This window comes from Callospermophilus lateralis, chromosome 18 (assembly GCF_048772815.1).
Source record: "Callospermophilus lateralis isolate mCalLat2 chromosome 18, mCalLat2.hap1, whole genome shotgun sequence".
NCBI lineage: Eukaryota > Metazoa > Chordata > Mammalia > Rodentia > Sciuridae > Callospermophilus > Callospermophilus lateralis.
The window spans coordinates 8796747-8867275 of NC_135322.1; the positions used below are offsets into that span (position 1 = coordinate 8796747).

Below are 70529 nucleotides of genomic sequence, written 5' to 3' on the forward strand. Positions count from 1 at the left end.
CTGGGTTTAGAGTTCTGACGACCTCAACGCAGATACATGGGTTTTCATGTAACATGCTCTGATATTTGACCATTTTTTAATTAGTCAACCAATAATGTCCTTTATATTTTAACGATGTCAAAATTGAATGAGGAACTCTGACAGCCAGTTCTTGTCCCATGGCCAGTTTATCACTTCCAACACCAGAAGAGCTGTGGCTGCAAGGGCCCATAAACAAGGTGGCCAGTCCTGGGCTACAGAGTCCAGCTGTTTGGACAAATAGACCACTAGACGGTGCCATGTCCCCAGCATCTGAGTCAAAACTCCCACAGCCACTCCAGACAGGTCATGGACATACAGAAAGAAAGGCTTCCTGAGGTCAGGGAGCCCTAGTCCAGGTGCACTGGTGAGTGCTGGTTTAATGTCCTCAAAGGCCTTTTGCTTAGTTGACCCCCACATCAGAGGATCCCATTTTCCCCCCTTTGTGGCTTCATAGAGGGCTTTTGTCATAACTGAAAGTTGGGGATCCATACATGTCTGAACCTAGTAGCCCCCAAGAATTCTCTAGTCTGATGGCAGGTTGAATGGACTGGAATTGAGCAGATCTCCTGTTTCTTTTGTGGTCCAGTTTCTATTGTTGGTTCTGTTGCTGAGTCAGATGGTAACCAAAGTATTTGACCTTTTTCTTGGTAGATGTGGGCTTTTAAGTCAGAGTCCAGTGCTGTCCCAAGGATGGTGTACTCCAGCCCCTGGGAAGAACTGCCATTTAGGGAAGGGAGGCCTACATAGAGCGCTGGTGCTTTAAGATGCAGGGATTTTTTTTTTTTTTTTTTTTGTTATCTCCCAGTGCAGGATGTTGGCTGCTGGGATTCTCCAACTCTGAAATCTGATGTAAATCTTAGCAGACACTGATGACCTGGGACATCACTTGTGTAAAAGGCACCAATGTCAATCTCGCCGTGGGCCGTCTGCCAAGGTTGGAGGGCAGCAGTGCGGTTCTGTGTAGGTCCCAGTGTGGCAGCCACATGTGCCCACCTAGGTGCTGCTCTTTGACTGTGTGGCTTTCTCCTCTTGCCAGGTGGGAGCTGCTCTAACTGTATATAGGAGCTACCCGCTTGTGTTTTGTTCAGTGTGCCTGGGTGCATGGGGCTCTGTGGCCCTTTCCCCTGGGCTCTGTGTCCCTTCCTGCTGGTGGCTCACAGCGTGTGGCTTGGAGCCGGGTGACATGTCCTTTTGGAGTGAGCAGCCTATGGCCCACTCCTGGCTGTTAACATGAACATATTCCGGGTTCATTTGGGGCTTGCAGCAGCTGAGCCCTCCTGAGGCCCTAGGCTCCCGTGCATCAGATGCAGTTGTGTGTGTCTATGGGACCCTGCCATATTCGTCAGTCATCAACTTCCGAGCAAGTGGGAAGAAACTGAAAGGAGGGGCTGGGGCCAAAACATTCACTCCTTCTCTGTTCAAGGCTTAGCTTTTGAGCATGGCAGTGGGTGCTTGTCCGCCAGGGCCATTGGAGGCTTCCCCTTTAGTCTGGCCACACTTTTTTTTTTTTTCCTTATAAACATTTGGACCATTGGCTTTGTTCTAGTGAGACCCCCTTTGAGTGACCTCTGGGTTTGTAAGGAGATCCGTCCTCCTCTTTATCCTTCTGGTCTGCCTGTCTTTGAGCCTCTGGGTCTCAATTGTTGAAAACTGTGGTGGCCACCTTAATCAGCTCACTGGCACACTTCTCAGTAAAGTCCTCTAGGATTGTAATTTTTGGCAGAGGGCTCTCTGAGCCTGACCCACAAAGGCTGCACTGATCATCTGTTGCTTGCACCTGTGCCTTTTTTCACTGACAAACTTGCACTGTGGCTGCAATGTATGTATGGTGCCCCTCCTCCCTTGGGCACCTCTGGGCAGGGAGAGGGGTGGCAGCGGCGGTGGCCTGGACACTCAGCTCTGAGTCAGTTGGGCACATCTCTGTTGATCATTTCTGCCAGTTTCACAGGGCAGAGGGGCCTTAGGCAGTTGTGGGACCCAGTTCAGGGCTATGGAGGGTGCGAGAGGGAGATGCTGGAGCAGCAGGAGACCTAGCTGGGCTCTGTTTGTCTGCAGATGCGCTCAGCTTAGGCCAGGCTCAGGGCTGGCTCTGATCCCTTCTAACTCTTGGGCACAGACAGTGTGTTTTATTATTTTTTCCCCTTTTCTTTTAGACTTCCTGTGAGGCCTTCTTGACATCTCTTTACCTTTAGACCTTCTTCTTGGTTGGGCCCCATCCCTGGTCTGGAGAATGGGCTGCACCAGATCAGTCCTGGCCCAGGGTTTCTCCGTGTAGGAGGGAGCAGGATTTTTCCAGCTTATGAGCTCTGGGGTGGAGAAAGGCTGGCACACAAAACAGCCTCGTCTCCCTCAGGCGTTTCCCTCTGGTCAACATGGGCAGGTCCTTAGTCCCTTGCTGGGGCATCTGGAGAGTTCTCATCTGAGATGTGGCTCTGGTCTCAGGACAAATCTCCCACCTTCATCTTGGGAGGTGAAGAGTCTTTGGTCCTAGGAAGCCTTTGGCTCTGAGAACATCACAGAGGAAGGAATGGCCAGTATTGGGGGCATCATTTGTTGCCTCTGAGGACGAGGGGGCTAGGGGACAGTCTGCTGTCCCAGTGGTCTTGGCAAAGTTGGTCTTGGGTCCTCTTCTGGCTCACGGGGAAAACTGTTCCCTTCCTGTCTTTCTTAGTCAGTTTTTCTGTTTAGCTGCTTTCTGTTGGGTCTTAGAGACCACCATGCTCCTGGCTAACATCAGCTTGGACTGTCCATCTAGACAGGCTCTCAACCAAGGGGACTGTTTCTGTACTATCTCTTCACAGCAATCAATGTAAGAGAAATGGTCAGGGGTTTTAATAACAATCAAAGGACCTCAGCAACGACTCTCTCATCTAAAGATCCTTCTGGTGGCCAGCCCACATCTTGGGTGAGCCACTCTGATTCACAGAGTATGCCACCTTTGTGGAGTGAGTCTCACCCACAGTCACCAGGAAAACCTTCCTAAAGGTCTCTAACACACGTTTCAGAAGGCTCAGTTTCCTTAGTGTGCCTCCCATGGTCCACCCTGCATCGGTGTCGCACACTGAGAACAAAACACACTTAGGACAAGACTCACTTCGTCCATCTCTAGCTGCTCCCCTTGCAGGGACTTAGGGCCCTCTTACCCTTGCGGGTGGGTATCAACCCCGACCTGCAGCTTTCACCTGGACGTTGGTTGGTGAAATTCCGCCATAGACTGTATGAGGGGCCACGGAACCGCGGATCAGGACTCTGCACTCGCTTCGGCCCTCGGGGTGGGTCGGAGCCCTTCCCTTTGTCCGTCTCATTCACACACTTTCCCACAGACATGGCCAGGACAGAAGTTCTATACCGCCCAGATTCCAACAATTCCAAACCAAACAGAAAAGGGAGTCACGGGGGGTGTCCCCTCTGCTCGCTGAACAGAGGCCACTCGGGCGACTCCCCGGTCCCTTTCAGCTCCAACCACTTTGGAGGGCACTCGGGACCCAACAGAGGGCGACCAGGCCTCTCTTCCACCCGCTTAGGCCTGAAGGGGAAGTCAGGTGGGCTGCAAACCAAATGGACCCGTGTCCTACCTGTTCAGCTGGTTCCTGTTGCCTGTGGGTCCTGTTGTGCTCCAGGGTGGCAGCCCCAGGGCACTGGGTGAGTGGATCCTCCCTCAGTCCAAGAGAGACCTGGGCACGCCAAGGGGACGCTGTCCCCCATCGCCCCAGGGAAGCTGGTCCCCAGAGACAAGAGAGGCACAATAGCCTTCCTTACCTCTTCTGTCCCACCTGGGGTGCTAAAAATGTTGTATGGACAGAGAAGGCAAGGCACCAAAGATCGCAGGAAACAGTTTTATTTGGCTGCAGCCAGGTTCAGAGGGTACAGCTTTTGCTGTAATCAATCAATCCCCTGAACCCCGAGTTCAGGGAGTTTCAGAGTTTTATACCCAGCATGTAAGGGAGGGGCTCAGAAGTTCCCAGTCTGCAGAAGTTCACATAAAAGGAGCTTTTTCTTTCACTGTTCTGGGTAAGTTAACCCTTCAAGGACAACACCTGGGAAGGGGAGAGCTGCTTCTCCCCTTTCTATTCTCCCCCTGCCAGCTGTTACCATGGGCCCATTTGTAACTTATCTTAAAAATGTAGACATCTCTGTGAAGCCCAGCTCAAGGCCAGAGGCCTTGTTTGCACATTTCTTCAAAGTACTATAGTGGATACCTTTGTGAAAACTAGTGAGGGGGTGTCCAGCACCTGGAGGGCTGGTATCTTCCTGGCCAGTGGCCAAGTAAACAGGGCGACATGAAAATAGTTTATCTATGATGGACTCTTTTGCTGACAGTCCTGAAATCAGTCATGGTGAAGAAGGCTTTTCTGTGGAGAAAGGGGGTGCCACTTCAGGAAGGCTGGAGAATTAGCCATCTAGTGCTATGGAAAAAATTTCCCCCAATCAGTAGCAAGTCAGCAGCTTGGAACCATAAACAATGACCTTATGTAGTTTCTGGGGGCCAAGAATCCAGGACCATTTATTGGGTGTCTCATGACATTGGAGTCAGATAGGGACCAGGACTGAAGTCACTTGACCGCTTGTCCCTGGGTCTGGGGCTGAGGAAACAGTTTTGTGGTTTTAAGTATTTTTTTAGTTGTGGATGAAAACACAGTATTTTTATTTTTACGTGGTGCTGAGGATGGAACCCAGTTCTTCAGACAGCGAGGCAGATGCTCCACCACGGAGCCCCAGCCCCAGCCCCAGGGGAGACAGTTTTGCGGGTAGCTCATTCAGGAGGCCAACAGGCCCCACAGATGTCCTGCAGACTGTGTGAGTGTCCTGAGGACCCTGGCAGCTGGTTTTCCTCAGGGCGAGAGCTAGCCTTGTGCTGGGGTGGAGACCAGGCCTTTGAGCAGCTAAGCCTGTGCTCTGGCGCTAAGCTACCCCGGGTCTTCTGCAATATGTTCTGGGTTACACAGTCAGCCCTGCTCACTGTAGAGACCACGCAAGGATGTGAATGTCAAGGGGTCAGGATTATTGTGCCTCTTTGCAGGGAATTTGATGCTTAGGATCTAACACGATTGTTTTGGGTACAGTGGTGCACACCCATAATCCCGGCAACTGTGGAGGCTGAGGCAGGAGGATTGCAAGTTGGAGGACACCCTGGGCAATTTAGCAAAAACCCTTAGAAACTAAGTCTCAAAAATTTAAAAAAGGGACTGAGAATGGAGCTCCATAGTATACCTTCCCTGGGTTAAAAAAAAAAAAAAATCTGGGCTGGGGATATAGCTCATCTCTTAGAGTGCTTGCCTCGCATGCATAAGGCCCTGGGTTCCATTCCTAGCACCAAAAAAAAAAAAAAATCTGTTTTTGTGTTATTGTTGGTCTCTCCGAGCTGAACTCAGAACCTCAGCTCACGAGAACAGAGCTGTTGGTTGCCGGCTTCTTCCCTGTGCTCGGGAGGGAACTCAGGGCCCCAAGCATGTCAGGCCAGCGCTGAACCTCAGAGCTGTGTCCCCAGCCTCTAGTGTCCTACTTCCTGCCACATCCCTCGTTCTTAGAGCAGGCTTAGAAAACATTTATTGAGCCGGTCGCAGTGGCACAGGCCTATAATTCCAGCCGCTCAGGAGCTGAGGCAGGAGGATCCCAAGTTCAAAGCCAGCCTTAGCAACTGTGAGGTTCTAAGCAGCTCAGTGAGACCTTTCTCTAAGTAAAATACAAAACAGGGCTGGGGATGCGGCTCAGTGGCTGCGTACCTCTCAATCCCTGGTACCCCCCCAAAAAATAGCTCCCCTTTGCTTTAAGTGAGGGATGACAAAATCTAGCAGTAAGAGGCAGAAAGGGGAAGGTAGCTCAAATAAATGTCATTCACTCTTTATTCTTTTCCTTCTTTTCCTGTATTTATTGGGGCTCTTAAGGACAAAGCAGGGACTGAGACCAGCTTGTCCTCTGAACTCAGGGAGATGAGCTGGGGAGCCCAACAGGTCAACAAGGATACATATGGCGTTTAATACCTGCTGTGTCCTGGAGGGCACGCAGCTTAGGTGCCATGTGTCTGCCCTGGAAATCAGGTTGGGGCTGCGACCTGGAGGAGGGGCTTGGGCAGGACAGAGACATTCCTGGCCCAGGAGGCAGCTCCTGCCCAGAGCTGCTAGGCTGAGAAAATACCAGAGCTGAGTTTTCTGAGCCATCTTTTTTTTTTTTAGGGTGGGGGTACTGGGGATTGAACTCAGGGACTCTCGACCACTGAGGCAGGAGGATGGCAAGTTCAAAGCCAGCCTCAGCAATTTAGCAAGGCTCTAAGAAACTTAGCGAGATGCTCTCTCCAAAAATTAAGAGACTGGGGATGTGGCTCAGTGGTCAAGCACCTGGGTTCAATGCCCAGGACCAAGAAAAAAGAGAATGAGACCTTTATCCTTTCTCTACGCAGGACTGGGGATCACACCCAGACCTTGCCACATGCTAGGCAGGCAGCCCACCAGCCCCGTCCTTTTCTTTTGAGACAGGTTCCCACTGGGTTTCCAAGGTGGGTCCAGAGTTGCCATCCTCCTGCGTCAACCTGCTAAGCAGCAGGGCTCACAGGCGTGGCCACCACACCTGACTGACAGGAGCGCACAGTTTGTACAGGTGTGTACCTACGGGAACTACGGTGGGAAGCCTTTGTAGACAGTTCATGAAGAATGCCTGGGGGCCGCTGAAGGGGAAGTTGGCGGAAATTCGGCCTGGGCACTGTCCTGGAGGTGGGGCTCAGCTCGGGCTCATCTCGGGGTCATCAGCCTGGGCTGTCCACGTGTTGGCCACGCCACTGTGGGGCCCCAGCGGATGATTTCCAGAACACGAGACTTTTACATTCTTTGTTGAACAAGGACTGGGCACAGTGGCACTTGCCTGTAATCCCAGTGACTCAGGAGGCTGAAATGGGAGGATGGCAAGTTTGAGGCCAGCCTGGACAATTTCGAGAGATCCTGTCCCCTAAAAACCCCTGTCTCAAAATGGAAATAAAAGGGGCTGGGGATGTAGCAGAGTGGTGGACAGCTTGCTTGCCTAACATGCACAGGGCCCTGGGTTCCGTCCCGAGGACAGGGAGAAAGAAAGAATCCTTCAGGCCCAGGCTGGGCTGCGCTGCATTGGAAACAAACAGAAGCAACCCACAGCTCGGAGGGTCACCACAGCCTGCAAAGCCCTGTCCAGGGCAACGCTTCCTGAGCCCAGTCAGTCATCAGGAGCAGCGCTTTCCCATAGAGCGTTCCTGCAGCAGGCACCTGCTACCGTGCAGGAGGGGTGTGGGGTACCTCAGGAGCGGGGTGCTTATTTATTTTGGTTCGTATTTTGAATGGAACCCAGGGGCCCCTAACCACTGAGCCACACCCTAGCCCTTTTATTTTTTGAGACAGGGTCTTGCTAAGTTGCTGAAGCTGGCTTTGAACTTGCAATCCTCCTGCCTCAGCCTCCTCAGCCGCTGGGATTACAAGTGTGCACCACTGCCCTGTGTAATGCTTTATTTTAAGTTAAATTTGTATGTATTGTGTGTCTATTAACTAATTTGAGCATATCTAAATGATGGAGGCTCCATTCTCCTGTTGACACCTGCACCCACAGAAACTTTTTTTTATTTTTTGGTACCAGGGTTTGAACCCAGGGGTGCTGTACCACTGAGCCACATCCCCAGTTCTTTATATATTCTATTTTGGAGACAGAGCCTCACTAACTTGCTTAGAGCCTCACTAAATTGCTGAGGCTGGTCTTGAACTTGTAATCCTCCTGCCTCAGCCTCCCAAGTGGCTGGGATTATAGGTGTGGGCTGAGGGCCTGGCTTGTATTGTCTTTTTCAAATTTTTAAATATTTATTTTTCAGTTGTAGTTGGACACAATACCTTTATTTATTTACTTTTATATGGTGCTGAGGATGGAACCCAGGGCCTCACACTGGGCGAGCCATCTACCGCTCAGCCCCAGCCCCAGCCCATTGTATCATCTTTTTTTAAAATGACTTTTGTCTGTCTCTGCAGCTTCTGCGTATGAGAGGAGACATTTTAACTTGATGCACAAAAGTGCCAGGATTCCCTTTGGCGTCACCAAGAGGATTCATGCTTTCCTCAAGAGAGAATTGGGCAAGAGCATCTGTCACCTCCTACACGGGGGTGATACCAGCGACAGCCTGTGGCCTGGTCTGAGAACTGCCTCTTCTCTGATCACCCTGGATCCCTAGGAATCCCTGAGGCCCCCTCTGCCCTCAGCCCCACCCCTCACTGGGCAGCACCTTGTCACAGACAGAGTCTCAGGAGCACCAACCAGGAAGCCGTCAAGGGCCTCCGGTGGGTGTCAGGAAGCGTCCACCAGGGGTCAGCTCAACCTCTGGCCGACTTGATTTCTCAGAGCAGTTTGAGGTTCGCAGCACGAGAGGGAAGCGCTGAGAGTCCCCGTGGCACATTTACTAAGTGGGTGAACCCACACAGACGGGTCCTTATCACTCTGTGCAGTCTTTCTTCCGTCTGGTGCTGGGAAGGAACCCAGGGTCGCTTCACCACTGAGCCCCGGCCTCAGTCCTTCAGTTTTCCACTTTGAGTCAGGATCTCACTACGTGGCCCCGGCTCCCCTTGAGCTTGTGATCCTCCTGTCTCAGCCGCTGGGATTAGAGGCCTGTGTCACCTCCTCCAGGATCCTCTCTGTTTTTAAATTTCATGCCCCCCCCCCCAATGGCAACTGTGCATCAGGATTGAGAACCACAAGCCTGGTGTTAGACCATCGTCCCCACTGATGGTGAGGTCTCCTGGCAGTGCCCAGGGTGGTGGGCACAGGCCACACTCAACTGTAAATTAATAAAAAATAAACTATTCAGGGTGCCCGGGGTGCATACCTGCAATTCCAGTGACTCAGAAGTCAGGCCAACCTGAGCAACTGAGTGACATCCCATCGCCCAATAAAACACAAAGGGCTGGGGTGGAGCTCACTGTAGAGTGTTTGTCTAGCACCTGTGGGTCCTTGGGTTCAGTCCCCAGCACTGACAGTCTCCTGGTCACAATGGCTACTTTGCAGTGCCCAGTAGCCACCTGTTGCCAGTGGCTACTGAACTGGAGGCCAGGGCGGCACAGTATTCCCATCATTCCAGAAAACTATTGGGCGTCACTGATTTAGGTCCCTTATTTCAAGTGGGTGTGGTGGCACACGCCTGTAATCCCAGTGACTGGAGGTTGAGGCGGGAGGATGGAAGTTCAAGGCCAGCCTCAGCAACTTAGTGAGAGCCTTAGTAACCTAGCACGACCTTGTCTCCAAATAAAAAAAAGAAGAGCGGGGAGTGGAGCTCTGGCGCTGGGTTCAGTCCTCAGTCTCTAAATAAATAAATAAATAAATAAACAGAAAATATAAAGGGCTGGAGTTGGAGCTAGAAGCAAAGTGCCTCTGGGTTCAAAGCTCTTGATACAAAAAAAAAAAAAAAAGGAAAAAAATCCCCCTCTTTGCGTAGGACATTGGGAAAAGAGATTTCCAGAACTCCTCATGTCTTCCTTCCTTGTTGCTTGCACCTCTCCTGTAACCACCAACTCTCATTTGTTTACCCTGAATTGCAGCTTCCACACCAGAGCGCCTGGTGGTCTGCTGGCAGAGTGGGCGCTCTCAGTGGCGCAGACTGGCTTCCTCTCCACATGAAAGAGAAAAGAAAAGGAAAATGGAGGCCGACCTCAGTGGACCAGCCTTGGGGACCGCCCCAGCGTCCTGGGTTTCCCAGGGCCTCAGCAGAGCCAGGTCGTGGGAGGAGTTTTGGGGGCGGGGCCGGGGGCAGGTGGGGGAACAGGAAGGGAAGTTCCCTCTGGGCCTGGTGCCCCTATCCTGCAGCAGGTTCTTTGATTTTGGGGTTATTTTGTTTTTATTTTTTGGGATTGAACTCAGGGGCACTGGAGCACTGACCACACCCCCAGCCCTATTTTGAATTTTCTTTAGAGACAGGCTCTCACTGAGTTGCTTAGTGCCTCCTTTTTGCTGAAGCTGGCTGTGAACTCGAGATCCTCCTGCCTCAGCCTCCCCAGCCAGTGGGGTCACAGTTGTGGCCACCGCCCCCGCCAGATGGTTCTTTTTTTTTTAATATTTATTTTTTAGTTTGAGGTGGGCACAATATCTTTATTTTACATTTATGTGGTGCTGAGGATCCAACCCAGTGCCTCGCACCTGCTGGGCGAGCACTGTACCACTGAGCCACTTCCCCACCCCCAGATGGTTCCTCTTCAGAACCTGAAACCAACCTGGACAACTCTCTGCGAGCTGGGGGTGGCTCGCGGGGCCTTGGAGGCGGCAAGCTCCAGGCTCTGGGTGCGACCCCCAGGGCCCCCAAAACCACATAAAACAAAACAGGCAGGGAACACTCCGCCTCTGCCCCTGGCGCCCCCACTTCCTACTCCTGGGCCTCCCGGGGTGATTCTGGGCCTTTCCCTGGCGGTCTCCCAGGCCAGGGGCACTTGGTTTGCCCCAAGCTGTCTTCTTCCCTCCCCACAACACCCTCTCTGATCTCAGTGTCTCTCTGCTGCCAGAGTATATGCTGCAAGAGACAAGAATGGCCACAAGGGGGCAGCAGGGGCCTTCCTCCCGAACACTCTAAGAACTTCTATAATCAAGGAAGGGAGGGAGGGAGGAAGGGAGGGAGGGAGGGAGGAAGTTAGTTTTTCTTATTTTGCAACACTGGGATACAACCCAGGGCTTTATGTATGCCAGGCGAATACTCTACCACTGAGTCACATCCCCAACCCTTCAAATAATTTTATTTTATTATTATTATTATTTTTTTTTTGGAGACAGGCTGGAACTTACAATCTACCTGCCCCTGTCTCCAGGGCTGCTGGGGGCACAGGTGCGCACCACCGCTCAGGCGACTTCTTTATTTAGTTGTTGATGCGCCTTGATGGAACCTAGCTACTCACGTGTGGTGCTGAGGATCCCACTTGTCTAGCACGCTAGACTCCAGCCCCAACTTTTGTTTTTAAAGCATATGTGCAGTACCCAGCGAGGTGGCTGACCAGGAGGCTGACCCAGGAGGATTACTGAGGCCCTAAGCAACTTAGTGAGACTCTGTTTCCAAACAAACTCTAAACAAAGAAGGGCTGGGGATGCAGCTGTGGTAAAGTGCCCAGGGATCAGTCCCTAGCAACATGCCCCCCCCCCCAAAAAAAAAGGGTTGTGGTTGTGGTTGTAGATCGGTGGGAGAGCGTTTGTCTAGACTTGTGGAAGGCTCTAGGTTCCAACCACAGCACCAGGGGGAAAGAGGCATCAGTGGAGAAGCAGGGATGGAGGAACTGATCGGGGAAGTTGTCTGGAGTTAGAAGCAGAATGTGCTCATCTTGTGTGCAAGTTCACCTGCACCTCACACACCTGCTACACACACTCTTGAAGGAAAATAAAATCTTTTAATTTTTTTTTCCCCTTCAGTCCTGGAAAGTGAATGGGAGTGCTCTAACCACGGAGCCATATCCCCAGAATATATTTTTTTTTTTGAGCGAGGGTTTCATTAAGTTGTTGAGGCTGGCCTCAATATGGGATCCTCCTGCCTCAGCCTCCTGAGTTGCTGGAATTATAACTGTGTGCCCTGCTCCAAATCTTTATTTCTTGAAATATGCTACTGCATGTTTTTACTTTACATGTAGAAGATTTAGAGCTAAAACAAGGGTACTAGAAGCATGAAAGAAAAAGAGATAATTATCCTACTTAACTTATTAAACTTGTTTAAGTTTTTTGGGTTTTTTTTTTTTTTTTTTTTTTTTTGTACTGGGGATTGAACCCAGAGGGGCATAACTACCCTTTTCAAAAATATATTTTATTTAGAGATAGGGTCTTGATGAGTTGCTTAGGGCCTCATTAAGTTGCTGAGGCTGGCTTTGAACTGGCGATCTTCCTGCCTCAGCCTTCTGAGCCTCTCTGGTTGCCGGCATGCACCACCATGCCAAGCCTGTTTAAGATCTTAATTTTTAAAAATGGACTTGAAAAATCAAGAGGTTGTACCAATAATTCCTATAAACCTCCCGATAGTTCCATATTAGCATTTTAGCTTAGTGTGGGACATTTGTTGCAATTAATGAACTAATATTAATACACTGTATTGAAAAAGTCCAAACTGTATTCAGATTTAATTTCATTGAATATCATTTTTTCCTTATGGCCTTGGCTGCCATCCAGGACCACTCCATTGAGTGGTCATTCTCCTGATGCTGCCCTTGGCTGGGGCGGTTTCTCTGACTTCCTTGTTTCTGATGGCCTCCATCGGTTTTGAGGGCTGGTCAAAGTGTTTTGTAGGATTTCCCTCCACTGGACTTCATCTGGAGGGTTGCTCATGATTAGATCATGGCTATAAGTTTGGGGGATGCAGGTCACAGAGGTCAAGGGCACCTTTGATACTGTCACAGCAAGAGCCCCTGTTTAGGGGCGGGGCTGGGGCTCAGTGGTAGAGAGATCCCCTTGCACAGGTGAGGCACTGGGTTCCATCCTCAGCACCACATGAAAACAAATACAGGCATTGAGTCCATATACAACTTAAAAATAATAGTAGTAATGCCTGTATAATGACCAGAGCCAGGCATGGTGGCCCACACCTGGAATCCCAGAGGTTCCAGAGGCTGAAGGCCAGAGGATCTCAAGTTCAAGGCCAGTCTCATCTTAGCAGGATGCTTAGCAACTCAGTGAGACCCTGTCTCTCAATAAAATATAAAAAGGCCTGGGGGTGTGGCTCCGTGGTTGAACACTCTGGGTTCCATCCTGGATGCCAAAAAGCAAGTGAGAAACTAAAGAAAGAAAGGGGGAAGGGGAGGGGGGAGGACACGTGTCGCAGCCCTGGGGGGTCCTCTACTGTGAGGCTGCCCCCCCCTCCACACTGTCCTCTTGGAAGGAGTCACTGCCCACAGCCTTCCCCTGCTCTAACCCCTGTTCCCGCTGGGATTGGGGAGCTCAGGGGGGCAGTGGCTGGCCGCAGGGCACAGGCCAGGGGCATGGCTCCCCCAGCGGTGCAGAGGGGGCTGCAGAGACAGCAAGAGTGGGAGCTGGAGGTGCAGCAGGGGAGGGAGGAGGCTGACAAGGGACCCTAGGAGGTGAGACCCAGATGACCAGCCAGAGAGAGGGAGAGAGCAGCCAACCAAGGGGACTGACCCCAGGACTCCTGGGTGCTCCTGGCAAGTTCTTCTCCAGAAAAGAGCCACAGCCCAGCCCAACAGACCTTTCTTTTTCTGATCCTGAGGATTGATCCAGGGGTTCTTGACCACTGACCACATCCCCTCAGGCCTTTGTAATATTTTGAATTTTTTCTGCGGGGGTGGGGGGTTCTCAGTTGCTGCTGAGGTTGACCTTGCTGGGATTATAGGCGCCCCCACCAGCCCAGCCAGAGAAAATAAAACCCTTTTAAAGATCAGAGCACTTCCCAGGGTGGAGTGGCACACAGCTGTCCTCTTAGCGGTCGGGAGGCCGAGGCAGGGGACTGCCAAGTTCCACACCAGCCTCGGTATCTTAGGGAGATCCTGTCTTCAAATAAAAAATAAGAAGGGCTGGAATGTAGCTCAGTGGTGGAGCTCCCTGGCTTCAATACCCAGCCCTGTTAAATGAACATAAATAATTAAATAAACAAATAAGAGCACTTCTATGGTGAGAAATTCTCATATACAAAAGCAAATAAATAAGTCCTCATTTCCACCTGTCCTCAGGATATACACCTGGAGGGCTGAGTGCACTTTAGAGAGAGGTGAGGGGCTGGGGACATGGTGAGTTGGTAGAGCGCGCCCCTCACATGCACAAGGCCCCGGGTTCAATCCCCAGCACCACACACACACACACACACACACACACACACACACACACACAGTGTTTTTATTTGAACACACAAAGGCAGCTTAGGAGCTTCGCCCGCTACCCAATTTGAGGATAAGTCAGGGAGAGGAGGCCCTGCAGCTCTTGATCTTTCTGAGGCCACCTCCCTGGGGTTGAGGTAGGAAGGACCAGAGACCTGACAGCACCTGCTGCAGCCCCTGTGTCCTGGCCCTGGCGGAGATTCTGCAGATGCTTGCCTGGCCTGCTTCTAAGAGGATTGGGACAGGTGGTGAGCTGGACTAGGTCAAGGCCAGGAAACCTGCTAGGGAGGAGCCCAGGTGGAGGAGGGAGAGGCCAGGGACCCTGGGGGTGGGGGGGGGAGCCCAGGAAAGGAGGAGCCAGGGCTGGCGGAGGCTCCAGAGGTCCTGGGCTCCACACCTGTCACTGCGACCCTAGGACCCTATGTAGCAGGCTCCCCACAGGCTGGAGAAGGGGCAGTTGTTACCCAAATCTCCTGGCTGTCCGGCGGAGCACATGTCCTTCTCCAAAGGGTCCAGGAAGCAGATGGGCTCTGCAGGACTCTGGCTGGCGGGGCTGTGGGCTGGCTCCCCAGCTGGGCCACCTGTCCACAGGGGAGGGCGCTCACACTAAGGCTCGCTGTACCCCCCAGAGGCAAAGGGACTAAAGGCTGTGGACCTCAAAGGACCCTTTCACAGATATCAGAGCCCATGGGACACCCACTGCCACATGGGAGGTGACATGCTGGAGGGGAATGCCCACCCGGGTTTTGAGAACCTGTTCTCCCCTCTGTCCCTCATGCCCTCAAGGCTCCTCCTGGGGTCTGGGTACTTTGTGCATTCCCCTCAGGGTCCTGGCACCGTGTCCCCGCCCCCACCTCCAGCCCCAGCCTGTCACATCCCTCCAGATCCCCACTAATTCTCCTGTGTTGTGCTGAGGCTGGCCTAGCCTAAGAGGATTGGAGCATTTGCTAAATGGGACCAGAACTGGGTCATTGAACCAGCTGTGGGGACACTTGAGGACCAGGGTGGCCACGTGGGGACAGAAGGGAAAGGGAGCACATTGATGCAATGAGAGAGACCATGGGCCCAATTACCAGACACTGACCCACGCGTGAGTGGGCCTTTGACTTATCAAGAATAAGCTTCTCCATAAACCATTGCATCAGGAGGGAAAATCCCGACCCCAGCCAGGCAGAGATTCTGGAGGCTGAGGCAGGAACCCCTTTTGAGGCCAGCCTCAACAACTTAGTGAGGTCCTATTCAACTTGGGGACACTCTGTGTCGAAAACATAAGGGCTGGGGAGGCAGCTTAGTGACAGAACACCCCTGGCTTCAATGCCCACCCCCAAAGAAAAACTGGGGCACTTCCAAAGGAGGAAGCCGAGCATCTCCCAAAGCCCCACTGCTGCCTGCTACTGGGAGCCGTCCATGTGGTCTCGGAAACAGCCTGCGGACATTGTCCACGGCCACTTGAAAACCAGGCTTCTCAGTCCTGTCAGCCTCTAGAGATTTCCAGTAAATCCCTAGAGTACTCACTGGTAGAAAGCACTCAAGAGGGTTCCAACAGGTAACTGCAAAAGCCAGATCCTACAAATGAAAACAACACGAATGGGAAAAACCTTTATTGTGGGCCTTATTCATGAGGGACAATGTGGTTAGGACACAAGCCAGCAGGTGGTCACAGCCTCACCTCCTGCAGGGTGCGGGGAAGCATGAAGGGAAGGAGGTGCACCCAGGAACACCCATTCCACTCCTAGAGACCCAGACACACTCCCGGTGACTCAGGCAGGTGGGGTAACAAGGGATGGAGGGTGGCCAGAGTGAGGGCCTGTGGGATGGGGCAGGTGCAGAGCCCCACCCACTCAGAAATCTCCTGGATCTCATTTGTCTTCCTCTTCAGGGACGTCGGGAAGGCTCCTGGCTTCTCCCAGTGTATCTCCAGACGCGGGGCCTCTTGGGAAGGGCTGCTGCAGGCTCACTCTCCAGGGCACTCCCCGGGAGGTCCTCACGGGCCTGGCACTGAACGCAGGAGCTTCCCTGGATTCTTGGGATGCAGGAGCCGGCACCTTCCATGGAAGGAAATGTGACCCATGAGCCCGGGGAGGAGCCTGAGGGCTTGTTGCCTGAGCGCCTGGAGGAGGGAATTTAATCCAGTGCTGCTCAAAAACCAATGCTGGGGAGGAAGACAAGGAGACAAGGAAAGACAAGAGGGACTTCTCACACCTGCCTGGTCCCCAGGTGGGCAGGTGCACATGGGTGGGGGCTGTGGGCCCAGGGCAAGTGCCTCTAATGCAGATATTTGGGCGGCTCAAACAGGATGGTGAGCTCAAGGCCACCCTGGGTCATCCAGTAAAGGGCGGGGTGCCAGCTTGGTGGGGGGGAGCTGGTCTGACACTGGGAGCCAAGGCCCTGGGTTCTGTCCCTGCTCTGCAAAATGAGAACCACAACAGAGAGGGCCCCAGGCTCTGGAGGTCAAAGGCAAGGGGGAGAAACCCAGGGAGAGGACCCAGAGCCCAGGATGGGGGGACTCTGCCAGGGGCTCCTCGGGTTTAGAGGGTGCATGGTTCTGGGTCCTGGAAGGGCACCAGGCAATAGTCTGGGCTGATCATCCTCAGGTTTAGAGGGTGCAGGGCTCTGGGTTAGAATTTAAGAGGCACAGCTGAGGTTTCAGAGGGGGTGTTATCTGGTCAGGGGAAGCCAGGCATGGTGAGTTCCAGGCACGGGCAGGCATTCCAAGCAAGTTGAGACATCGCAGTAATTTACGGTAAAAGAGAAATTAACTTTTGTGACGAGGTGGCTCCCAATCTAGGAGGGCATTAGGCTGGCTTCATCACCATGCCGGCACACCTCCTCCCTCCTGGCCTCGGATGAAGGGGACTGATGAGGGGGTCACAGACCAGGGACCTCACAATAACGCAGCCAAGTTCAGAAGGACATGAAACCTTTACAGATTCTTAGGACATCTGTCTCCTTACCTAATACTGCTGCTCAGTGTCCTGCCTGGGATACGCCCACCCAAGGCTGGAGACACCACCCAGGTAGAGGGTCTGCCTAGCTGCTGGAGTCCCCACTTCTGTCCCAGCACAGAAACTGCCACTGCTCCTCGCCTCACCCCTTTCCACACTTCAGGTACCTGCTGGGAACAAAGTGGTGACCATGAAAACAACGTCCTGGCCCTCAAAGATGGACACTGTGGCCAGGTGCAGCAGCATGCCTGTAATCTCTGGAACTCAGGAGGCTGAGGCTGGAGGACTGTGAGCTCAAAGCCAGCCTCAGCAGCTCCACAAGACCCTGTGCAACTCAGGGAAACCCGGTCTCCAAACAAGATTCACAAAAGGGCTGGGGATGTGGCCCAGAGGTTGAGCACCCCAGGGTTCAATCCTCAGTATCACCCCTCCCAAAAATAGATGGCTCCTCTGGCCTGTGCAGTGGTGCAGAGCACCAGCTACTTGGGTCAGAGACAGGAGGGTCAGGAGTTCAAGGTCACCAGGGGCAATTTAGCAAAACTGTCTCCTAATAAAAATGAAATAAAACAATATGGACTGGGGATGTAGCTCATGAGCACTTGTTAACATCTGGGAAATCCTGGATTCTGTCCCCAGCAAGGCACCCAAACACACACACACACACACACACACACACACACACACACACACACACACTTGGCGCACATGCAGAATCCCAAACCAAGTGTAAACCAAACCCAACAAATCAAGAAAAACAAGGCCAACCTCTTCGATTTTTGTTTTATTTTATTTTTGGTACCAGGGATTGAATGCAGGGGTGCATGACCACTGAACCACATTCCCAAACATTTTTATTTTTTATTTAGAGACAGGGTCTCACTGAGTTTCTTAGGGCCTTGCTAAATTGCTGAGGCTGGCTTTGAACTTGTGATACTCCTGCCTGGGCCTCCTGATTCACTGGGATGATAGGCATGCACCACTGTGCCTGGCTTTTGTATTTTTAAAGATAAAATATTGTTTTATATTCTGTTTCCATACAGGGTTTCAAAGTTGCTGAGCTTGGCCTCAAGCTGCATTCCTCTTGCCTCAGCCTCCTGAGTTGCTGGGATGACAGGTGCACACTCTCACCTGGCTTTTGTACTGGTTCATATTTTTAGAGATTGACTTGTTGGCATTTGTGGGAGGATAAAATGTGCATCATCCCCTCTAACTGAATAGTTTTATTGTCAGAACTTTGTCAGGGAAGAATGCTTTCCTCCTGTGAACAGGAATGAATGCATTCTGACATCCATTATAGCATTTGTTTGAAATATCTATCAAGACAATTAAATTAATTCATGTCTATAAATAAGGGGATAGTAAAATGATTTTCAGGCTGTGGACACTAACTAAGGCTGTGTCTAAATTCGAGCCAGGATTTTTTTTTTTTTTTCTGTCTCAGACACCTTGTGGAGCTGAACACTGCTCCCATTTAGTAAACACTCTTAGAAAAGAGGTGACACTGTGTAGGAGTGCTCCACCTCATGCTTTCAATACAGCCCTGGCTGCTCTGCCCTGGCAAGTGTTTTTTTGAAATGGACTGTTTCAGTCTCTTCCCCTCTCCCTGCTCCTCCCTAATCTCTCCCCTCCCTAATCTCTCCCCTCCCTAATCTCAGGGAAACAGGATCACCTTTCTTCTTCATTTGAGGCTCATTTATCTCTCCCTGAGCACACACCCACCACAGGAACCCAGTAATGCAGACTTTGGGGAAAGGCCTCAGAAATGCCTCTCTCTCACATTGACAGGTGAGTCCCAGCTCCAACAGGGAGCCCCTGGGATGGAGCCTTTGAGTCACCTCTTCAAAAGCCCCTGTTCCTGTGGATGGGCAGAATCCCAGCCTCTGGGACAGGAGTGTCCCCTGTGTTTCTTTGCTCCCAAAGCAATAAACCTTCTTTTCCCTTTTTCTCCAAACTGTCCTCGTTATTGGATTGACATGGGACAAGGACTGGCCCTGGGCAACACAGAGAGTCAGAGACCATTTGGAATAACTGGTGGGGGAGGCATTCCTTCAAATCCTTCCTCCTGGCCCCATTTCTAGATGCCAGTGGATGGAGGGAGGTCCTCTGTGTTGGGAAAAGTATAAACGGCAGCCGCACCCCAGAGAAAAACCCAAACATGGCGCCTAAGGACCTCTTCTTCCTACCTTCCTCTTTTCTGCAGTGGCAAGAAAAGTTCCCGCACCTGTGAACTCTCCTGCAGGGGCCAATTTCAAATCTCACTGATGGGGAACCTTAGCCCCAATAAGAACTAATTCCTGGGCTCCGGAGCTGATATCTGGAAGAACTTGCCAATTAACGGGTGGCCTGCCATTTATCTAAGCCCTACCATCTCCCCCTTAGTTCTATATAAGCACACAGCCTTTTGAAATAAAATTGGAATTCTCCTGGCGAAGTGTCTTTGCATGGGGAATTCTTTCACTCTGGCTGGAATCTGCTAGAGCAAAACAGGTAAGAACCAAGTTGGCAGAAATGTTGCCAGAAGGAAGCTACTAACACTTTTTCTCTTTTTCTTTTGCTACAGGGCCCTGAACCCAGGGGTGCTTTACCACTGAGCCGCATCCTCTGCCCTTCCTATTTTTTACTTTGAGACAGGGTCTCTCTAAATTGCTTAGGGCCTTGCTAAATTGCTGAGCTTGGCCTGCAACTTGAACCCCAGAGCCCCCTGCATTGGTGGATTACAGTGTGTGTCAAACAGCTTTGGTCACTGAGTTTTGAGCCCAAGGAGACAGGGATTTGGGATACCCAGAGAGCTGCTGCATCTTAAAGGAAACACCCCAAAGACACTGAAATGCAGGAAGCACCCAGAAGCCATTATAGCTCCTGAGTGACCAGCCCTTCCCCCACCCCAACCCAAGCTGAGGGCAGGTGAAACTCAGGGAAACCAGTATAAAATTGTGCAGCCCCACCCCGCCTCCACCTGGGTCCAGCCCCTGGCACTGGCCTCTGCACATATGAACACCCACACCACAGGCTGCCCCCTTCCCCTGGAGGTGGCCCGCCTTCTCCCCTGAGAGCCCATTCCTTGTCTTATCCAAAGGCGACCCTCTTGAGATTGCCCCCGTCCTCCCCTGAATGAACCTGAACTTCCCAGATAAACCTCCCTCTCTGCCTTTGCCTGGTGTGTGCTGAGATTCTGTGCTACCTTCCCTGCCAAGAACCCCCCTGGGCCTAGCTCTCTGCAGGATCCCCAGGACCCTTCGGAGACAGTCTTGGGTGACTGGGGGGCGGGGGGAGCTGGGTTCTCTTTCAGAGCCAAGGGCAAGATCCTGCACTGATTGATCAGTGAAAGGGTGTTTCTTTTTGACTAAGAAGAGAGTGGGAGATGAACATGTCATCAGCCCTCCCCCTGGGAAGGGGGGCAGGATGTAGCCAAAGGGGAGGGAAAGCAATAAAGGGGAGGAATATCTGCATTTTATTTTAATGAGGTTGGAGGTCACCTGGGGTCACTGGCCAGGCACAGAAAGGACTGGCTTCAGACTGCACACCTGAAGAGGGACTCCTGGCCCAGGCAGCCTACCTCAAAGACAAGCCAGGTGCAGGTCAGGTAAAAATGCCGCTGGACCATCAGGGCAGCTTCTGTGTTTCCCAGACTGCAATCCCAATTGCCCCCAGGGAATGCAATTTCCATTCTTTTGACTTCTCTGATTTTATTCTTGGTTGACATCACCAAAGTTCTGTGTGCAGAAGTGGTGCCTGCGCCTTCTCCCCAGCAGTTAGGTGACTTCGGGGTTTTTTTCTCTCTCTTTTTCGTACTGGGGATTGAATCCAGGGGCAACTCCCAGTGGTTTATGGTGGCTGATAACGTGCTGGGAAACCTCATAGTTAGCACTACGCACCTTGTGGTTTAAACCAACCAGTTCAAATCGCCAGTTGCTGTGTGTGCATGGAGGACCGAGCCAGCTCGCAATAAACACCTCTTTGCTGCTTACAACAATCTCAGTCTCTGGTGGTCTTTTGGGGGTCCTGAATTCCACTTAACAGTGGCGCCTACTGTTTGCAAGTGTGAAACCATGAGGTTCTGGGAGGAGGGAGTCTGGGTCTTTCCTTCCTGGCTCTGTGCTACTGCTGCTGGCTGTGAGGGCCAAGGACAGAACCCAGGTATGTAGGACAGAGGGCTCTTTACCTAGGAACTTAGAGACCCAGGCAATGTGTTAATTTACTTTTGTTTTTTTGGTACAGGGACTTGAACCCAGGGACACCCTACCAGGGTGCTATATTCCCAATCCTTTTTCATTCTGAGGCAAGGCCTGGTTAAATGGCTGAGGCTGGCTTCCAGTTTGCCATCCTCCTGCCTCAGCCTCCCCAGCTGCTAGGGTCACAGGCTCACTCTGTTGATGATTAACCGTGCATTTCCCCAGGAGCAGAGGCTCAGTGAGGTCCAACCAGAGAGTAAACAGCAAAGAATCACACAATCACTGCACAAGAGGGTAAAATCATCTGTCCTGCCAGCCGCTGGGGCGGGGCTGCACAAAGATTTTAGCCTCTGATCTAATCTGGGCACCCCTGGGGCTCAGAGGTGACCTACAAGGTCTGCTCAGAACAGAAGTCCCACCCAGGGATGGTTCTCTGAACAGCTTTCCACCTTTAAGTCTGAGCCACATCCCCAGCCCTATTTTCAATATTTTATTTGGAGACAGGGTCTCACTAAGTTGCTTACGATCCTCCTAAATTGTTGAGGCTGGCTCTGAATTGGCGATCCTCCTGCCTCAGCCTCCCAAGCCGCTGGGATTATGGGTGTGCTCCATGGCGCCCAGTTTTCCTGCCTATGTGAGTATTTGGAGCGACTGATGAAGCCTGTTCTCTTGCCCGGAGGCGCCTTAACCATAAGTTCTGGGAAGCTTGAGGTTCCTGGAATCTGGGAGGTCCCAGGGCTACCAGTGCATCCAGTCTTGGGGGAGAGGCCCACTGCTGAGCCTGAGGGTGGGGAGCAGGGGACAAGGTCAACCTGGAGGTGGGAGCCAGGTTGTGCAAACTTCTCAGCCCCAGGAGGGTCTCTCTGCCCCTCCCTACTCTGTCTAGAGGCTCCCAGGCTTTCTACCCCTTGGGGGCCTCGGGCCCTCAACGTCTCTATTGCTAGAGATGTTGAGCACTTTTTCATATACTTGTTGTTTGATTGTATACCTTCTTCTGAGAAGTGTCTATTCAGCTCCTTAGCCCATTTATTGATTGGGCTATTTGTTTTTTTGTTTTTTATTTTTGTAATTGTAGATGGTCAGAATGCCTTTATTTTATTTGTTAATTTTTACGTTGTGCTGAGGATCGAACCTAGTGCAAAGTAGGCAAGGTAGGCAAGCGCTCTGCCACTGAGCTACAGCCCCAGCCCCAGCCCAGGTTATTTAATTTTTTGGTGTTTAGTTTTTTGAGTTCTTTATGTATATATACTAGAGATTAGTGCTCTGTCTGATGTGCATGTGGTAAAAATTTTCTCCCATTCCGTAGGCTCTCTGTTCACTTCATTGATTGTTTCTTTTGCTGAGAAGAAGCTTTTCAATTTGAGTCTATTCCATTTATTGAGTCTCAATTTCATTTCTTGTGCTTTAGGGGTCTTGTTAAGGAAGTTGGGGCCTGATCCAATATGATGGAGATTAGGGCCTACTTTTTCTTCTATGAGTTGCAGGGTCTCTGGTTTAATTCCTAGGTCCTTGATCCACTTTGAGTAGAGTTTTGTGCGAGGTGAGAGATGGGGGTTTAATTTTATTTTGCCGCATATGGATTTTGAGCTCTACCAGCACCAATTGTTGAAGAGCCTATCTTTTCTCCAATAGATGTTTTTGGTGCCTTTGCTGGGTAAGAGGTAGGAGATAACTGTATTTAACTATATTTATGTGGTTTTGAAGATGATGTAATTTTTAAAAAAATTTTTTATTCTGAGACAGTGTGTTGCAAAGTTTCTCAGGGTCTCTCTAATTTGCTGAGGCTGACTTTGAATTTGTGTTCCTCCTGCCTCAGCCTCCAGAGTTGCTAGATGACAGGTGTGCATCAGGGCATCTGGTTTGCTGAGCTTTGACTAAGAATTGGCATCTTAACAATGGTGAGTCTCCCAATCCATGAACATGGTCTATTTCACCAGTGACTTAGATCTTCTTTAATTCCTTCCAGCAAAGTGTCAAACTTTTCAGGGCTGGGGATTTAGCTCAGTTGGTAGAGGGCTTGCCTCACATGCACAAGGCCCTGGGTTCAATCCTAGCACTCCCCCCCCCCCACACACAAAATATATAAATAAAATAAAATATATGACCAGGCACATCAGGTGCAATGGTGCACACCTGGGATCACAGTGACTGGGGAGGCTGAGGCAGGAGGATGGCACGTTCCAGGCCAGCCTCAGCAACTTAATGAGATCCTAAGAACTTAGTGGCCACGCTCCACACTCCCCATCCCGGGCAGAGGTGGACCCCAAAGCCAACTGTACCAGCAATCCCAGGAGAGGTGACAGAGAGCGGCTGAGACCTGTCTCCTCCCTGCTCCCCTGCACAGCCAAACTTCCTCCCCTTCCTACTCCAGAGGTTCCCGAGGATCTGCTCTGGGGCTGCATTCTCCCATCTGGAGCCCCCCCTCCCCCGGCTGTCACTGGGGTCAGGAGCCCCTCCTCTCTTGCTGTCATCTGGGGCTCTTCAAGCTAATGAGACCTGCCTGATCCCCCTGGCAGGCAGCGGCTTTAATCTCCCCAGCAGAACTTGGGGGAGGGCCAGGGGAAGAAAGGGCCCTTATGGTGAGACACAGTGACCCAGCCCCACGGAGGGATTACGGGTGCGGGGTGCGTGCCGGGGTGTGCGGGGACGGGGTGTGCGGAGACGGGGGCAGACCGTGTGAGCACTGGGAGAAGTGACATCCAGAAATGGAGAGGGCAGAGAGGAGGAATCCTAGAGGGAGAGGGACAGGAGGATGGGGGGTGTCTGGAGTGAGAGGCAGAGAGGAGGGGCAGAGGGGTGGAGCGAGGCTGGGTGCATGGAGGAGGACAGGGCCCTGGAACCAGGCTAGAGTCACGGCATAGGGGGACAAACCAAAGGACCAAGTCGGGGGCTGACAGAGACGGGAGGTGGAGGGGAGAGACAGACAGAGACACTGAGGTCAGAGAGGAAAAGGGAAACCGAGGCAGGAGAAGAACAATGAGGCAGCAAAGAGATGTTGGCAGACAGACTGCTGGGAAGACAAGAGGGACCCAGGAGAAGAATCCAGAAAGCCCTGTGTCCCTTGTTTTTCAAACAACCTCTCAGGAACACCCACCATTTCTCTCTTTTTTGATAAATCTCTCTTGTGACAACATCCAAAGCTGGCTGGATACCAGTTAGACCTAATCAAGGACTTTCCTGAGTGGTGGGGTCTCCTGGTCACAGATAAGAGCGGGGGCCTCCTTTCTCTGTCAGCCCTAATGGCCAAGATGTCACGGGGGGGCGGGGAGGAGGGGATTAAGCACACTGGTGGCCCTCCTCCTCCCCGCCAATGTCACCTCCTGGTGCCCAGTCAGTCCCCCACCTTGGCCAGGATTACCCTGGAGATCCAGGCCACGGCAGATGACATCACTCCCGGCCCAGGCTTAAAATCTCCCCATGTGAGGGGACCTGTTTCCTTTAGCCTCTGATGTCTGGTGACTCTTTCCAGGACCTGGGCCACCAAGAGAGCCCTGTCCCTGCTTTCTGAAGGTGAGTGTCCCCAGGAGAGACAGAGGGGACAGAGGAAGGGAGCGGGAGGGGGGAAGAGGCAGGAGCGGGGGAGCCGGCCCAGCTGTTCCCAGGGCCCGGTGGGTCTGCTCTGGAGGTCCCAGGCGGCGGGGTTAGCTCAATAATCCACCTGGGACAGAGGTTCTGTCCCCTGTGTGGGGACCCGGGCCAGGCTGTGCCCCGCAGGAGGCAGTGAGGGGCCTAGGGGTGCTGAAGGACCGGCGGCCCCTGGGGGTTGATCCCACTCTGTTTTCTTGTCTTTGCCGGGAATTTCCCCCTATCTGTGGGTTATCCGCGCACCCACCTCCCTCCCGCACCCCGATGTCTTCTGGCTCGGGGTTGGGATTTGCCTAAATACTACTTGAACAGGTGGATGAGGGACAGACATGGAAAGGAAGATGGGAACGCGGGGGAGGTGGGCGCGGGGACCCCGGTGGCCGGGAATGGCTGACGTGGGGATCCCTAAGGGTGACCTGATGAGGCGGGGACCTCGGTGCAAAGTGGTGGCCACACGGCCGGCTCCTGTCTCTCCGACAGAGGAAGCTGCACAGAGAGAGTCTCCACAGGGTCCCTGTCACACACTGGGTGGGACCCAGGGCCATGCTCATGCTAGGAAATGCCGCAGCCCTTTTTATTTATTTTTATTTTTTTATTTTTCAGTTTTGAGATAGGGTCTCACTAAGTTGCCCAGGCTGGCCTCAAACCTGCCATCCTCCTGCCTCAGCCTCCCACGACACTCTGATTATAGGAGTGTGTCCCCAGGCTCTGCTCCAAAAGGGGTTTCATTCTTTTTTTTTCCCTTGGTACCATGACTGAACCCAGGGGTGCTTAAGCACTGAGCCACGTCCCCAGCCCTTTTTACTTTTTATCTCGAGACAGGGCCCGCTAGTTTGCTGAGGCTGGCTTTGAACTCGCCATCCTCCCGCCTCAGCCCGGAATCCCGCGGCTGGAGGGTCCTGAATCCGAGTGGGCGGGGAAACCCTGCCAAGGGCTGAGGGGGGCCACCCAGTCTGCGTTCCAGCCCTGCCCTTTTCTCTGTGTGACCTTGCGTCCTTCCTGTGGCCTCTCGGGCCTCCATTTCTCCATTTGTAAAGTGAGGACAGTGTCCAGCCCCAGGACTGTTGGGTCAGGTGAGTCTGGGAAGCCCAGGGCACGGGCCTGGCCTGCGGAGAGCGCAAGGGAGGGGCAGCCTCCTCCCCTCCAGGCCGATTTCAGGTGAGGGGCCGCGATCTGGGTCTCAGAAGACTGGGCTCTGTGCCTGGACGAGGTCACTCACGGGACCTCAGGGTTGACGGGGCCTCTCTTGGTCTGGTCTCCTCCTCTGAGGAGTGGACCTCTGGGCTCCAGGGAGAGCATCCTCCAGCCTTGTGGCTCACAGGGGCCCAGGATCTGTCCTCTCTGAGCGTCAGTTTCCTCCTCTGGAGGGCGATACATTAGCTCCTCAGGGACGTTCCCCTGGATTCTTGTTCCCGGCTCCGAGACCCTGGGTGCAGAGTCTGAGCGGCTGGGAGTCCCTGGCAGCTCCTGCCGTCCTCAGCTGCCTAAGTCTCCCTCCGTGGCAGGCTCTGGCCTTGCACCTGTAGAACAGGGTCACCTGCGTGCCTGTCCCCAAGGAGGGTGTGCGCCTGCAGCCCACCTGTGAGGAGGACTGCTAGGTGGGGACCTGGCACCCAGTGGACGCTGAACAGCAGGGGCCCCGAGGACCAGCCTCCAGCTTCACAGGTTGCTGGCCAGGGCAGGGACCCAGAAGTCCCTTACTCAGGGCTCTCCAGAAGATGGTGAATCCTCCCTGTTTAAAATTCAACGGGGCTGGTGCAGTGGCGCACACCTGTGATCCCAGCACCCCGGAGGCTGAGGCAGGAGGATTGACCGATTGAGGCCACCCTGGGCAATTTAGCGAGACCCCGTCTAGGAGAAAAAAGGGAAAGAAAAATTAAAATAATGGAGCAGTGCAGGAATTGCTGCTGGGCACAGGGTCAACTCCCGAGGAACGGTGGGAGTTGAATGTGCGTCCCTAGAGACTTTGCACAGCAGGCTGCGGATGGATGTCTGCAAATGGTCTCTGGAAGTCCTTAGGTCAGAAACTGCCGAACCCAGAGAAAGGGCTCAGGAGATGATCCGTGTCACTGTTTTTGTTTTTTGGTGGGGGTTCTGGGAATCCTTAGCACTGAAATTTTTTTTTTTTTTTTTAACTGGGGATTGAACCCAGGGGCACTTACCCACTGAGCCACCTCCCCAGCCCTTTTTATTTTGAGTCAAGGTCTCCCTAAGCTTCGGAGGCTGGCCTTGAACTTCCAATCCTCCTGCCTCTGCCTCCTGAGTCATGGGCCAAGGCGCGGGCTCACATTTTATCGTTACTGTTTCTTGCTGTTGTCTGGTCTGTGAGGCTCACTGGGTGCCTGACCAGTGGATGAGCCTTGAACCTTGAGCTCCTGGAGGCCATGCTCATCAGCAGCCCTTGACCTTGGGCGAGTACTGTCTCCCCTTGGCCTTTAGATTCTCCACCTGCAGGACAGACGGTCCCAGGTGAAAACCCCAGGCTTTCCGGAGTGTCGGCTGCTCCGCCTGGTGACCCAGGGCAGATCAGTGGTGGAGACAGGAAGTCTAGGCCCTGCCAATGGTCCCCATCGGGGCAAGTGCAGGGTACCCCCTAGTCCCACCCATTATTGCTCCTTGGGAAGTGGGAGAGGACAGAGGGAGCCTGGGCGGGGGCTGAGAGGAAGGGTTGGAATCCTGGGCCTGGAGGAGTTCTCGTCCCTAAACTGGGAGCCTCCCGGTAACCCAGTCTGTGCCTCCCAAGGTCATGCTGGGGACTTAATGACCTGCTGCCTGCACAGGGAAGGCTGGAGAATTAGCCATCTAGTGCTACGGAAAAAATCTCCCCCAATCAGCAGCAAGTCAGCAGCTTGGAACCATAAACAATGACCTTATGTAGTTTCTGGGGGCCAAGAATCCAGGACCATTTATTGGGTGTCTCATGACATTGGAGTCAGATAGGGACCAGGACTGAAGTCACTTGACCGCTTGTCCCTGGGTCTGGGGCTGAGGAAACAGTTTTGTGGTTTTAAGTATTTTTTTAGTTGTGGATGAAAACACAGTATCTTTATTTTTACGTGGTGCTGAGGATGGAACCCAGTTCTTCAGACAGCGAGGCAGATGCTCCACCACGGAGCCCCAGCCCCAGCCCCAGGGGAGACAGTTTTGCGGGTAGCTCATTCAGGAGGCCAACAGGCCCCACAGATGTCCTGCAGACTGTGTGAGTGTCCTGAGGACCCTGGCAGCTGGTTTTCCTCAGGGCGAGAGCTAGCCTTGTGCTGGGGTGGAGACCAGGTCTTTGAGCAGCTAAGCCTGTGCTCTGGCGCTAAGCTACCCCGGGTCTTCTGCAATATGTTCTGGGTTACACAGTCAGCCCTGCTCACTGTAGAGACCACGCAAGGATGTGAATGTCAAGGGGTCAGGATTATTGTGCCTCTTTGCAGGGAATTTGATGCTTAGGATCTAACACGATTGTTTTGGGTACAGTGGTGCACACCCGTAATCCCGGCAACTGTGGAGGCTGAGGCAGGAGGATTGCAAGTTGGAGGACACCCTGGGCAATTTAGCAAAAACCCTTAGAAACTAAGTCTCAAAAATTTAAAAAAGGGACTGAGAATGGAGCTCCATAGTATACCTTCCCTGGGTTAAAAAAAAAAAAAAAAAATCTGGGCTGGGGATATAGCTCATCTCTTAGAGTGCTTGCCTCGCATGCATAAGGCCCTGGGTTCCATTCCTAGCACCAAAAAAAAAAAAATAATAAAAAAGGAAAAAAAATCTGTTTTTGTGTTATTGTTGGTCTCTCCGAGCGGAACTCAGAACCTCAGCTCACGAGAACAGAGCTGTTGGTTGCCGGCTTCTTCCCTGTGCTTGGGAGGGAACTCAGGGCCCCAAGCATGTCAGGCCAGCGCTGAACCTCAGAGCTGTGTCCCCAGCCTCTAGTGTCCTACTGCCTGCCACATCCCTCGTTCTTAGAGCAGGCTTAGAAAGCATTTATTGAGCCGGTCGCAGTGGCACAGGCCTATAATTCCAGCCGCTCAGGAGCTGAGGCAGGAGGATCCCGAGTTCAAAGCCAGCCTCTGCAATTCAGTGAGGCTCTAAGCAATTTAAGAAGATGCTGTCTCAAAATATAAAGTAAAAGGAACTGCGGAGGTAGCCCAGGGGTAGAGTGCCCCTGGGTTCAATACGCAGTCCTGGGGGCAGTGTGTGGCGTTGTCTTTGGAGTTTTTAGATGGTTGTGTTAGACAAGGCTCCAGAATGATGTGGGTGGGACACTGTCTTCTTAATTAAGCCTAGCATAATTTTTCTCAGTATTATGCTAGAGATCTCCTAGATTTGTTCACATGGGCTGGGGTGGTAACCAAAAAAAGAAAAAAAAATTCACAGAGAGAGTTTATTTATTTATTTATTTTTCCTTTTGGTACTCGGGATTGAACTCAAGGGTGCTTACCACTGAACCATCCCCAGTCCTTGTATTTTTTATTTTGAGACAGAATCTTGCTAAGTTGCTTAGGGCCTTGCTACGTTGCTGAGGCGGGCCTCGAACTTGCAATCCTCCTGCCTCAGCCTCCTGAGTTGCTGGGATTACAGGCTTGAGCCACTGTGCCTGGCTGGCAATGTAAATGTGTCCATACTGAAGGCATATTGCTGGGACAAAGGAAAGACGGCATTTTATTTATCTATTTACTTATTTTTGTGCCAGGGAATCAAACCCAGGGCCTTGCGCATGCTGGGCATTTTATTTGGATCAATGTTCCTAGTTTGTTCCACTCTGCGATGGAACCCAGGGCCTCCCGCATGCTACAACCCTGGCATCACTGCCATTTTAGTGTGACAAAGTGACAGCCAACCCTGTTTGTCTGGGACTCTTCCGGTTTTTGAACTGAAAGTTCTAGATCCCAAGAAACCCTCCACCCTGGAGAAGCTGGGACAATTGGTCACCTGCTCTCCCGGGTCAGGCACAGAGAGCAAAGATGTGGGGAGCAGAGGGTGCTGAGATCAGGCCTCGGGGACAGAGGGGGACGGGAGCTTCCATTGAGGAGCCCCCTGGCCCCCGTGGTCTGCTCGGCCGGCCTCATGCAGAGGGCCACTGTACAGTGGAGCAGACTGAGGCCCAGCATGAAGGGCCCAAGGTCACATCTCAATGTCCCCTTCTCTTGCAGGTCCCTGACCTGGGCCTTACACCCCCGAAGATCATGATGGCATATATGAACCCGGGGCCCCACTACTCCGTCAACGCCTTGGCCCTGAGTGGCCCCAGTGTGGACTTGATGCACCAGGCTGTGCCCTACCCCAGTGAGTCGGCCTGCCTCCTGCCCTCCCTGCTGCCCACTCTGGGGGAGGTCCTCTGGGATCCCTTGCCCTGGGAGGAAGGTGCTTATCAGGGTGACTCAGAGGCCATACCCCAGGTCCATGTGCAAAACACTGTGACACTGACACACGTCACTTAGGGACAAGAGCATAGGGCATTTCTAGAAAGTTAAGGTGGAGTTTCCCTCAGGGAATAGGGAGTGGAAGGTGATCTGGAAGGGGAACCCAGAAGAAGTTCCATCTGATCGCAAAGTTGGCGAGCTGCCTTTCTTCTTAGATACTGAGGACTGCACCCAGGGCCGCTTGAGCACTGAGCTATATCCCTGGCCCTCTTGGCCTTTTATTTTGAGGCTGGGTCTGGCTAAGTTGCTGAGACTAGCCTCCAACTTGAAACCCTCCTGCCTCAGCCTCCAGGATTGTTGGGATTACAGGTGTGCACCACCACGCCCAGGCACAGCTTTATTTCTAAGAGAAATGGGCATTCAATGTTTCACGGCATTGTTCTTTATAGCCATATTTTTTTTTTCTTTTGCAGTTGAACTGTACCCATCTGCCACTTTTATAGGCTAGGACTGGTTGAAGTTCAGCCATAAGGAGTCAGGTATCTCTTGGAGAAGGAGTTCAGCGTTAGCCCTGGCAAGGCAGTGAGGTTCCACTGCTGAGGCTGAGGCCAGAGTTCAAGGCCAGCCTCAGCAAGTTAGCGAGACCCTGACTCAAAATGAAAACTAACAAGGGCTGGGAATGTGGCCAGTGTCCCTGGGTTCAATCCTCACACGAAAAAGCAAACAAAAAAGAAAGTTCAGAAAGTGGGGAAACCTCGTCTACACCTCCTGTTTAATAATATAATAATAATGAGGATGACTAATCACCACCCAGGGCTTCATTTTTGGGTGCTCAGGGCCCCAGGGAGCCCCGCTGCAGGGGACAGAGCAAGGTCAAAAAGGAGAGAAGAGACTCCACCTTCCCGTAGGCACCTGGACACCCACGAGGGACTTCCTGGGTCCCGCCCGTCCTCAGGGCGCCCCACCGGCACCCCTAGAAACCCGAGGCCCCTGCTTGCACCCCATCAGGCGCCCCGAGGAAGCAGCGGCGGGAGCGGACCACCTTCACCCGCAGCCAGCTGGAGGAGCTGGAGGCGCTGTTCGCCAAGACGCAGTACCCGGACGTGTACGCCCGCGAGGAAGTGGCGCTCAAGATCAACCTGCCCGAGTCCAGGGTCCAGGTGGGGCTTCGGGTCCCTCCCACCCTGTGGTCTTCCTGGGCCCCTCCTCAGACCCCAAGTGAAAGGAGGAGGGAGGCGCCACAGAGGGACAGCCAAAGTTATAAAGTGGCCCAAGCCTCCCTGACTCCCGTTCTGTCACTGTCACCGCCCCTCCCATTACTCTCACCCCACTGTCTACCAAGCGCACTCCCACCTCAGGACCTTTGCACTCGCTGTGTCCTGCACCTGCAGTGTTCGGTCCTCAGATAACCAAAGGGCGTGTCCAATCACTGCACCAGCCTTTGCTTATCAATCCGTCCATCAGAAGTCCTCTGTCCGTCAAGGAGACTCGACTCACCAGAGCATTTTAAATGGCAGTCTTTCCCGCTCCCTCAGCTCTACAGCTCCCCTTTATCCAGCTCAATTATGTCTCCCAAGTATTTATCATCTCCCCAAATATGATGATTGACTTATTTACTGTTCACTTAAGACCCCACTAGATTGTCAACTCCACTGATGTATCCCCCAAGTAGTAGAAGATGGTGACTAACTGAACGGGCTGACCGGATGGTGCATGGATGGAGAGATGAATACGCGTGTTCTTTTCATGCTGGGTATCAAACCTGGGCCCCTGCACGGGCTAGCGAGCGCTCCACCTCTGAGCTGCACCCCAGCCGTTGAATGAGTATATGAATGTGTGCGTGCGCAGTTGGACGGGGGAAGAATGAATGAACATGTGCATGTGTGATGTGTGTATATGTATGCTTGCATGTATAATTGGACAAATGTATTTTTGTACCTGTATATATGTACGTGTATATATGTGTACATGCACGTATTTATATATGCATGCATGTACGTGTATGTATGTGCACATAAGTGTATATGCATGCAAAGATGTGCATGTATGCTCACGTGCGTGCCCATATGTGTGCGTGTGCACATACACAGCATGTATGTGCATTTATGTGTATATACACTCGTGTGAGTGTATGTCGGAGGATGGAGGAACATAGGCACGCATGATAGGGTGGGTAAACGTGCATTTGTATGTGGGAGGCTGTGGGTATGCATGATTTCTGTGTGCATGATTGTGTGTTCACATGCGTGGTCAGTGAGTGGGTGTATGCAGGAGTGCCCTGTGTGCGCATGCTCGGTGGGGGATGGCCAGCATTGGGGAGGAACAGATGCCAAGTAACTGGATGCCGAGTGGAGACATGTGACTTTGGCACCTGTCGCCTGTGAGCCTGCTCACTCCTGGCCCCTGGAGGGCTCTGGATCCCCCTCCACTCACTGAGCCCAGCCCCCTCCTCCCCCCAGGTCTGGTTCAAGAACCGCAGGGCCAAGTGCAGGCAGCAGCGGCAGCAGCAGAAGCAGCAGCAGCAGCCTCCTGGGGGACAGGCCAAGGCCCGTCCTGCCAAGAGGAAGGCGGGCACCTCCCCGAGGCCCTCCCCGGATGTGTGTCCCGACCCCTTGGGCGTCTCCGACTCCTACAGCCCGCCTCTGCCGGGCCCCTCTGGCTCCCCGACCGCGGCAGTGGCCACTGTGTCCATCTGGAGTCCAGCGTCAGAGTCCCCTCTGCCTGAAGCCCAGCGGGCTGGGCTGGTGGCCTCGGGGCCCTCTCTGACCTCAGCCCCCTACGCCATGACCTACGCCCCGGCCTCGGCCTTCTGCTCCTCGCCGTCGGCCTACGGCTCTCCCAGCTCCTACTTTAGTGGGCTGGACCCCTACCTGTCCCCCATGGTGCCCCAGCTGGGAGGCCCAGCGCTCAGCCCCCTCTCGGGCCCTTCCGTGGGGCCCTCCCTGGCCCAGTCCCCCACCTCCCTGTCCGGCCAGAGCTACGGTGCCTACAGCCCCGTGGACAGCTTGGAATTTAAGGACCCCACCGGCACCTGGAAGTTCACCTACAACCCCATGGACCCTCTAGACTACAAGGATCAGAGTGCCTGGAAGTTCCAGATCTTGTAGAAGGTGCTCCCTCAGCCTCACCTGGCCTCTGGTCCCCTCTGGATCTGCCTCCTTGCAGCTTAGGTCTCAGGGACGGCAAAGCAACCAGAACCAACCAGAACTGAGGACAGCCAGGCTTCCTCAGGCACCGTCTTGAGACTCAGAAGCAGCTGGCCCCAGGCAGCCCCCCCGACTCCAGCCGCCCCACAGCCGGGGACAGGCACTCAGAGCCTCGGCCACAGACTTCAGAGACCTGTGCTGGGACGTGTCCAAAGAGAAAGCAAACCCACTGTGCAGTTGACAGGGGTCACCATCGGGTCAGAATCACTGCACCCTTGAACAACAGGGGAGCCTCTGTCCCTTACCTATCCACGAGGACACTTCCTCAGCACATGGGTAGGATCCCCAGAGATTCCAAGGGCGGATTCTAAGAGGCTCCCCCGGGAACCTTAGGTTAATTATACAGCTATGTGAAAAAATTTGCTCGGAGACTTTACAGGCTTCACAAATGTCAGGCTTACGTGGTAGATTTAAGAGGCCCTTTCCTATAAATGCATGACTACGAGATCCGTGGATGTGTGATGTTTATGGATAAACAAATGTCTGATATGTCTGTGGGTATGTTTTTTCTTTTTCTTTTTTTTCTTTTTTCTGCACTGGGGATTAACGATTGAACCCAGGAGGGCTGTACCCTGGGCTACAACTGCAGCCCTCTTTATTTCTTGAAATACGGTTTTACACACCGACAAGCACTGTGAGAACTTGAGGGATCCAGGTATTTTGATGCTCTGCGAGTTGGGTGCTGGGCTGGAGAGTGGCTCTAGGGTGGAGCTCTGGCCTGGCAGGCAGGAGGCTCTGGGTTCCATCCCCAGCACTGAAAAAAAAAAAAAAGACAGAGGGAGGAAAAGCTTGAAAGTGTGGTGCTCTGGCCCACCTCCTGGCTGTGGTTTGGGGTGGGGGAGGCGGAGCCAAGAGCCTTTCAAGAGTGGCTTCTGCAGGTCGAATGGGAAGGGAGGACTGGCCGGGGTTGGGTGTTGGTGGTGGCTCCGCAGGCTCTCCCCACGGAGCCCTGGCTTGGAGCGTCTGCCAGTTACTATGCTATAAATGCTCCCTGGGTGGCTGCTCCCAAGTTGTCCATCTGAGGTCACCAGGCTTGGAGTTTGGCATAGATGTGCCCAATCTCTGTCCCCTGGGGTCAGAAGGAGAAAGCCTGGTGGGAATGGAGCCTGGGAGGGGTCAGATGGCTTTTCCAGCTTTACACCAGGAGAGGGGCACACCTGGGCACGACCCGGGGGCAGGCTCGATCCCTGGGGCCCTGGAACAGCCCAGCCACTTCTGCAGCCTGAGTCATCCTGGGCTTTGGGACCTGAACCTCAGGAGTGGCCCAGGGTCCAGTGAGGCAAGTACAACAGATGACCCATGTTGGGGTGCAGACTAAGAACCTGGTCAGAATCCACAGGAAAAGGATGGGAAAGAGATGGCCTTGGGCTGGGTCTGTGCAAAGAGTTCAGGACTGGACTCTGCCCACTCACTGGGAGGTCTGTGTCTTGTGCAGATAATTCAGAGGGTGCTTGTGTGAAGATATGGGGAGGGGAGGGGACACAACACAACACAATGTCCCAGAGGCCCAGGGTCAACAGGGTGAGCTTCAAGAGACCCTGGTGCTGGGAAACCTTCCAGAACTTTCTGAGCTGCACAGAGCGAGGACTTGAACCTCAGGAGGCCCATGTCCCTCTTCCTGGGCTCATTTCCCCAGCTGTGCACCACGGATGTCAAATGTCCTGCTTCCTAAGCCACAGAAGCTGACAGGGCGAGTGGGGACAGAAGAACTAGGCGGGTGCCTCCCTGGTTCCGCCTCTGTCCTCCCTTTCCCCACTCCAGGTCCCCTCCCTGGCCAGCCAGAGTAAGAATAAATGAATGCTGAATCCGGTTAAGTCCGGGTGATTTTGTGATTGTTCACCTTTTTCCTGGAAGGGCAGAATCCCTGGGGCAGAGACACCCTCTGTCCTTCCAGGGCACGGTCCCAGCCACTCAAGGGAGAATATGGGCAGGGAGGTTGGGGTGGCATAGCCCCTAGTCCCAGCAACTTGGGAGGCTGCAGGCAGATCACAGTGCGACTTAGTGAGACCCTGTCTCAAGGGAAAAAGAAAAAAGAAAAAACACAGGCGGAGGTCTGGAATCCTCTGCAATTTGGGGGGTACTAGGAATTGAACCCAGGAGTGCTTAGCCACTGAGCCACTGAGTCCTTTCTTTTCTCCCTTTTAGTTTTTATTCTGACATAGGGTCTCCCTAAGGTGTCCAGGGCCTTGCTTTGTTACTGTGGCTAGCCTCCATCTTGCAGTCCTGCCTCAGCCTCCACCTGTGCCACGGCTTCTGGCTCTCTTTCAATTTTACAACAACCCCTCAGACAGATTATTGTTATTATCCCTGTTTCAGAGGTGGGGAAACTGAGGCAGAGTGGGGTTGGGCATTGCCCAAGGTCCCTCATGTGGGAAGGAGTAGAACTGGGCCTGAGGTTGTCTTGTTGAGATGATGCTCTCCCTGTCCCAGTCCTGCCTTTTACTCTTGCTGGCTCTGCTGCTTCCTTTCTGGGTCTTTCTGAACCTGAACAGTTCTCTCCTTTCTCTCTTTCCATCCCTCCCATCTGTCTCTGTCCCTCCGGACCCTCCCCCTGTCCCTGGATGTTGCCTGTGTCCCTGGACAGGACTAATTTAGCAAATGCTCCAATCCTCTTAGGAGAAGGGTCCAGCCTCAGCAGAATGGCCGGGGAATTAGGGAGGATTAGGTTGGGACTCATGACGTGGGGGAGGGGACCCGGGGAAACCACGGCGTCTTAATGAAACGACGCCCCTCCCCCAGCTCCCGCCCGGGAACCCCACGGCGCCGCACACAGCCCTCTGCACCGGGCGGTGGGCTCGCCGTGCGGGTGCCCCGCGCTCACCGAACCTTCGCCGCGATCTCTCGTCTTAAGGGTCAGGGGAGCCGAGGGACTTTCCCAAGGCCAGTAGGACCCCAGGCCACCTAGCCTGGGAGCAGGAACTGAAGGGCCACGCGGCCAGCGAGCGCAGTCCCTGTGGGGGGGGGGGGGCTTCAGAGAGGATGGATTCAGCCCCCACGGAGCGGGAGGGGAGGGGAGGAAGGGAGAGAGATCCCGAGGGTGGAGATGGAGATGAGAGAAGGCATTTCAGAGAAGGGGGGATGGAAAACCGAGCTAGGGGACGCGATTAGGAAGGGGGAGAAAAGGCTGCGGGACGTGACCAATGGCCACAAATCAACATGTGAACTGCGAATTCCAAAGGCTCTGGAGGCCGAGGCAGGAGGATTGCAAATTCGAGCCCAGCCTCTGCAACTTAGATTCTCAGCAACTTAGCGAGGCTTTATCTCAAAACAAAAAAAGAAAAAGGCTGGGGATGTGGCTCGATGGTGAAGCACCCCTGAGTTCAATACCTGGTATCAAATGGAAAAAAACCCCAGAACAACAACAAAAAATTATATACACGCATATTTACCGTGTGCAATGAGGCGATTTGGTATATTTCTACATTGTGATGATCATCACAATTGATGAATTTGATTAATCAACACCCACCACCTCACCTGGGCATGGGGGATGAGAGCGCTGAAGAGCTACTCTCAGCAATTTTCAAATACACCATTTAACTCTGGTCACCGTGCTGGGCCTCAGATCCTGTTTATTTATTCACATACCAAACCTGCTGCCGCCCCCGCCCCCGCCCCCAGCACATCCTAGCAAACCCTCTATCTTGGAGCCCTATCCCTAGTCCATCCCACATGAACTTGACCTGGACCAGCGACTCTTCATTTCCCTCCCTTGACCAGTGACTCTTCATTTCCATCCCTGAGGATGGAACCCAGGGTCTCGCTTGTGCAAGGCGAGCCTGCCCTCAACTAGTTTTACTCTCTGCTTTGGGAGCTGACTCGAGCTTCCAAAGTTGGGTATCCTCCAACTCCCTAGAGCAATGGCGGCTACATAGAGAAGGTGAAGGGACCACTGTTCCTTGGTGGAGGGGTGGGCAGATTATTTTAAAAAACATATTGAAATTTGGCAGCTGGATAACCTGGGGACAGGAGGGCACAGAGATAGAGTATTCCCTGGACAGTAGTGATGGGGCTGCAGGAATCAAGGGTGACAACTGTGTCCTGCTATCTGGGCTCCTGGGTGCAGCCAACTGGGGTCCAGTTAATAATCAAAAAGCACTTGCAGCCGGGCCTGGTGGCTCACGCCTGTAATTCTCAGCGGCTCTGGAGGCTGAGACAGGAGGATATCAAGTTCAAAATCTAGCCTCAGCAAAATCGAGACCCTAAGCAACGCAGTGAGACCCTGTCTCTAAATAAAATACCAAATAGGGCTGAGGATGTGGCTGAGTGAGTAACTCCGTTTTGAAAATCAGCACCTGCCCACCCAGGGGTGATCTTCCCATTAGTCTCACCCTGAAAGAGTCCCTGACTACGGAAACCGCAGGAGCAGACGGGTTATTATTTCTTATAAAATTATTTTTTTAGTTGTACATGGACACAAGACCTTTATTTTATTCATATATTTTTATGTGGTGCTGAGGATGGAACCCAGGGTCTCGCTTTCGCAAGGCGAGCCTCTACCGCGGAGCCCCGAGCCCGCCCAGACGGGTTATTTTTTAACTACTCCATTGTGCGTGAGGACAAGAGTTTTTCCCAGCAGCTGCGATCCCGGAGCCTGTCTGCGACACCCACACTAACCAGTGCCCTCCCCACCCTCCCCCCAAACCGAGGCCCTGTGGGCGCCTCTCGCTGCCTCCTCCTGCGTCTTGAGCCGCGCCTTCTCCCCGGTGCCTCGGTGTTTCCTCCCTCGGGTTCCTGGAAATGGCCTCCGGTCCCGGGTCAAGCCTCCGTGGTCTCTAAGGGTGGGGGCGGGGGGGGGGTCTGAGCTTTGTCCTGAGGCCGCTGGACCTGGAGAGGCGCAGGCGGCGGAGGTCAATCCCTGGGAGCTCTATCTCTGTAGGGTGGAGCGCAGGCAGGGCCAAACCCCTGAGCAGAGGTCACTCTGAGAGAGGCCGGAATGCCCCAGGACACCTTTAGGGACAGACCTTGAGCTAGTCCTACCCCAAAGGTGGGAAACAGCCCTGGGGAAGGGGAGGAAGACCTCTGCCGCCCCTGGCAGCTGCGAGGAAGCGGCCTTGGGGTCCCAGCTGACCTCAGCGCAGGACCCTGGAGGTCAGGGCAGTTTACTCAGCTCCGGAGAGAAGCAGCCACCAACAGCAAGTTGCACAGAGACAATTTCACAAAACACATTGTCCAAGGGATGGAGGCAGCAGTGTACCCTTACCCTGCTCACATCATGGCTCTGCTTCTACACAAACGGCCTGTCACCTTCCAGATGGCTGATCAGAGGGGCCGCTGCCTGACAGCCTCGGGCTCAGAGCAAAGCCGCTTTTTATTTTTAATATTCTTTTTTGTTGTCAATGGAGCTGTATTTTATTTATTGATATGTGCTGCTGAAGTCGAACCCAGTGCCTCCCACATGCCAGGCGATCGCTCTACCTCGGAGCCCCAGCCCCAGCCCTGCGGTTTTTTTTTTGTTTTTTTGTTTTTCCTTCTACTGGGATTTGAACCCAGGGGCGCTCTGCCACTGAGCTACATCAGTCCTTTTACATTTTTTATCTTGAGATGGGAGGATTGCAAGTTGGAGGCCAGCCTCAACAACTCAGAGAGACCCTGTCTCAAAATAAAAAAGGACTTGGGCTGGGGATGGGGCTGGATAGTTAAGTGCTCCTGGGTTCAATCTCTGGTACTGAAGAAAAAGAAAAGGTATTGCTAAACATCGCCTGCAATCTTTTCGTTTGTGAAGGGTCTGGACTTGATGTGGAGGCTGCCGACTGATCAGGCGGGTTGTTGCTGGAGGCTGGGGGAGTTGTGGCAATTTCTTTCATTTTGTTGTTTTCTTTTTTGTTACTGGCGATTGAGCTGTATCCCCAGCTGTTTTTTATATTTAATTTAGAGACTGGGGCTTGCTGAGTTGCTAAATGCCTCCGTAAATTGCTGAGGCTGATTTTGAACTCATGATCCCCCTGCCTCAGTCTCCCCAGCTGCTGAGATTAGAGGTGTGCGCCACTGCACCTGGCTTCCCTTTTTAGTTTTCATCTTGACAGGGTTTCACTAAATTACTGAGACTGGCCTCTAACTTATGATCCTCCTGTCTCAGCCTCCCCAAATTGCTGGGATTACAGGCATGTGCCACTGTGTCTGTGCCCAGTTGAGTGTTTTCCAATTAAATTTTTTAAATTGGAGCAGTTTGTGATGCCCTAACACAATTGCATCAGTAACATTCCACACCATTAGAGATAGGTAATTGGGGCTGGGATTGTGGCTCAGTGGTAGAGCACTCACCTAGCACGTGTGAGGCCCTGGGTTCCATCGATCCTCAGCACCACATGAAAAATAAATAAAGGTATTGTGCTCAACTACAATTAAAAAAATAATAAATATTTAAAAAAGAGAGATAGGATAATGACAATTTGAACTCTCAAGAGTGACCGAAATGTGAAAGGGACATGAATGACAACAAGCCGCCAGGCTGGAAAGATGGGGCCCATCAACTTTCTCCATGTACAGCTGCCACAGGCCTTCTGTTTGCAAAAAGCCAAACCCTTGCAGCCTCTGCAAAGTGCTGGCAGTGAATTCACAGAGCACATCTGTCCCCTGTGGAGTGTATCCCCCACTCGCCCATGGGCCTGGCCTTTGGCCTGTTGTGCAGAGGCTGCGGGGAACACTTGGCATACAACAGTCACAGTTCCTATTTCCATTCCTTTTGGAATTTTGAGACCCTAGATTCGATTATTTTGGATCAAAGTCACTCTGAGGGCTGGGGATATAGCTCAGTGGTAAAGCACTTGCCTATTACACATAAGGCCCTGGGGTTAAACCCCAACACCACAAACAACAACAGCAGCAGTAGTTTCAGAGTACGGTAAACTCAGTCAAGAGATCTAGCTGGGTGTGGTGGCGCATGGCTGTCATCCCGGTGACTCAGGAGGATGGACAGGAGGATTGAGAGTTGAGGCCAGCCTCAGCAACTTAGGGAGACCCTAAGAAACTTAGTGAGACCCCACCTCAAAATAAAACATGAAAAGGGCTGTAGCACAGTGATTAAGGGCTCCTGAGTTCAAGTCCTGGTACAAAAAAAAAAAAAAAAAAAAATTCTTAACTATTTTCTGGAGACTGAACTTAGAAAATCTGATTCTCCCCTGACCCAAGAGTCAGTCCTCAAGGGTCCCAGGTACAAACAAGAGTTCAGTCGAATGTTTACATGCAGATTAGGCAGGTCAGAGAGGCTGAACTCAATGAGCCAAATCCAGGGGTCCGTGTATAAAGCAGAAGTCAGTGTGTTCCCTCACCAGGGGAAATCAGCCCCCAGACCTCCACCCAGGGGCAGATGAGACCTTTGTCACACTAATGTGTACCAAGCAGTCTCTTCCCTTCCCCAGGCATCTGGGGGGCAACTTTGAGAGTGGACCACAGGAGGGACCAGGGGGACAGTTGCCTTGGGGAGCGGGGAGGACCTGCGGGCTCATCCAGGCTGCTGGCTGGAGTGGTGGGTCAATTCCCTGGTATCAGAGAGGAGGGGCTCCCAGCCCTGGAGGATCCATTTCGGCGGACACAACACCTATTTTTGTATGTGGTGCTGAAGATCGAAGCTAGGCCGCACGCATGCCAGGCGAGCGCGCTACCACTTGAGCCTCAACCCCAGCCCCAAGCTCCTTATTTTTGAGACAGGGTCTCAGTAAATTGCTGAAGGCCTTCCTTGTTAATTTGCTGAGGCTGGCCTCCAATTTACAATCTTCCTGGCTCTGCTTCCCAAATGGCTGGGATTATAGGCTTGCACCACCATACCCAGCTGGAGGTGCATTTCTTAAGATGGGTACCCCACATGGAAAGCCATCAGCCCCTAGGCTGGAGCCCTGTGAGGGAGGGACCAAGGATGTGAGGGCCTTTGAGGTCTCCCAGGTCCCAGCAAGCAGTAATTGCTCAGTAATGACAGGAAAAAATAGACATGGCAGGTAGGGTGAGGCCGGCAGGGTGGGGTAGGAAGGGGAGGGAGGGGCTGGGTGGGCTGGGTGGGCCCAGCTTACAGGTGGTATTTAAGCCCCGGGTCTTGTTGGAGAATCACCTGTGTGGGAACAGAACCAGATCCGGGATGCAAGAGCCTGGTGATCTACTGGGTAAGTTGGGATGGGGGCCAAGAGGGTCAGCAGGGCCTGTGCTGACGGGGGTGCAGGGCTGGGGCTGGGGCTGGGGCTGGGGCTGGGGCTGGGGCTGGGGCTGGGGCTGCGGCTGCGGCTGCGGCTGCGGCTGCGGCTGCAGCTGCAGGGAGGCCTATCTGGTTGTCCAGAGAAGGTCTGAGCTCGTCTGGGATGGTTCTGCAAAATCAGGAGGACTTAGTAGAATTTGGAAATGAAATGAGGGTCTTTTGTGGTCCTGAGTGCCGGACAAGGCACAAGGTCCTTCTGCAAGAATCAGTGTGGAAGCTGGGGAGGGTAGAGCAGGCTGGAGGCCAGGGCTTAGTGCTCTGGGGTGAGGGGCCTTCCTGGCCTGCCCCCTGGGCCGAGGGTCCTGAGAGCACAGCAGCCATTTCCAGGCCCATTTTAAAGCTGGAGAGGGGCAGGGCTGGGCTGGAAGGCGGAAGCCAGGTCTGACCCTGGGGCTGGTCCAGGTGTCACTACCTGTCTACTATGCTGCCACCCACCTTGCCAGCTGAGTCCCTGTGGCCCAGGAAGGGCCAGTGTCATTGTGGTGTGGCTGGGGACAGTCTGTGGGGCTTCTCTAACTTATTTAATTCTCTTGATCTCTCCACTTCCCTCAGGCCTCACACTTCCCCCAGACTCTCCGTGTCCTCCGGGGGCCTCTGGCATATCGGTGTCCCAAGACCTCCAAGTGTACCCAGCTCCCCCACTGCCCTCAGGCTCCCTACCACCCCCATGTTCTCCAGTATCCCTGCATTCCCCAGGCCTCCCAGGGCCTAAAGTGTCCCCAGGTTCTCCGGGCTTCCCAGTATCTCCAGGTCTCTCGGAGCCTGAGGTGCCTCCGGGTACTCCACTGCCCCCAGGTTCCCCAGGCCTCTCAGAGCCTGCAGCGCCCCCAGATACCCCAAGTCCTCCAGGTCCCTCTGGGCTTCTAGTGTCCCCAGGGACCCCAGTGGTATCATACCCTGTACGGCAGCGGCAGGAGCGCACCTTCTACAATTCCGATCAAGTGGGCCTACTGGAGAAGGTGTTCCAGAGGACCAAGTACCCCAGCTACCGGGAACGCGTGGCCCTGGCAGAAATGATCAACGTGCAGGACCACAAAGTCCAGGTCTGAACCCCCTCGCCTTCCCTTCCCCATCCAAGAACTACTGGCCACTGTTGGTGCTCACTGACCAGGCCCTGGCCCCACGTCCCCTCCTGCTCTGGCAAGGTAGGGGCTCCAGGTGCACGGGGGCCGAGGCCTCCGGCGACACCACTAGCTTGCGAGGTGTTTGGCAGGCGCTCACCCAGGGCCAACCCCCGGGACCCAGACTACCGCCCCACCGGGTATTCTGTGCATCCAGGGACTCCTTCCAGCAGACCCCGTGGGGGAAGGGGGTGGAGTTTGGGTGCCAGGTCCTGGCCCTCTTGCCCTCTGGTCCTCCAGAGCCCCCAGGGACCTTTCTAATTGGATCTGTGGGTGGACATCTCCTCTCTGTCCCTTGTCCCTCCAGGTCTGGTTCAAGAACCGCCGTGCCAAATTGTCTCGACAGAAACTTCAGCAATCAGCGCAGCCCTTGCCCAGGCCGCAGGGCTACCGGGCCCTCGCTGCGCCCAGCGGCTGGGTGCCCCCTGGACGGGTGCGCGGCCCAGTGCACGGCCTGGCTTGCAGCCCCGGGTTCCTTGCTCTGCCCAGCCGGCCGGGTGTCTTCTTAGCAAACCGCCACCTCTCCAGCTATAGCCAGGCCTTGGCAGACCCGGTGTGGGACGCCCAGGAGTGCACAGTGGCAGGCAGTGCCGCAGGCTGGCCTCAGGCCCCCGAAGCCCCGGACATCAAGTTGGAACCCAAGTTGTTGCCTTGCTTCAACGAGGTCCTCGCACCCCGGGACCCCTTCAGGGAACCCTTGGGCCCTGCCAAGACACCCGAGTACCCTTCCTGGGATGACTTTGAAGACAAGGACAAACTATGGCCACGACATTACTGAATGTGCGTGGGTTCTGTGGCTGCCAGTCCTTCAGGTATCCGTCCCTGCGCTGCCCACCCCAACCTGCTGAGCTCCAGGTCTCTGCAGCCGGCTGGACCGAGGTGGGCATCTGCTGCTCTCCCTGCTATGAAGGTCCTCAGCTGGGCATTCAGGCTGGAGGTTTCCAGTCCAGGCTTGCTGCCCCCCAGTCCTTGAGCCAGGTGGCCCTAGCTGTTCTGAGTCTTTGAAAGAATCCATATCTGAGGGGTGAGCCCTAGCTACAGGTCTAGTCTCCTTTTCCTGATGTTTGAGAGGCTAGACATTAGCAATTCTTTACTGCCCCTAAAATGTAGATTTTATAGAGTTTTTATTTATTATGACATTATTTTGGCAATTAATGTACTATAAGTATTTCCTATCTTATTGTGCTTTTACTGAATAAAATTGTGTGGGCAAATTTTGATGTCTATTTTACTGCTTTATCCTGCATAACATTAAAAATATTCACTGGTGGACTGAACTGAAACCCCCAAAACTACCCATGACTTTCCCAATGCACTTAAATAATTTATTTTAGCTACACATGGACACAATATCTATTTTGTTGATACATTTTTAGGTGGTGCTGAGGCAAGGGCTCTGCTGCTGAGCCACAACCCCAGTCTCTCCCAGTGCACTTTTAAAAACTAGATTTAAACTGGGCCTGATGGCATAGCAGGTTATCCTAGAGACTCAGCAGGCTGGGGCAGGAGGATCACAAGTTCAAAGCCAGCCTCAGCAACTTAGAGAGGCTCTAGAAGGTTAGGAAGATCCTGTTTCAAGTAAAAGGGTGAGGGGTGTGGTCCCATGGGTTCAGTTCCCTAGGACCAAAAAACCAAAGCAAAACTAGATTTAAATTAACTTTTTTGTGTGTGTGTGGTACTGGAGACTGAACCAAGGGTGCCCTACCATTGAGCTTCATCCCCAGTCCTTTTGTTTTTAAAAATGTTTAGTTGTGGGCTAGGGTTGAGGCTCAAAGGTTTTTACCTGGTGCTGAGGATAGAACCCCGTGCTGAGGGGTTTTTACCTGGTGCTGAGGATAGAACCCTGTGTCTCTCTTGCTAGGCAAGTGCTCTACCACTGAGCTACAAACCCAGCCCTCCCACCTCCAGGCCTTTTGATTTTATTTTTTAATTTTGAGACAGGCTTGTCCAGGTTGGCCTTGAACTTGCAACCCTCCTGCCTTGGCCTCCTGAGTTGCTGGAATGAAAGGAACTGACTACTAAGCCCAGCTTCATGAAAATTGCTGAATGTTGCAGTCTGGTGATAAAAAGTGCACATTGGAATAATTCCAAAAAACATAATGGTCTATATTTTCTCTTATTTACTAGTGGTTTTGTTGTTGTTGTGTGTGTATGTGTGGGGGATACCAGGGATTCAGCTTGAACTCAGGGGCACTTGACTACTGAGCTACATCCCCAGCCCTATTTATATTTTATTTGGAGACAGCATCTCACGGAGTTGTTTAGTGCCTCATTTTTATTTTTTAGTTTTTATTTTTTATTTTTTGGTACCAGGGATTGGACCCAGGGGCACTGAGCCACATCCCAGCCCAAGGGCCTCACTTTTGCTGAGGCTGAGAACCTGCTCTTCTGCTTCAGCCTCCTGAGCCACTGGGATTACAGGCGGGCGCCACCATGCCCAGCACCTTCCTATAAAGTTCTAAATGAGTTTTCAAGTCTCCCTTGGGATTTTCATTGGAATTACATTTAATTGTGAAATGTTTGGGGAGGAATAGACGTCTCTGGCATACTGAGCCTTCCTGGTACTTTCAGGATTTACCAATGTTCATTCCCATGGTCTCTGAAGTCGCCCCAGGAAGGCGGTTACTTCACCACCAGGTCTCGCCCGCATCTTTCTGCAAAGGGGACTCGTCCTCAATTCTTTTTACATTCTAATAACGAATCGGCACATTATGGCTTGTGGGAACCACACCGTGGTCCGCCTCCTCTCCGGTTCTGCACCCCACGCCCCGTGCCCCTCCATGGGGCAGGAGCAGGGGTCTCTGTCTCCAGGCTTTTTGTTTTCTGCTGTCCCCTTGTGGCCATCCTGGTCCCCACATCTCCCCACAGCAGGTTCCCTGACCCTGTCCTGGTGCCATTTAGCAAATGCTGCAATCCTCTTAGGCCAGGCCAGCCTCAGCAGAACAGAGAGAATCAGATCAGATGGGAGGGGAAGAGGGGCCATGTGACAGGCCGTGTTGGGTGTGGGAGGACGGACTCCATCCCAGGATGGAGGGAAAGCTCTCCCTTCTCACCTAACAGACCCTGGTGCGGGGCACACCCTGAACTCCACAGTCAGAACTTGACACTGCAGGAAGGGCAGGGTGGAGTCCCCCTTCCTCTGTTCTGGGACAGGGGCCCAGGCCAGGCCCTGTGGCATCCTGGGAGAGCCAACTGCAGAGTCTGAATCCACCCTGGGGCTGAGAGGAGGGTGGAGCTTGATGCCCTCCAGGTGCACAGTCAGTAGAAAACGGGTCCTTTGTGAACAGAGTGGAGAAAGTTTGCCTGTGCTTTGACTAGCTGCTGGAAAGAGAATGCATGAATTCTATTTTATTTAAATTCCATTTCACTTTTCCAGACCCCACAGCGCTTTCTGAATCTGGGAATTTTAGCATCTCCTAAAAAGCTCTCCCACTTCTGGGAACCCCAGGCTGTGTTTGGAACATTCTCAATTCTCAACCTGGGAAGGAAGGAGGAAGTGACTTCAAAGGCTGGTCCTGGAACTTCCCATATCTCTGACCCTCTGGGTGTGTGACAGCAAGAATTTCTCTTTTTCCTGGCTGTAGGAAAAAAAATGGCATTGAATTGCTGCACTTGGATGGGATTTCTATTGTTTCCACTGAGACTCATGGCCCACCTGGGCTGGTGTCCATGGTGATCCAAGGTGTCCATGACCCCAAGGTTAGAGACATGAATCTCCAGTGCATTCTACTTCGGATAAGGTGAAGCCTTTGTCATTTATTTATTTACGTATTTATTTATGGTACTGGGTGGAACCTAGGTGTGCCTTACCACTAAGCCCCAGCCTCAGCCCCAGTCCTTTCTATTTATTATTCTGAGACAGTCTCTTGCTAATCTGTCCAGGCTGACCTTGAATTTGCCCCCCTTTAGTCTTGGCCTGCAGAGGTTGCTGGGATTATAGGTGTGCCCCACTCCACCTGGCTCCTTCCTTTTCTTTACTTTTCCTTCTTTGCACTGCTGGGTCCTGAACCCAGCCCCTTGCATATGCCAAGCCAGCTCTCTACCACTGAGCGACACCCCCAGCCCCAGACAAAGTGTTTAGATTTAGCCACAGGATAACTGGGAAAAAGATTCAGTATGTTTGTATGCAAAATGCGTTCACTGTGCATTCAGCAAATGGGTCAAGTTCAAGCTTAGTTCTGTTCTGGATGCTCAGGGTAGATAAGGAGACAGGAAGGGTACAAATGTCTACCTGGATGGAGAGAAGTGGGGTGGGGGTTGGAAAAGAAATCCAGAGAGCCTGGGATCCAGGGGTCATTCGCCAGAAGAAACAACGTCTTTCAATCAACAGGTAAAGGGAAAACCCGTTTTAAGATAGTCAGAGGCTGGGCAGGGGGGCGCACACCTGTAATCCCAGTGACTGGGGAGGCTGAGGCAGGAAGAATCCAACTTTGAGGCTAGCCTCAGCAATTTAGTGAAGCCCTAAGCAACTTAGGGAGACCCTGTCTCAAAATAAAAAATAGAAAGGGCTGGGGATGTGACTTAGCGTTTAAGTGCCCCTGGGTTCCATTCCTGTTAAAAAAAAAAAAAAAGACATTCAAGGAACAGTGAGATATATCACAGGGGGTCCCATCGTGTCCCATTATGCAGGTGACATTGTCAAAGCAAAGATGCACACAAAGCCCCTGGGGGAAGTTTCTGCTTTTGTCTACGGAACTCCACTTCTAGGATGACAAGAGGGAAAAGCAGAGAAAACAGAAGACTTGAGTGTTTCCCAGCAAGGAGAAGCCGGGCTCCAGGACCCTGCGGAGGGAGCCGTGCTGGATCACAAGATCCTCCCCTGAGCCAGGGGCGTTGCTCCTCGATTGGCTGGAGGGAAGGTGGGCGTGGGGTAGCCGGCTCACAAGGGCTCCAGGCCTGCCCGCCCTCACCCCAGGGAGGCCTCTGGGTTTAACGCCCAGTTTCTTCTTAGATCCTTGGATCTCAATTAATGCTCTGCCCACCAGGGTGGGCCTGGGATTTTTCTTATTCTTTTTTTTTTTTTTTTTTTTACATTTCTAGAAAGTTCCCAAGTGATGTTGACACTGCTGTTTGGAGACCACAGTTTGAGATCACTGCTCCAAACTGAGGTTTTCAAACTTGCCAAGTGTTAGAGCTACCCAGGGTGTCTTAACATTCCCACACCAGGCCTGTGTCTGGGGGCAGATGGGCACAGGGTGGGACCTGGTGGTGACATGTTTTAAGGTTCCCAGGGGACTCTGATGTGCAAGCTCAATGACCCTATTCTCAGTCAGGTCCTGCCAAGTCCTAGAGACTTGATATACTATTATCATTCTTGTATTAAGCAGAAACTAAACTCAAAGTTGCTTTATCCACTTGTCCCTCTTACAGAAACTTGTTGTTATGGTTTGGATATGAGGTGTCCCCCAAAAGCTCAGCTGGAAGATGGTGCAAGATGATTCAGAGGAGAAATGATTGGGTTGTGAGTCTTAACCCAATCAGTGATTTAATCCGATGACTGAGTAGTGCATTCAGCAAATGGGTCAAGTGGCTTTGGGTATATATTTGTATCTGGTGAATGGACTCTCTCTCTGCTTCCTGATCATCTTGTGGGCTGGTTCCCTCTGCCACACTCTTCCACCACGATGTTCAGCCTTACCTCAAACCCTGATAAATGGATCTGGCCTTCTATGGACTTTCATCCACTGAAACCGTGAGCCCTCAAATAAGCTTTTCCTCCTCTACAATTGTGCTGGTCGAGCCTTTTAGACACAGTGGTGAAAAAGCTGACTAAAACACTTATCTGAATAAAATGTAGACATTTAGCTCAATAAATTGAGTAATCTAGGCATGTTGGCACACGCCTATAATCCCAATGACTTGGGAGGCTGAGGCAGGAGGACTGCAATTTGAGGCCAACCTCTGCAATTTAGCCAGTTCTCAGTACCTTACTGAGACTTTGTTTCCAAACAAACAAAGGAATGACAAGAAGGGGCCAGGGATTTAGATCAGTGGTGGAGTGTTTGCCTATGCAAGGCCCTGGGTTCAATCTACCCTTTCCCCCAGAAAAATTGAGTTCCATAAAAATGTTTTTACAGTTCATCATTATTTTATAAGAATCATTTGCATGTACATATGTATTTTTATTTTTTAGCAGTTTAAAAAAGAATTACAAATGGTGCATACCTATAACTGCAGCTACTCAGGAGGCTGAGGCAGGAGGATTGCAAGTTTGAGGACAGCCTGGACAATTTAGTCAGACCCTGTCTCAAAATGAGAAACAAGCCAGGTGTGGAGGCACAGGCCTGTTGTCCCAGCAACTTGGGACGCCAAGGCAGGAGGATGGCAAGTTCCAGGCCAGCCTCAGCAACCTGGCCACATCCTTTCTCAAAATAAAACTAATAATTTATAATTAATTTTTGTTTTATCAGTGTTGGGGAATGGACCCAGGGCTTCATGCATGCTAGGCAAGCACTGTACCACTGAGCTACAGCCTCAGCCCTTCAAGATAAAAATAAAAAAGGGCTGGGAGCATACTTGGCAGGGAGACATGTTTAAGTTATCAGCTGGTAATTCTGAAGAACATAATAAGGTAAGTATATATATTTTTAAAAGAAGGGGGAGCTGGGGATGTAACTCAGTAGGTTCAAGCCTCAGAACCCTCCACACTTGGGGCTGGGGATGTGGCTCAAGCGGTAGCTTGACCGCCTGGCATTCGTGCAACCCGGGTTCGATCCTCAGCACCACATACAAACAAAGATGTTGTGTCCACCGAAAACTGAAAAATAAAAATATTAAAATTCTCTCTCTCTCTCTCTCTCTTTAAAAAAAAATTTAAAAAAAAGAACCCTCCACACTTAAAATGAAAAATGAGATAATTTTTGCAAAATTGTACAAAATGTCAATCAGAAAAAAAAAAAAGGGCTGGGGGTGGGGCTCAGTGGTAAAGCACTTGCTTAGCCTGTGCAAATTCCTGGGTTCAGTTCCCAGGAACACACACACACACACACACACAGACACTCACACAAACGTTGCCACCCACAGTCCACAACTCCCATACCTTAAATAAACCATATCAACAATGAGGCGTACACCTTTGTCGCTATTCTTATACTGAATGATACAGTAGCCAACAAGGTTTACTAAAACCCATTTTAATTATTTGACTCTTTCCCTGAAATTCCTCTACAGAAAATGCCTGATGGAAAAGAACGTAATAGGGAAGGTTTTCATTGTTACTTTCACGTGGCAAGATCTGAAGAGTTAACCCCGGGGTGGTGGTGCACGCCTGTCATCCCAGCAGCTCAGGAGGCTGAGGCAGGAGGATCACGAGTTCAAAGCCAGCTTCAGCAAAAAGAGAGACACTGAGCAACTCAGTGAGACCCTGTCTCTAATAAAATACAAAATAGGGCTGGGGAAGTGCTCAGTGGTCCAGTGCCCCTGAGTTCACTCCCCAGTACCAAAACAAAACAAAACAAAACAACAACAACAAAAAAAACCCCACAAGGTCATTAATGTCAGATCAAAGAGGAAGCCCTTTTAGTGGCTCAGGCAGAAGGGACGGGTCCACGTGCCTGTCGTGATGCCCTGTGGCCACCAGAGGACGACAACACACCACTGTCCACCCTGGGAGCGGCCAGCGAGGGCTTGGTCCAGACTCCTCCCAGGGACCAGCGAGGCTTGCTGTGGACCTCAGGAAACAGACGTTTCTCAAATGCAGAAGGACAAATGGCCGGCAGAGGCACATCAGGACCACACTGAGGTCCCGTCTCCTGGCAGCCGGAATGGCATTCGTCAAGTACACAAATCATGAATACTGGTGAGGATGTGGGGAAAGGGACCTTGAGACTGTGGATGAGATTGTGAAGGAGTTCGCCTCCGTCCAGAGTCCCACGGAGGCCCCCCAGCGACTAGGCATGGAGCTGTGGAGGTGCCCGCCTGGCATCCAGCGGCTCCGAGCCAAGGCAGCGTGGAAATGTTGAGGTCCTATTTATCAATACAAATAAATAAGTAGGTGTGGGCATATAGCTCAGTGTAAAGTGCCCCTGGGTTCAACCCCAAGTTCAAAAACAAAACAAAAGAGAAAACCTAACCCAAACCAAAACAGAAGCCCCCCAGAGTCAAAACAAAACAAACTGTCCCCCAGAGACAGGGTCACCCTAGGACCCAGCTATGCCACTCCTTGACATTTATCCCAGAGGGTTAGCGTCAGCTTACTGCAGTGACGTCTGGTTATAGTAATGTGATTCCCAGCGGCCAGGGTGGGAACCAGCCAAGGGGTGGGTGGGTCAAGGGACAAACATGGCCAGTGGAGCTTGGTTCAGCCATAAAGAACAAGGAAACCATGTCATTTTTCAGGAAAATAGATAGAATTGGAGGATGTCACGTTAAACAAAATAAGCTAGACTTAGAAAGTCGACATCTGGTGTTCTGTCTCAGATGTGGAAGGTAGTGAGACAAATAAACCAGGGATAATGTCCTGCAAAGAGAAGGAAGGCCCTTGGACTAGAGGGAGGGGACCAAGGTGAGGGTGGAAGAGAGGGAAGGGCTGGGACTGGGGATGACACGGCCCATCGTGTTCTTGGTTTCTAGTGGACGTCATCTGTGTTTTATACCGTGGTGGACTCCACTCTGGGCCTCCACTCTGGGCCTCTCTTCCTGGCAAGGTTGGAAGAGTCGGGGAGCGGGGCGGGGGGGGGGGGGGGGGGGGCGGAGTCGAAGTGAGAAAAACGCAGACATGCCCCGTGGTGTGGGCTCTGTATCGGCTTCTCGAATCTAATTGACTTGGTCTTGCTGCCCCTCTCTGAGGTGAGTCCAGTGACCATGGCCATCTTTATTTTATTTTTTATTGGTACAGTGTAGTTGTACATACACGGGTTCATTTTGACAGAATCACATCTCGATGTAGTTGTTTTGCTTTTTTTTTTTTTTTAGAGAGAGTGAGAGAGAGAGAGAATTTTTTAATATTTATTTTTATTTATTTTTTAGTTATCGGCGGACACAACATCTTTATTTGTATGTGGTGCTGAGGATCGAACCCGGGCCGCACGCATGCCAGGCGAGCGCGCTACCGCTTGAGCCACATCCCCAGCCCTCGATGTAGTTTTGATGTGCCTGTCCTGATTGCCAGAGAGGTGGAATCTTTTTTTTCCTGTTTGTTGGCTGTTGGTATTTCTTTTACATATATATATATATTGCTGTCAATGATCCTTTATTTTTTTTTTATCTACATGTGGTGCTGAGAATCGAACCCAGTGCCTCACACATGCTAGATAAATGCTCTGCCACTGAGCTACAGCCCCAGCCCTTCATATTCCTTATTTTGAGAAATATCTGTTTAGTTCTTTTGCTCTGTTATTGATTGGGTTATTTGTGTGTGTACGTGTTAAGTTTTTTGAGTTTTTTACATCTTATGGATATTAATCCCCTGTTGGAGAAGTATCTGACAAAGATCTTCTCCCATTCCGTAGATTCTCTCTTCACACTCTAAATCATTTCCTTTGCTGTGCACAGAGTTTTTAATTTGATGCCTTCCCACTTATTGATTCTTGGTTTTATTTCTTGAGCTTTAGGGGTCTTGTTCAAACGCTCAATGTCTGCACCAATATGATGGAGTGTTGAGCTATGTGTTTTCTTCTAGCATTTACAGAGTTTCTGGTCTAATTCTTAAGTCTTTGATTCGACTTTTGTGCCAGGCCAGAGGTAGGGATCTGGTTTTGTTCTTCTACATATTTGTGCCAATCTTTATAACCACTATAACCAGAAATGAATTGGTCATGAATGCTTTCCTATAATATGTCCATTTTGTGGATGAGACACTAGGCTCCGAGAGGTGAAGTAAAGGGGGAGGCATAATTAGGGAGAGATAAACATCTGTTTTCTGAGAATCCACCCTTAGTACCGGGAGCTGGATTATTGCACTGTGATGGCAACGGGGACCCCATCTCTGGTGGCAGGTGAGAACAGACACCCCCTGCCAGGTGTTGTTCTGTTAAAATTCTCTGCTCAGTCATTGCGAGATGCTGTGTGTGAGTACATGGCATGGCGTCCAGTGCAAACTGAGCACCCACTGAAACCCTCTGTATTTACAGATGTCACTTCTTTTAGTGCACTTTGCTTTATTGGGGGTTTGTGGGGCCCTGGGTTGAGCAAGTCTGTGAGTGCTGGGTTCCCAACAGCCCAGGTGAATATTAACATTTCTTTTCATCAATAAGACACATTGTAATTAAGGTTTGTACATTTTAGACACAATTCTATTGCACACTTAAGAGATCACAGTATAGTAGACTACTTAACTTTTCTTTTTTTTTCTTTTTTGGTACTGGAGACCGAACTCAGGGGCACTAAACCACTGAGCCACGTCCCCAGCCCTATTTTGTATTTTATTTAGAGACAGGAATAAAAAGGAATATTGTGGGAATGGGAGGGAAGGGAGTAGAGCAAAGGAGTGGGATTCAGGAGGGATCCCACTCTGGGCCTCTCTTCCTGGCAAGGTTGGAAGAGTCGGGGAGCGGGGCGGGGGGGGGGATTCAGGATTCCCTCCTGAATCCCACTCCTTTGCTCTACTCCCTTCCCTCCCATTCCCACAATATTCCTTTTTAAAAAAATTCCTGTTTGTTCTCTTTAGCTTTTGCATATGAAGGAGAATCCCCACCCGTGACTCCTGGCCTGGCTCTTTCTCTGGGTGCTGTCCTTCTGTTCACCCGCACATGCCATCCTTTCTCTCTTCTTAAGGCTGAGTAAAACTCCACTGTTCCGGTGTAGATAGGAGGTGACCCCCAGAGGCTGGTGTGTGACGCAGTGCGAGAGTGTCCAGCCTTTGCCTGACCGGGCGTCCATCCTCTGGTGGGATTTCCTCTTTCCTCTTCCTTGCCCTCTGCCATGATGTCTGCCTCCCCTCTGGCCCAGAGGAACAGAATCAGCCATCTATGGCCCAAGACTTCTGAAACTGCGAACCTCAAATACACTCCCCCCCATAATTTTGTCAGGATCGCGTTTTCTTTCCCACTCATCTGCTGACAGACTCCCGGGCTGTTCCCAACTCGGCTGTTGGGCGTGGAGCTCTGTAGTGCATGACAAACGCCAAGGAGTGGGCTCCCTGGGTGGTTGGGTTCCTAGTGCTTTGAGGAATCTCCTTAGCACTAGGTACTCTGCGGGGTGCCAGCCCTCATTTCTCAACACTAGGATCCTGGGTGTAGTCAGTGTTCAGCCTTAACTCCTGACAGACCCCTAGATGAGACGCCTGCTCACACCCTCACAACACACCTTCGAGACCAGCATGACCCCTCAGACCCCAGCCTTCAGTGTGGACACCTAGGACACCAGAATGATCTTGGAAGGGAAAAGCCATCGCTATTTAACAGCAGAAAACAATTTTGACAGCATTGTAAGATTTCTAGTTTTCTGTAGCCTTCTGGACATTTGTAATATCACAAAGAGTTTTTAAAAACCCAAGTGTGCCAGGAGGTGAACAGGGAACCTGGTACCTTTGAACAAGCAGGTGGTTAAAGAAGCAAAGATCTGTGAAAGCAAAACGAAAGAGAATACCCAAAGAAAAAGAAATGGAGGTGACCTTGGTGGCCAGGGACATTTTCAAGGGGAAGCGCGGCAGCCACAACGAGGGTCTGGATCTAGAGGGTTTTAGCAGAGTCAGGTCTTTGGGAGGAGGTAGCTGCTCTTGGTGGGCTTTGGGTGGGCAGGGGGATGTGGGCTGAGTCATAGCAGGAGACTTTTTAGCTGCAGCAGGAGGGAGTCCTTGAGCACCCAGAGGAAGGATGATAGATACGGGACATTGTGAGGGTCAGAGTCCCCAGTTTCCTTTTTCCCTGGAGGGGCTGTAAGTTTCCACCTCTTCTTTGATAACTGGAGCCATAGGATTTATGCCAGGAACCCCCATGAGGTACAGGTGCAGGGACAGGAGATCAGGCAGGGAACCAGGTGAGATCCGGAGGTTTCGGACATTATTCCCAGGGGAACAGCCCCTCAGGAAAACCTTTCATCTTCTCCTCGTACAGCTTATCAAAGGCTTCGGCTTGGGCCACTGTGAAGTGATTCTCCCAGTCCCCACAGGAGCCTGGCAAACACGAAGCAGAGACTCAGATGAGAGCTACCCACAGGTCTGCCCCCAGCACAGCTCCCTGATGTGTCTTGCCATCACCTGGGAAGGACACTGGGGCTAACAGCAGAGCGTCCAGGGCTCACTGGGGAGCCGCCTGACCACCACACCCTTTCATACTTTACCCTCCTGGAAATGATTTCCTGCCTTCCCTCTCATCTCTCCTGGCCCAGCCCACACACTATGCGCCCTTAATGATGGCGGCCACATCTTCTGATACATCTGGAACCTATCTGCTTCTCACTCTGCCATTTCCACCACCTTTGGCCAAGCCAACGGCATTTCCGATCTGGATGACCGCAGTAGATTGTGAGAGGTCCCTGGGCTCACACGGCTGACCTTTACAAGTTCTCCCCAGCACGGCAGCCACCGTAATCTCTCCCCAGGCCCAGGGATCCAGCCCCTTCCTGCTCAGTCTCACAACCTGGGTGTGACTCTAGGTGACGGGTCCCTTGTGACTCTCCACTTGCCTGTCAGCTGGTTCTCTGGCTCAGCCTCAAACGTGACAGGCTTCCCCTCTCCTCGGCCCCATGTCTCCTCCCTCCTCCCCGGGGCTCTCCTAGCAGAGACTCACTTCATCCCGCCCGTTCACCTCATTCAAGTCTCGACTCCAACGCAACCTTCCAAGTGAGGTCTCTCATCACCATTTAGAGTCGTTCGTCTCCATCCTTATTTACTCACAGCAGTGACCAAGATGGACCTGCTCTGCGTGCGGCTCGTGTGTGCATACGGTATGGATTTCTAATACCAGGAAATCCACCTTCTTAAAATATTGCCTAAGGCTTCGTGTTGCAAAGAGTGACAGACATATTGTATATACTCAATAAATAACTACTGAAGGGATTTATGGAAAAACAAGGAGTGTACTAACAATATGGCCATTTTACAGGTGAGAAAAGAAAGTCCTGGGTGGGCTGCCCAGCAGGAAAGCGATGGACGCAGAAACTACGTCCCCATGTTGATGGGGAAGTCATGAGCACAGCATTAGTTTACGTATCCCATAAGTTAATTTTGAAATGATAAGGCAACATGTTAGTGAAATTAGTGTGACCTTCAGACTCCTACTAGTCTACTAATTGATATAGATTATGTAAATACAAATAGCATAACTCAACTCAATGAATATGAATGACAGAGCAGAGGTCTGGTATGTACCTGGTATCCTGTGGATGTTGCTCTCCTGTGCATCATTAGCTTCATGGTTAGAATAGTTCTTTTTTGTTTTTTTAGAGGTCAATGGACTTTATTTTATTTATTCAATGCGGTGCTGAGAATGGAACCCAGTGCCTCCCACGTGCTAGGCAAGCGCTCTACCACGAGCCCCAGCTCCAGCCTTAGGAGAGTTTCTGTGGATTTTCTCTGCTCATGTGTAGCCCAGAACATGACTGGCTACTGGTGATCCAGAAAGAGGTCTTCCTTCCTAGAATTTTGGTAAATTTAGTATGTATGGCTTCCCACCCGGAAACGCCAGGCCCCGGGGACGTCACCACAAGGTGATTGCTGGGCGTGGCTCCACCCTGGCTTGTACCTGTGAACGCTTTGCCACCACAGACCTCGTGAGGAAACAGGGTGAAGGAAAGTTCCAAGCCACACGTGCTGCACTCCGCGGCGCTTATCTCAGGGCTGCACACAGAACCTTCCAGGAAAGCTCTGATCCAGGAGGGAAGTTGGACGTCAGCGGGGGAAGCCCCTGCGTGTTGTGGTGAGGCTCCTGCTTGCTGGACCCAGGGCGCCTGCTGGTCCTGGAGCAGGGTGAGGAGTGGGCTGCTGGGGTCTGCTCACTGGCGGTTGGACGACTCCGCGGGTTACTTTTCCTTTGTCTCACTGCTGGTCAGTCAGAGGAGAACCCCATATTTCCCCTCCTGTGCCCCACGTGTCTGACCAATGCTAATTTGAAATCCTGCAGGTATCAATTTCTGTTTTTCCTCACTCCTCAGCGGTCAGAAGTCTTACTCCAAATTCTTGGGCGAGGGCTGCCATACCCACACCACCGACGGGGTGGCCGGCAGGGTGGGGTGCCCCTCAAGGAGTGGAGGCTGGAAGTCTGGACGAGGGTTCTGGAAGCTTCCTTCTGAGGGTTTCTGGGAGGATCCGTTCCAGGCCTCTCTTCTTGCTGGGGAGATGGTCGTCTTCTTCCTGGGTCTTCAGATTGACCTCCTTCCATGTCTCTGTCCAAATGTCCTCTCCTGGAGGCACGAGTCACAGTGGCCCGTGGCCCGTGTAATGGCCTCCTTTTGACCCAGACACCTGGGAAAGGCCCTGTCTCCAGAGGCAACCGCGTTCTGAGGTCCTGGGGGCCGGAGCCGCCGCTGACTGTGATGTGACAATGGTGTGATGTTTCAGGAAAGCCACCAAGCTCAGGGTCTCTCTATCGTGTTTACTCTTCTGTGTTAACGACTTGATGATTTTGATATTCTGACCAAGGGACGTTTGGGTGTCATAATGCGGTGGGTAAAGTGTCTCTACCCATGTTGGTGACTGCACTTTAACTTAAAAAGTCAGCATATGCTTTCATTAATATGTCTTTCTGTTGATTTAGCAAAAATCGTTGTAAAGTGCCTATTCTGTGACGTGTAATAACCAGAGACAGGAATGTGCAGAAGTATCCAATAATACAGTGGTTCCAGGGCTGATAGTAATAACTAGAGGTAATAATAACCACGATCGACTGGGGAAAATACAACAGCCGAGGTGTGGAAGTGCCACCAAAGCCAGACGGTGGCGACCTTGGCCACTGGGAGGCACCCTGGGTGGAGCCTGCAGGCTGTGGATCTGGTGGGAGGATGGGCCATGGGGCAGGCCCTGAGGGCCACACGGGTCCCTGCGGCTCTGGTCTCCCTCTCTGTCCACCCAGACCACCAGGAGTGGAGCAGCCCCCAGCCCCAAACAAACCCTTCCTCCTGGAAAGTCGTCTCAGGTCCTTGGTGTCCCATGCCAAGCTGACTAATGGGACAATGGTGGCTCCTGTCTACCAGGGTATCAGCACCAGGGGAGATTCTCAGGGGCTGGGCTTGGGATTGTGTAGGTGTGGGAGGTCCGGGAGGGCAGCAGCTCTCTCTGCTGTCACAGTGGCCCGCCCAGGCAGGACCAGCTCCAATGCCGCCTGCCCCTCCCAGGCCCTCTCAGCTTCCCCCAAGCACCTGGGCGCCAGGAGTCAGGGTTGGTGGCGCAGTCCCCTCTCGTGAGTGAGCTTGGGAAGGTCAAGCAGAGCAGGGCGATGGAGGCCCAGGGCTCATCTCACTCTTTGTGACCCCTGAGAGGCTCTGCTTTGACAGGGAGCGTGGAGGGGAGAAACTGAGGACCAGGGACATCAGGGGGAGCGAGGATGTTGGGGCGCGGGCAGGCGCTGGCCATAACGGGGCTCACCTTCTGCAGATCCTCATAACTCAGCAGCAGGACGTTCTCCCTGTGTCTCACGGACATCCAGCCACGAATGTGCTCAAACCATGATCCATAGGGCACTGCGGGGCGGGCACAGGGGTGCAGGTCACACACTCCAGGAGAGCAGAGAAGTACACTCTTCCCCACCCCCCAGCCCCTGCCAGGCTGGTTAGGATACAGCTGACAGATGACACGCCTATGTACTTACAGCGTCCAGGGGTTCCTCTTCTCACCATGGTCACCACTCCCTCTGCACATGCATGCACACACGCATGAACATTCATACAAGCACACATGTATACACACACACATAGGAACACACAGGCACATGCACACACATGTATGCACACACAGGTGCACACACACATGCACACATATGTATGAACACACATGTATGCACACATGCACAGACACACTCACGCACATGCACACACACACATGCACACACATGCCTGTATACACACACACGCATGCACACAGTGAAATGTTGGGATCCAGATGAGTGGCCTAGTCTTCACCTTGCACGCCCATGGCTGGTCATTGCTGGTGGCTAGGCAGCCTCGTGGCTTGTGCCACGGGAAGGACCATGCACAAGAGGGGAAGCCACCTCTCCTCCAGGACCAGAGAGAGCTTGGGAGGAGGGCTCTCTCCAGTAGCATCCTGATTCCTCCTGAGGGCAGGGCCTCTCCCACTGTCACCTCTGACAGGTTCCTGCCCCTCCCAGTGTTGTCACCCTGGTGCTAAGCTCATGACACATGGCCACTGGGGGACATTTCAGCCATATCCAAACCATAGCGTTCTGCCCTGGGCCCCAAGGCATGCCTGTCCTCCCCACAGGCCTGAAGTCCCAACTGTCCAGCACGCTCAAGAGTTCAAGTTCAAGGCTTCATCTAAGACTCAGGCCAACGTCTTTCAGGGGTGAATTCCATTTCCCTGCTTCTGGCGTCCCTGGCTTGCTTCCTGTGGCTCCTGTGGTGACAGAGGTCACAGATGACAGGAGCAGACCCCTGGGGCCTCTCTCAGCAGTGGAGGTGGGGTCTGGAATTTGGTGGCCTCAGAAAAGAAGCTTTTTCAGGGCCACAGAGCATCTCTCCTTCTTCTGGTGGCACCCGGAGGAAGGAACAGTGTCAGCCTGCCCCAGAGGCCACCAAATTGGGAATCGAGTGGGCAAATCTGCATAAATATGGGGTAGACGCTTCAGTGGTTTCACTATGTTTACTTTGAGCTCCTGGTTGGTGCTATGTTCTGAATATGGATTGATGCCCCAAAGTCAGACAGGAGTCTAATCCTGGAAGTTGAACTCAGGGTATTAAGAGGGACAAGTGCAGCTGGCCGTGTACAAGGCGTGACCTTGGGAAGTGATCTGTTTAGGTCACTAGAGTCAATGGTCGTGATGGATCCCTGTGGTTTGAACGCCCCCCCCCTTCATTTGTGTGGTACTGGGGACTGAACCCAGGGTCACTCTACCACTGAGCTTCACCCCAGTCCTTTTTATTGGGTCTGGCTAAGTTGCTGAGGCTGGCCTCTAACTGGGGATCCTCCTGCCTCGTCCTCCCAAGTAGCTGGGATTACAGACATGCACCACAGTGCCCAGCCTCTTATGGCTTTGTAAGGAGGGGAGGAGAGAGCACACAGAGATACACGAGCACTCTCCTCAGGATGAGAGGCAGCCCAGGGGCCCCTCACCAGTGCCTGTGCCATGCTCTTGGGTTATTGTACTTCTGGAACTGTGAGCCCACATAAACCCTTTTCATTTTAAAGTAGTCTGCCTTGGGGATTTTGATACAGTCATGAAAAGCTGACTAATACAACTGGATAAGCAAGAAAGAGGCCTGTGCAGGAGTTCAAGGGAGATGGGGGCATGGGTGGCGTCATCACCCACCACCACTGATTCCATTTTGTAAGATTCCTGGGGGCCTCTGAAGCACAATCCAGACTTTTCTAGACACCAATGGCAGGATCAAATACAGCACTAGTGAGGGGGCTCCCTGCTCAGCCCTGGTGTCCATCATGTGGCTTCACTGCCCCCTTCCTCTGAAGGGGAGGCTGGGCGAGGCAGAAAGGAGGCCTGAAGCCTTCAGCTGGGGGCCGCGCTGCTCAGACAGCACTTTATGCTGAGGACGGGATGGAGGTGTAAGGAGAAGGTCAAGTGCGCAGTGTGTGGCAGGTGACTGCAGTGTGGCATGCAGGTGAAGCCCAGCGGGGAGGCCACCAGGATCCAGGTGAGGAGCAGAGTGTGGCTGTGGAAGGGATGGCTAGTGGACACTGTTATTTAACAAGGGTGACAAGACACCTGCCATGGGACAAGATCCGTCCCAGTACCTGGGTACCAACCATGAGCCCTGGAGGTGCTGGCCTTGTAGTGTGAGGCTGAGGGATAAGGAACTAAATAGGCGACTGTTGGTGACAAGGACCAAGGAAGCGAGCAAATAGATACAAGAGTGGAGCTGGGGGTGGATGCTGCCTTAATAGGAAGGAAAGATCCCCTGTTGGTGACAACACAGGGCTCCATCGAGGTTCTGGGACTTGGTTACGAATTAGATAAGGGAAGGTGGCCAGGGGCATGAGGCAGGGGTGGCCAAGAAAGGACACTGTGTGGTCAGGGTGGAGCTGGGCTTCAGAGAAGGCTGGTTCTGCTGCCTGATCAGGAAGAATGGGAGGTGGCGAGTTCGGGGTGTGGGGAAGATGTGCTCAGGGGTGGACACAGGGCTTCGGTGCCTGTGGAGTTCCTGGTGGACACACGGGCTTAGGTGCCTGTGGCGCCCCCTGGTGGACACACAGGCTTCGGAGCCTGTGACGCCCCCAAGTGGACACACGTGCTTTGGTGACTGTGGCACCCCCTGGTGGAAACAAGGCTTTGTTGCTTGTGGCGCCCCCTAGTGGACATATGGCCTTAGGTGCCTGTGGAGTTCGGGGTGGACACACGGGCTTAAGTGCCTGTGGCGCCCCCAGGTGATCACACGGCCTTAGGTGCCTGTGGCGCTCCCTGGTGGACACACGGGCTTCGGTGCTTGTGACGCTCCCTAGTGGACACACGTGCTTCAGTACCTGTGGCGCCCCCTGGTGGAAACAAGGGCTTCGGTGCCTGTGGTGCCCCCTAGTGGACACACAGCCTTAGGTGCCTGTGGAGTTCCTGGTGGACACACAGGCTTGGGTGCCTGTGGCGCACCCTGGTGGACACACAGCCCTATGTGCCTGTGACGCCCCACGGGCTTAGGTGCCTGTGGAGTTCCTCGTGGACACACGGGCTTAAGTGCCTGTGGCGCCCCCTGGTGGACACACGGCCTTAGGTGCCTGTGAGAAGTCTGTGTGCTTTAAGGATCGCCAACGGGGTGATGGATAAGTCATGGCATATTTATAGACACATACAATATATAGTCATTTCCCACCCACGACACACATTTCATTGGGCGAATGAATCCAGATACCTAGGTGCTCACAGCCTGAGTCCATGTGCGGGAATAAAGAACAACCAGAACTAGTCCACACCTGGGTGCGGTGTGCAGTCCCGCAGTCCCTGTGGCTTGGGGGCTTTAGGTAGGAAGATCACAAGTTTGAAGCCAGTCCCACCAATGTAGCGTGGCCTGAAGCAACTTAGCAAGACCCTGTCTCAAAATAAAAAATAAAAAGGGCTGTGGATGTGGCTCAGTGGTTAAGTGCCCTTGGGTTCAATCTCTGGCAGAAAAACACAGCAAAACAAAACTAATTTACAGCTGTAACTAAGCATGGTATTTGCTTTTGTGGGTGGACACTGAGTGGGCACAAGTGAACTTTCTGGAATGGTAGAACTTTCTGGAACAACTCTCATCTGGAAGATGGTTACTTGCTGCAACAGTAGACTTTCTGGAACAGTAGAAGTATTCTCATCCTATCAGGAAGATAGTAACCCAGTTGTGTACGTATCATCCAGACAATTATTTTTGTAGATGGACATGGTGCCTGTATTTTTATGTGGTGCTGAGGATGGAACCCAGAGCCTCACATGTTAGGCAAGTGCTCTACCACTGAGCCCCAGCCCCAGACCTGAGATAGTGTTTGAGATTCACACACACACCCACACACACACCCACACACACACACACACCACACCACACACACACTCGGGCAGGATCACTTGGAGTTTGAATATCAGGATTTTGCTTTCCGTTTTGCACCAACTCTCCTGTGCATTCTTCAAGGCCTCCGTTTCCCAGCCAGTGATTTATTTGCCAGACTCACATAGACACCTGCAGATAGTTGTAAGGGGACAAATTCATTGTTGCTGCACCCACATGACATTTCCAAGAGAGGAGATGATGATGAGGATGATTTTCATGCTGGGGATTTCCCTCAAGAGCACTGAGCCACATCCTCTTCCTTTTAATTTTTTTATTTTGAGATAAGTTCTCACTGAGTTGCTTAGGGCCTTGCTAGATCACTGAGACTGGCCTTGAATTTGTGATCCTCCTGCCTCAGCCTCCCAAGCCGCTGAGATTACAGCTGAGAGTCACTGTGCCCGGCCAACAGAGGAGATTCTGAGGTGATGTTTCCAGATGTAGATTAAGTATAGAAATTAAAAAAAAAATCATACACAAATGAATATCTTCCAGCAAACTGTTCCCCAAAACAGCACACGGTGGGTGGGACCCTGGCTCTCCCTGGTCCTTCTGATCAGCTCTAAGCCCCAGGGAGGCTCACGCGGCTGGTGGACTGAGGCCCCTGCTCTGTGCAGCAGGTGGCCATCCTTAGAGAGAGTGGCCAGGCCTCCAGAGCCACTGGGCTCCCGCAGCTGATATGACCAGCTGACTTCACTATGAGGCAGGAGACTTACTATTCATCTTTTAGGGCAGCAAAAGCGGGGCAATCTAGAGTATAATGCAGCTGTAAATGTAAGGTTGTACTTAAAATGTCATATTCTAAGATTCTGTTTTTGTCCTTTTACAACAAGCATTCTTTTTTTTTTTTTGGTACCAGGGATTGAACCCAGAGGGACTTAACCCTGAGCCACATCCCCAGTCCTTTTTTACATTTGATTTAGACACAGGGTCTGGCCGAGTTGCTTAGGCCCCCACTAAGTTGCTGAAGCTGGCTTTGAACTCTTGATCCTCCTGCCTCAGCTTCCTGAGCTCTGGGGTTACAGACGTGAGCCACTGCACCTGGCTCCACCTTAACTCAGGCTCCAATAACCTGTGGGCCGTCCAGTCCTGGTCCTCGAGTATGGTTCTAGGTGTGGCAACATGGGCCTCACCGGATGCCCACGGGTCCCAGTCCCCCTCTTCCTGCCCAATGAGAAGGCACCCCCAGCAGGATCTCTGGGGCTTTGGGGGCAGGTTAAAGTCTAAGAGGCATTTGTTAAGCATTTCTACAGCGTCAGGCACTGACCTTGCCCTTGGAAGCGAAGAAGGACTTGGGGAAGAGGTGGTGTCACCTAACTGCTGGGGAGAAGGCGCAGGCACCACTTCTGCACACAGAACTTTGGTGATGTCAACCAAGAATAAAATCAGAGAAGTCTAAAAGAATGGAAATTGCATTCCCTGGGGGCTAATTGGGATTGCAGTCTGGGAAACACAGAAGCTGCCCTGATGGTCCAGTGGCATTTTTACCCGACCTGCACCTGGCTTGTCTTTGAGGTAGGCTGCCTGGGCCAGGAGTCCCTCTTCAGGTGTGCAGTCTGAAGCCAGTCCTTTCTGTGCCTGGCCAGTGACCCCAGGTGACCTCCAACCTCATTAAAATAAAATGCAGATATTCCTCCCCTTTATTGCTTTCCCTCCCCTTTGGCTACATCCTGCCCCCTTCCCAGGGGGAGGGCTGATGACATGTTCCTCTCCCACTCTCTTCTTAGCCAAAAAGAAACACCCTTTCGCTGATCAATCAGTGCAGGATCTTGCCCTTGGCTCTGAAAGAGAACCCAGCACCCCCGCCCCCCAGTCACCCAAGGCTGTCTCCGAAGGGTCCTGGGGATCCTGCAGAGAGCTAGGCCCAGGGGGGTTCTTGGCAGGGAAGGTAGCACAGAATCTCAGCACACACCAGACAAAGGCAGAGAGGGAGGTTTATCTGGGAAGTTCAGGTTCATTCAGGGGAGGACGAGGGCAATCTCAAGAGGGTCGCCTTTGGATAAGACAAGGAATGGGCTCTCAGGGGAGAAGGCGGGCCACCTCCAGGGGAAGGGGGCAGCCTGTGGTGTGGGTGTTCATATTTGCAGAGGCCAGTGCCAGAGGCTGGACCCAGGTGGAGGCGGGGTGGGGCTGCACAATTTTATAGTGGTTTCCCTGAGTTTCACCTGCCCTCAGCTTGGGGTGGGGGAAGGGCTGGTCACTCAGGAGCTATAATGGCTCCTGGGTGCTTCCTGCATTTCAATGACTTTGGGGTGTTTCCTTTAAGATGCAACAGCTCTCTGGGTATCCCAAATCCCTGTCTCCTTGGGCTCAAAACTCAGTGACCAAAGCTATTTGACACACACTGTAATCCACCAATGCAGGGGGCTCTGGGGTTCAAGTTGCAGGCCAAGCTCAGCAATTTAGCAAGGCCCTAAGCAATTTAGAGAGACCCTGTCTCAAAGTAAAAAATAGGAAGGGCAGAGGATACGGCTCAGTGGTAAAGCACCCCTGGGTTCAGGGCCCTGTAGCAAAAGAAAAAGAGAAAAAGGGTTAGTAGCTTCCTTCTGGCAACATTTCTGCCAACTTGGTTCTTACCTGTTTTGCTCTAGCAGATTCCAGCCAGAGTGAAAGAATTCCCCATGCAAAGACACTTCGCCAGGAGAATTCCAATTTTATTTCAAAAGGCTGTGTGCTTATATAGAACTAAGGGGGAGATGGTAGGGCTCAGATAAATGGCAGGCCACCCGTTAATTGGCAAGTTCTTCCAGATATCAGCTCCGGAGCCCAGGAATTAGTTCTTATTGGGGCTAAGGTTCCCCATCAGTGAGGTTTGAAATTGGCACCTGCAGGAGAGTTCACAGGTGCGGGAACTTTTCTTGCCACTGCAGAAAAGAGGAAGGTAGGAAGAAGAGGTCCTTAGGCGCCATGTTTGGGTTTTTCTCTGGGGTGCGGCTGCAGTTTATACTTTTCCCAACACAGAGGACCTCCCCCCATCCACTGGCATCTGGAAATGGGGCCATGAGGAAGGATTTGAAGGAATGCCTCCCCCACCAGTTATTCCAAATGGTCTCTGACTCTCTGTGTTGCCCAGGGCCAGTCCTTGTCCCATGTCAATCCAATAACGAGGACAGTTTGGAGAAAAAGGGAAAAGAAGGTTTATTGCTTTGGGAGCAAAGAAACACAGGGGACACTCCTGTCCCAGAGGTTGGGATTCTGCCCATCCGCAGGAACAGGGGCTTTTGAAGAGGTGACTCAAAGGCTCCATCCCAGGGGCTCCCTGTTGGAACTGGGACTCACCTGTCAATGTGAGAGAGAGGCATTTCTGAGACCTTTCCCCAAAGTCTGCATTACTGGGTTCCTGTGGTGGGTGTGTGCTCAGGGAGAGATAAATGAGCCTCAAATGGAGAAGAAAGGTGATCCTGTTTCCCTGAGATTAGGGAGGGGAGAGATTAGGGAGGAGCAGGGAGAGGGGAAGAGACTGAAACAGTCCATTTCAAAAAAACACTTGCCAGGGCAGAGCAGCCAGGGCTGTATTGAAAGCATGAGGTGGAGCACTCCTACACAGTGTCACCTCTTTTCTAAGAGTGTTTACTAAATGGGAGCAGTGTTCAGCTCCACAAGGTGTCTGAGACAGAAAAAAAAAAAAAATGCTGGCTCCAATTTAGACACAGCCTTAGTTAGTGTCCACAGCCTGAAAATCATTTTACTATCCCCTTATTTATAGACATGAATTAATTTAATTGTCTCGACAGATATTTCAAACAAATGCTATGATGAATGTCAAAATGCATTCATTCCTGTTCACAGGAGGAAAGCATTCTTCCCTGACAAATTTCTGACAATAAAACTATTCAGTTAGAGGGGATGATGCACATTTTATCCTCCCACAAATGCCAACAAGTCAATCTCCAAAAATATGAACCAGTACAAAAGCCAGGTGACAGTGTGCACCTATTATCCCAGCAGCTCAGGAGGCTGAGGCAAGAGGAATGCAGCTTCAGCCAGGCTCAGCAACTTTGAGACCCCGTATGGAAACAGAATATAAAACAATATTTTATCTTTAAAAATACAAAAGCCAGGCACAGTGGTGCATGCCTATCATCCCAGTGAATCAGGAGGCCCAGGCAGGAGTATCACAAGTTCAAAGCCAGCCTCAGCAATTTAGCAAGGCCCTAAGAAACTCAGTGAGACCCTGTCTCTAAATAAAAAATAAAAATGTTTGGGAATGTGGTTCAGTGGTCATGCACCCCTGCATTCAATCCCTGGTACCAAAAATAAAATAAAACAAAAATCGAAGAGGTTGGCCTTGTTTTTCTTGATTTGTTGGGTTTGGTTTACACTTGGTTTGGGATTGTGCATGTGCGCCAAGTGTGTGTGTGTGTGTGTGTGTGTGTGTGTGTGTTTGGGTGCCTTGCTGGGGACAGAATCCAGGATTTCCCAGATGTTAACAAGTGCTCATGAGCTACATCCCCAGTCCATATTGTTTTATTTCATTTTTATTAGGAGACAGTTTTGCTAAATTGCCCCTGGTGACCTTGAACTCCTGACCCTCCTGTCTCTGACCCAAGTAGCTGGTGCTCTGCACCACTGCACAGGCCAGAGGAGCCATCTATTTTTGGGAGGGGTGATACTGAGGACTGAACCCCCGGGGTGCTCAACCTCTGGGCCACATCCCCAGCCCTTTTGTGAATCTTGTTTGGAGACCGGGTTTCCCTGAGTTGCACAGGGTCTTGTGGAGCTGCTGAGGCTGGCTTTGAGCTCACAGTCCTCCAGCCTCAGCCTCCTGAGTTCCAGAGATTACAGGCATGCCGCTGCGCCTGGCCTCAGTGTCCATCTTTGAGGGCCAGGAGTTGTTTTCATGGGCACCACTTTGTTCCCAGCAGGTACCTGAAGTGTGGAAAGGGGTGAGGCGAGGAGCAGTGGCAGTTTCTGTGCTGGGACAGAAGTGGGGACTCCAGCAGCTAGGCAGACCCTCTACCTGGGTGGTGTCTCCAGCCTTGGGTGGGGCGTATCCCAGGCAGGACACTGAGCAGCAGTATTAGGTAAGGAGACAGATGTCCTAAGAATCTGTAAAGGTTTCATGTCATTTTGAACTTGGCTGAGTTATTTTGAGGTTCCTGGTCTGTGACCCCCTCATCAGTCCCCTTCATCCGAGGCCAGGAGGGATGAGGTGTGCCGGCATGGTGATGAAGCCAGCCTAATGCCCTCCTAGATTGGGAGTCACCTCGTCACAAAAGTTAATTTCTCTTTTACCGTAAATTACTGCGATGTCTCAACTTGCTTGGAATGCCTGCCCCCGCCTCCAAGTCACCCTGCCTGGCTTCCCCTGACCAGATAACACCCCTCTGAAACCTCAGCTGTGCCTCTTAAATTCTAACCCAGAGCCCTGCACCCTCTAAACCTGAGGATGATCAGCCCAGACTGTTACCCTGTGCCCTTCCAGGACCCAGAACCATGCACCCTCTAAACCCGAGGAGCCCCTGGCACAGTCCCCCCATCCTGGGCTCTGGGTCCTCTCCCTGGGTTTCTCCCCCTTGCCTTTGACCTCCAGAGCCTGGGGCCCTCTCTGTTGTGGTTCTCATTTTGCAGAGCAGGGACAGAACCCAGGGCCTTGGCTCCCAGTGTCAGACCAGCTCCCCACCACCAAGCTGGCACCCCGCCCTTTACTGGATGACCCAGGGTGGCCTTGAGCTCACCATCCTGTTTGAGCCGCCCAAATATCTGCAGTAGAGGCAGTGCCCTGGGCCCACAGCCCCCACCCATGTGCACCTGCCCACCTGGGGACCAGGCAGGTGTGAGAAGTCCCTCTTGTCTTTCCTTGTCTCCTTGTCTTCCTCCCCAGCATTGGGTTTTGAGCAGCAGTGGACTAAATCCCCTCCTCCAGGCGCTCAGGCAACAAGCCCTCAGGCTCCTCCCCGGGCTCATGGGTCACATTTCCTTCCATGGAAGGTGCCGGCTCCTGCATCCCAAGAATCCAGGGAAGCTCCTGCGTTCAGTGCCAGGCCCGTGAGGACCTCCCGGGGAGTGCCCTGGAGAGTGAGCCTGCAGCAGCCCTTCCCAAGAGGCCCCGCGTCTGGAGATACACTGGGAGAAGCCAGAAGCCGCCTTGAAGAGCCTTGCACTTGACCTTCCAGACGTCCTTGAAGAGGAAGACAAATGAGATCCAGGAGATTTCTGAGTGGGTGGGGCTCTGCACCTGCCCCATCCCACAGGCCCTCACTCTGGCCACCCTCCATCTCTTGTTCCCCCACCTGCCTGAGTCACCGGGAGTGTCTGGGTCTCTAGGAGTGGAATGGGTGTTCCTGGGTGCACCTCCTTCCCTTCATGCTTCCCCGCACCCTGCAGGAGGTGAGGCTGTGACCACCTGCTGGCTTGTGTCCTAACCACGTTGTCCCTCATGAATAAAGTCCCACAATAAAGGTTTTTCCCATTCGTGTTGTTTTCATTTGTAGGATCTGGCTTTTGCAGTTACCTGTTGGAACCCTCTTGAGTGCTTTCTACCAGTGAGTACTCTAGGGATTTACTGGAAATCTCTAGAGGCTGACAGGACTGAGAAGCCTGGTTTTCAAGTGGCCGTGGACAACGTCCGCAGGCTGTTTCCAAGACCACATGGACGGCTCCCAGTAGCAGGCAGCAGTGGGGCTTTGGGAGATGCTCGGCTTCCTCCTTTGGAAGTGCCCCAGTTTTTCTTTGGGGGTGGGCATTGAAGCCGGGGTGTTCTGTCTCTAAGCTCCCTCCCCAGCCCTTATGTTTTCAACACAGAGTGTCCCCAAGTTGAATAGGACCTCACTAAGTTGTTGAGACTGGCCTCAAAAGGGGTTCCTGCCTCAGCCTCCAGAATCTCTGCCTGGCTGGGGTCGGGATTTTCCCTCCTGATGCAATGGTTTATGGAGAAGCTTATTCTTGATAAGTCAAAGGCCCACTCACGCGTGGGTCAATGTCTGGTAATTGGGCCCATGGTCTCTCTCATTGCATCAATGTGCTCCCTTTCTGTCTTCACCTCTCCCTTTCCCTTCTGTCCCCACGTGGCCACCCTGGTCCTCAAGTGTCCCCACAGCTGGTTCAATGACCCAGTTCTGGTCCCATTTAGCAAATGCTCCAATCCTCTTAGGCTAGGCCAGCCTCAGCACAACACAGGAGAATTAGTGGGGATCTGGAGGGATGTGACAGGCTGGGGCTGGAGGTGGGGGCGGGGACACGGTGCCAGGACCCTGAGGGGAATGCACAAAGTACCCAGACCCCAGGAGGAGCCTTGAGGGCATGAGGGACAGAGGGGAGAACAGGTTCTCAAAACCCGGGTGGGCATTCCCCTCCAGCATGTCACCTCCCATGTGACAGTGGGTGTCCCATGGGCTCTGATATCTGTGAAAGGGTCCTTTGAGGTCCACAGCCTTTAGTCCCTTTGCCTGTGGGGGGTACAGCGAGCCTTAGTGTGAGCGCCCTCCCCTGTGGACAGGTGGCCCAGCTGGGGAGCCAGCCCACAGCCCCGCCAGCCAGAGTCCTGCAGAGCCCATCTGCTTCCTGGACCCTTTGGAGAAGGACATGTGCTCCGCCGGACAGCCAGGAGATCTGGGTGACAACTGCCCCTTCTCCAGCCTGTGGGGAGCCTGCTACATAGGGTCCTAGGGTCGCAGTGACAGTGTGGAGCCCAGGACCTCTGGAGCCTCCGCCAGCCCTGGCTCCTCCTTTCCTGGGCTTCCCCCCACCCACTGGCCTCTCCCTCCTCCACCTGGGCTCCTCCCTAGCAGGTTTCCTGGCCTTGACCTAGTCCAGCTCACCACCTGTCCCAATCCTCTTAGAAGCAGGCCAGGCAAGCATCTGCAGAATCTCCGCCAGGGCCAGGACACAGGGGCTGCAGCAGGTGCTGTCAGGTCTCTGGTCCTTCCTACCTCAACCCCAGGGAGGTGGCCTCAGAAAGATCAAGAGCTGCAGGGCCTCCTCTCCCTGACTTATCCTCAAATTGGGTAGCGGGCGAAGCTCCTAAGCTGCCTTTGTGTGTTCAAATAAAAACACTGTGTGTGTGTGTGTGTGTGTGTGTGTGTGTGTGTGGTGCTGGGGATTGAACCCGGGGCCTTGTGCATGTGAGGGGCGCGCTCTACCAACTCACCATGTCCCCAGCCCCTCACCTCTCTCTAAAGTGCACTCAGCCCTCCAGGTGTATATCCTGAGGACAGGTGGAAATGAGGACTTATTTATTTGCTTTTGTATATGAGAATTTCTCACCATAGAAGTGCTCTTATTTGTTTGTTTAATTATTTATGTTCATTTAACAGGGCTGGGTATTGAAGCCAGGGAGCTCCACCACTGAGCTACATTCCAGCCCTTCTTATTTTTTATTTGAAGACAGGATCTCCCTAAGATACCGAGGCTGGTGTGGAACATGGCAGTCCCCTGCCTCGGCCTCCCAACCGCTAAGAGGACAGCCGTGTGCCACTCCACCCTGGGAAGTGCTCTGATCTTTAAAAGGGTTTTATTTTCTCTGGCTGGGCTGGTGGGGGCGCCTATAATCCCAGCAAGGTCAACCTCAGCAGCAACTGAGGACCCCCCACCCCCGCGGAAAAAATTCAAAATATTACAAAGGCCTGAGGGGATGTGGTCAGTGGTCAAGAACCCCTGG

General features: G+C 52.4%; 1 protein-coding gene across 1 annotated transcript; it reads left to right on the forward strand.

The window, feature by feature from the left end:
* The first annotated feature begins 29672 nt into the window (after positions 1 to 29672).
* Positions 29673 to 32956, forward strand: LOC143384093 (cone-rod homeobox protein). The gene is made up of 3 exons (XM_076839162.1): positions 29673 to 29772; positions 30858 to 31009; positions 32309 to 32956. Exons 1-3 carry the CDS (start codon positions 29673 to 29675, stop codon positions 32954 to 32956), a joined length of 900 nt encoding a protein of 299 aa, XP_076695277.1.
* Positions 32957 to 70529: the final 37573 nt, after the last annotated feature.

Excerpts from the sequence above, each read along its gene's own strand:
- LOC143384093 (XM_076839162.1), top strand. The coding sequence starts at position 29,673 with ATGATGGCATATATGAACCCGGGGCCCCACTACTCCGTCAACGCCTTG. Across the intron at positions 29,773-30,857 it reads CCAGGCTGTGCCCTACCCCA|GCGCCCCGAGGAAGCAGCGG; the intron begins GTGAGTCGGCCT and ends GCACCCCATCAG. Across the intron at positions 31,010-32,308 it reads TGCCCGAGTCCAGGGTCCAG|GTCTGGTTCAAGAACCGCAG; the intron begins GTGGGGCTTCGG and ends TCCTCCCCCCAG.